Source organism: Mauremys mutica, chromosome 8 (assembly GCF_020497125.1).
Source record: "Mauremys mutica isolate MM-2020 ecotype Southern chromosome 8, ASM2049712v1, whole genome shotgun sequence".
Classification (NCBI taxonomy): Eukaryota; Metazoa; Chordata; order Testudines; family Geoemydidae; genus Mauremys; species Mauremys mutica.
The window spans coordinates 112,301,091-112,373,179 of NC_059079.1; the positions used below are offsets into that span (position 1 = coordinate 112,301,091).

The 72,089-nt window shown below is 48.0% G+C and overlaps 1 long non-coding RNA gene and 1 pseudogene across 2 annotated transcripts; one reads left to right on the forward strand and one right to left on the reverse strand.

Annotated features, from left to right (window-relative positions):
* The first annotated feature begins 14,413 nt into the window (after positions 1 to 14,413).
* On the forward strand, positions 14,414 to 55,926 carry LOC123375890. 2 transcript variants are annotated; one of them, XR_006581609.1, is made up of 3 exons: positions 14,414 to 14,817; positions 43,889 to 44,126; positions 55,470 to 55,926. It is a non-coding gene; the product is annotated as an uncharacterized LOC123375890 (long non-coding RNA). The 2 variants fall into 2 exon arrangements; XR_006581610.1 differs by having other exon boundaries at positions 14,479 to 14,817; positions 55,635 to 55,926.
* Positions 25,227 to 60,200, reverse strand: LOC123375889 (annotated as a pseudogene).
* Positions 60,201 to 72,089: the final 11,889 nt, after the last annotated feature.

Below are 72,089 nucleotides of genomic sequence, written 5' to 3' on the forward strand. Positions count from 1 at the left end.
TTGGGATCAGGCCCGCATCTTGCTGGATCAGAACTAAAACCCAGAGAATCCTTTCCATTGACTTCAATGGGCTTTGAATCAGGTCCATTATTCTATGGACAAACTGTGGCCCCCGCCTTGTAGCTATTCTATGTGGTTGTTGCTATGTTTACTGCACAATAATTCACAGTAGCACCATGAGAAATTCATCTGCTGCAAAGCAAAGCTTAATTTAATCTCCAGGTTTTATATAGTCTTAATCCCAAATTACTCATCAAGCCAAGCTTACTTTGTAAAATGTATAGCCAAAACAGGCAAACGCATGGGCTAAACACACAGTACAGATACCTTGAATGAAGCCGATGAGCCGCCCATAAACATGAGAGGGAAAGAAGCTGCAAACGCCAAAGAATGACTAATAAATCATGTGATATATAAACAGGCTGTGGAGCCCAAATGAATGTGGTAATAGAAATTGATGCAGCATTGTACAAACAGGGGCGGCTCCAGGCCCCAGCATGCCAAGCGCATGCTTGGGGCGGCATGCTGCGGGGGGCGCTCTGCCGGTCCCTGCGAGGGCAGCAGGCGGCTCCGGTGGACCTCCCGCAGACGTGCCTGTGGAGGGTCTGCTGGTCCCGCGGCTCCAGTGGAGCATCCACAGGGTCACCTGTGGGAGGTCCACCGGAGCTGCGAGACCAGCGGACCCTCCGCAGGCACGTCTGTGGGAGGTCCACCGGAGCCGCGGGACCGGCGACCGGCAGAGCGCCCCCCGCGGCGTGCCGCCGTGCTTGGGGCGGTGAAATTGCTAGAGCCGCCCCTGTGTACAAAGAATGTGGAAAGCCGGAGAAGTCAACAGTGAAATTCAAATCTTATCGTGAGGAATAAATTCCAGTTGTGGGTGTGGGGAGCTGTCACTGATGCACAAAGACAAGGCAGTGACAAAAGGGCTTGGCAGGAGCACAGAGAGGAGATCAATCATTCTTGGGCTAAGATACGTTGGAGGTGTTTGGCCTAGTCACAAGGGAATATGCCAGAGGGAGTCCTGGTCATAACTGTTGCAGTCATCCTCAGTCTGATGGGAATGGGCTCATTGCAGCATACACAGGTGTGGTCCCAGGAAAGGGTAGCTGCTATGGGAGGGCATGAAACATGTGCATGTCACCCAAAATGCTCCACAAGCTTTCAGTGAGTCTAGAACTGAGCAGATAGTGTCTTTCATAGAGCCAAGATACTGGGTTTGCCGCTTAGTAATTGCAGAAATGTAAGGGGGGCAAAGGACCCGAAGAAGACCTTTAATGGGGAATATGTCTGTACACCCACAAGAAACTGGATGTATGATGAGATGGTAGCAGCCAATTTTTTTTAGCAAATTTGATGCACTGGCAGGTTGCCCTGGATGAAGAAATTTCCAAGATTACCATATTTAATACACTCGCTGGCAGATGCTGCTTCTTGACATTGTCTTTTGGAGAACATACGTGCAAGTAATACTGTATTTCATTGTATAATATCCCCGATAACAGAATGTGTTATTGGAGTGAAAGGGTGCCCTGATCATGTGATAGCCTAGGGCAGCACTGCTATTACAAAGAGAAAGCAGCTTAAATTGAGCAAAGCCAAATGTCAGTTTAATACCATGGAAATCAGTGGGGTGGGCCAGAAAACGAGAATTTTTCCTGCAGGAATTTTCAAGGGGAAATTATTTGAATATTTATTTTCCATCAGGAAATCATGGTTTCCCCAGGGAAAATATTAAACAAAAACTATTTCCACGCACTTTCTGGCTGTTTTCCAAATGTTGCCAATTGTGGAAAGTGTTGTGGGTGGAGGTTTGTTGTTGGTTCTACCCAGAGGATTCAGGGGGCCTGGGACAAAGCGGGGGAGCGGACGTTTGTACTCACCGGGCGGCGCTCTGAGTCTGTGGCGGCGGTGGGTCCTTCACTCACTCCGCATCTTCGGCAGCACTGAGGGACCGGTTGCCAAAGACCCGGAGCGAGTGAAGGGCCCGCCTCTGAAGTGTTGCCGTTACTGTGGAATGCTGTTACTGCTGAGCCGTGTGTGTGTATATGTGTAATGTGTGTGTGTGTGAGAGAGAGAGAGAGGCGGGGGGGACTTACAAGACAGCATGCTGATGCACTCTCTGCTCCCCAAAACACATTGTCTCTCCCACCACATACACACAACACACTCCACTCCACCCACCCCATTTGAAAAGCACACTGCAGCCACTTGTACACTGGGATAGCTACCACAATAACTGCTCTCTGTTGCGTTGCAAGAGCAGCTAATGTGGCCACGCCAGTGCGCTTGCAGCTGTCAGTGTAGACACGGGGCAGCGTTTTCCCTGCTGAGGTCTCCGAGGGCTGGTTTAACTCCCGGCGCTCTACATAGCCAAGCCCTTAGACAATGCAGGATTTTAACCATAATTTTTAAATGAAAATTTTTGAAAATGCCAAAAAGTACTTTTTTCTTCCATTTCAAAAGCAGGGGGAATCAAATTTTGTCAAACATGATTTCTTTTTACTCAAAAAAATTAGCTTTCGGTAAAACAATTTTTTCATGAAAAATCTGTCTCCAAAAAATTTTGACCAGTAGTAGAATTCACTTAGGCCACATCCACACTACCAACTGGATCGGCGGGTAGTAATCCGTCTATCTGGGATCAATTTATCGTGTCTCGTCTAGGCGCGATAAATCAATCCCCGAATAGACGCCCATACTCCACCGCGGCAGGAGGAGTAAGCGAAGTCGACGGGGGAGCCGCGGCAGTCAACTTGCTGCCATGAGGACAGCCAGGTAAGTCAAACTAAGATACTTCGACTTCAGCTACGAATAGCGTAGCGGAAGTTGCGTATCTTAGATCGATATCCCCCCCACACACAGTGTAGACCAGCCCTTACTGAGAAGAGACATTGACAACACATGGAAGAATGCCTGCTTAATCTTAGTTCTGAGCACTAGCAAGAATGTTGAGACCCAGCGATAAAGGAAATCAGAGACTGCAAGACTGTGATGGGGGCGGACCAATCATTGTGGGCCCAGGAGGCCACATCCCCTTTCCTCGTCTGGGCATGCTCCAAGTGGAGGAACCAGATAAAAGGAGGCAGCCCAGCTCAGTCAGGGCTGGCTGGAGAGGAGTAAGGGTGTGTCCTGGGGGCTTCTCTAGAGGTACCAGCCACTCTCCAAGCAGCAGGGCCCATGGACCCGGACTACAGTGTGGATAACTCGCTGACTACAGAGACTGACGGGGAAACCGGATCACCACCAGCTAGAGGAGGCAGCATGGTAATGTAGAGAGGCTTCAGGCCTCCAGACTGTTAATTTGCTTTGCCCCATCCAGGAGGCTGCAGGGCCTCAGACTGCTTGTTTGTTTTGCCCACACAGGGACCCAGGGACTATTAATCTAAGTGACCCCGTCAGGGGGCCGGGACCCACTTGACCAAAATCACCCACTTAATGGCGAATACCGATGACTGTGTGTCAGGGTGTACCAACCCGGCACTGGGCCAATGGGGGTACCTCAGCTCGACACGCAGGGCCCCCGTTGCAAAGACATATTGAATTTTGTACATGGGTTCATAGGCAACTTGCAGATTGAACTATTCATCCAAGAAAATTCCTTCACTAAGATACAGAATAAGCATGGATGCCAAAGTATGCGAATCCAAGGATGTGTAATGTTGAACTCAGCACATTGGATGTCATGTTTTGACTCACGGAAAGAGATTGGTTCTCCGCAAGTGCTTCAAAGGAAAGGCTGGGAGCCACCAGGGGCGGCTCTAGACATTTCGCCGCCCCAAGCATGGCGGCATGCCGCAGGGGGCGCTCTCTCGGTCGCCGGGAGGGCAGCAGGCGGCTCCGGTGGACCTCCTGCAGGTGTGCCTGCGGAGGGTCCGCTGGTCCCGCGGTGCGCAGGTCCCGCGGCTTTGTTGGACCTCCCGCAGGCACGCCTGTGGGAGGTCCACCGGAGCCGCCTGCCACCCTCATGGCGACCAGCAGAGGGCCCCCCACGGCATGCCCCCCCAAGCACGTGCTTGGCGTGCTGGGGCCTGGAGCCGCCCCTGGGAGCCACACAGGACTCAATGGCTGTTGTAATAGTTGCAGTGAGAGCTATGACACCAGCAGAGGAAATGTTTTTACAAATCCAAAAAGTGAGATTAAGCTTTGCTTATGTCTGTACGACGTTCCATTAGGTTCTCGTTGATCTCCGCTTCAAGGCTGAAATTGCTGATAAACCAGTGATTGTAATACATAAGACTAGAAATTGAAAGTACAGAAATGTTATGCAACCCTGACGTTCTAGCCCAGAATCACCTGGTAATTACAGTCAAGTTGTCAAGAATGCATGCCCAGGTTGATGACACACAACCGGATGATCTGGCACAAGCAGTAATAATATGTGTGAATGTGAGACAACCATCATGTGCTGTATCATCACTCAGGAATAGGAGATGAACTGGAAAGAGAAACAGCTTATCATGAAGCTGGTATTACTGTAATGAATTTCAGGAATAAACATGAACAGTATAAGAACAGTAATTCCCAGTGCAATGAGAAGGAAAATATTGGAAGGTGTGTGACAGGCATTGTGCAATGACAGTGAAAAAGGCAAGTTAGAGGAATCATAGAATCATAGAATCTCAGGGTTGGAAGGGACCTCAGGAGGTCATCTAGTCCAACCCCCTGCTCAAAGCAGGACCAAACCCAACTAAATCATCCCAGCCAGGGCTTTGTCAAGCCTGACCTTAAAAACCTCTAAGGAAGGAGATTCCACTACCTCCCTAGGTAACCCATTCCAGTGCTTCACCACCCTACTAGTGAAAAAGTTTTTCCTAATATCCAACCTAAACCTCCCCCTCTGCAACTTGAGACCATTACTCCTTGTTCTGTCATCTTCTACCACTGAGAACAGTCTAGATCCATCCTCTTTGGAACCCCCTTTCAGGTAGTTGAAAGCAGCTATCAAATCCCCCCTCATTCTTCTCTTCTGCAGACTAAACAATCCCAGTTCCCTCAGCCTCTCCTCATAAGTCATGTGCTCCAGCCCCTAATCATTTTTGTTGCCCTCCGCTGGACTCTCTCCAATTTATCCACATCCTTCTTGTAGTGTGGGGCCCAAAACTGGACACAGTACTCCAAATGAGGCCTCACCAGTGCTGAGTAGAGGGGGATGATCACATCCCTTGATCTGCTGGAAATGCCCCTACTTATACAACCCAAAATGCCATTAGCCTTCTTGGCAACAAGGGCACACTGTTGACTCATATTCAGCTTTTCGTCCACCGTAACCCCTAGGTCCTTTTCTGCAGAACTGCTACCCAGCCATTCGGTCCCTAGTCTGTAGCAGTGCATGGGATTCTTCCGTCCTAAGTGCAGGACTCTGCACTTGTCCTTGTTGAACCTCATCATATTTCTTTTGGCCCAATCCTCTAATTTGTCTAGGTCCCTCTGTATCCTATCCCTACCCTCCAGCGTATCAACCACTCCTCCCAGTTTAGTGTCATCTGCAAACTTGCTAAGGGTGCAGTCCACACCATCCTCCAGATCGTTAATGAAGATATTGAACAAAACCGGCCCCAGCACCGACCCTTGGGGCACTCCACTTGATACCGGCTGCCATCTAGACATGGAACCATTGATCACTACCCGTTGAGCCCGACCATCTAGCCAGTTTTCTATCCACCTTACCGTCCATTCATCCAGCCCAGACTTCTTTAACTTGCTGGCAAGAATACTGTGGGAGTTATATTCTGTCTGTGCATAAGCAAGAATTAGGGCTGACTGGAAAACAACTATTCTGTTTTCCACAAAAAGTTTGAGGTCTTGACATTTGGAGTAAGAAATCCAAGATTACCATATTCAGTAAATTACCAGAAGTAGTGACACTTGAATATACTGGAATCCCCCCTGGAAATGTGTGTATCTTTGTCTCCCTCTAGTGACTAGTCCACATAAGAAACTACTTTCACTTAATAAATTTAGTTCTTTTGATCAAGAGGTACAAGGTCCTGCTGTGAGCTCTGTAGGTCTGGGATTCCAACGCTGCTGTTGGCCCAAGCAGGATTGGTTACAATATTACAGCTTCAAGCATGCTGAGACACATTAAATCCCTCTTTGAACCTCATAAAAGTCTAAGGATTTTAATAACGGACAATGGACCCCAGTTCAAGAATAAGGAATTCCTGGATGCTGCTAAAATATATGAATTTGAAGCTGTAGGTACCCATAAACAAAGAGAGGAGAAGGATGTAGAGTCCTTAGAGTAAAGAACTTGCTCCAGAAATTAACTGATGCCAGAGGAAATCCACTTTTAGCCCAACCCAGCTAGAAAGCGACATTGCTGCAAAATGGAAAGTCAGTTTGAGAATTTTTTGTCTAACAGACCTACACACACTTGGTTATTAGATATGAGAAATAACCAAGGTTATTTTTGTACATACCTGAGCACACAAAGGAATATACAGAAAGTCCAGGTGCCTCTTCTTCTGGATCTTTTCAGGTTCTTGCCAAGCCTTGGGAGATTCCTTCCTCTCCTTTATCACTTTAGGAAAAGAATCATAAAACTATATTTTCCAGTCTCTGGATTTCTCTGCTAATTCTATCAACAGAGTGAGATCTTTCTGGCCCTATAATCTTCCACATTGATGATGATAGGGTTCACTCTGTATGGCTGCCATAGGATGCAGGGCAGAAGGGAAGAAGCAGAGGCCTACTAGAAGGAATCTACTTGGTGCCTTCCTGAAAGCATATGTGGGGGGGGAGTGGGGCCTCTCTTGTATCATTACCCAGTTGGCTCCACAGTTATTTCTCACTAAATTCAAGCTTGCATAATTAGGATTTAGATGAGGGTCATTCCTCAAATACAGCCTGAGGGTAATGGGGTGATAACTGGGCCTTCAAATTTACTCTAATTGTGAGCCTAACCGTAAGAAAGTAGGCAAAAGTTTATAAAGTGTCACTCTCTCCAGATGAGGATAAGGAACCAGCAGGTGCCATTAGCTCAATATGGCTTTGTAAACCTGGACACAATGTCCAAGTTTACTAAGAAACTCACAGAAGACACAAGGGTGGAATTTAAAGCTTTCCTGGCAGAAGATTGCATGGTGGCCAAGAGGTCTCTCCAGTATGAGCTTAAAGTGGCTTATCCTTCTTTTAAGGGGATGGCTTCTGCAATTAAAATGGGCAGACTTTTGTGGTTACAGAACTCAGCCATAGCTACGGACATCCAACAAACTATATAGAAGACCTTCCGTACAATGGTCATTTTTTTGTTTTTGAACAAAATCAGTAAGGTTTACATTCTTTTAAAGACCCTTAACCTATGCATTGTTCATAGGGTGACCAGACAGCAAGTGTGAAAAATCGGGACGGGGGTGTGGGGTAATAGGAGCCTATATAAGAGAGAGACCCAAAAATCAGGACTGTCCCTATAAAAACGAGACATCTGGTCACCCCAGTTGTTCATGAGGGCTCCATATCCCGGCCCCCGCGAGGTGCCAATACAGAGTTAACAAGAGCAGCAATACGAATAGCAGTGTTAAAGGCAGCCTTTCTATCCAGGAAGGCACCCTGATTTCTCACAAAGGGATTATAAATTGCTAAGCTCAACACAAATTCATCCTTAGTTAGCTGTGGAGAAGCAGACCATTTGATTTTTTCGAGGACAGCAATGCAGTTACCAGGGACCTTCTGTCTTCCCCTGCACACAAGCTTGGGGACAGAGTGTCCCATGTCCTTAGACCCTGGAAATCTATAACAATAGACAAATGTGTCCTGAGAACCGTGAAATGGGAATAGTCTATCCAGCTTTTTCCCACCCACCTCCCTCTCCCTTTTCCGGGACCCATGTCATGAGTCAGTGTTCCTTCAAGATGTTAACACTCTTCCCAATCTAGGGTCCATAGAAGAGTTCCCCTTCAACATTGGTGAAAGGGGTTTTACTCACAATGCTTTCTGATCCCCAGGTACAAAGGGGGCCTGAGACCCATCCTAGATCTTCAAAATCTCAACAAGTCCATAAAGTATTAAAGATTTTGCATGGTCTCCCTAGCACCAATTATTCCTTTCCTAGATTGCAACAACTGGTCTGCTGCCCTCCATCTCCAGGATGCCTATTTCCATGTAACAGTCTTGCCAAATCACAGGAAGTTTCTAAGATTTGTAACAGCAGGCCAACACTATTATTACTTCCCTTCAGCCTGTCATTGGCCCCATGATTATTTACCAAGTGCATGGTAGTGGTGGCTGCCTTGCCTCACCTAACACGCCAGGCTTCACCTGCACATCCTCCAAGGGTGGCTAATGACATCCCATTAGAGAAGTTGGTCCATGTACCTCCTAAGGACCTAACTTCTTTAGAATGACGGAAGGATCACAGCAACCTCTACTGGGGCATGTCACTTTTTTGTCCCTTTTCATCTGAGACCGTCAATACCAATGAATCCCTGATAGAATGGGGTGCTCACACAGAGAATGTGAAAAACCAAGCCTTATGGATGCAACACAAGGAATCCTTCATATCAATGCCCTCAAACTCTGGGCAATTCGCAAACCTTGCTGTGATTTACTTCCTCATATCTGGGGCTTGTCAGTCCAGATATTGACTGACAGTACATGCAGTGTACTACCTAAACAGACAAGGAGGGGCATTGTATGATCAGCTTTGTCGGAAGCAATGAAACTGTAGGACTTTTGCCTGTTGGAGTCCCTGCTACTTCTCCAATCCTTGGGCCTTTCTCTAAGCTCCCTGAGAGTTCACTTATAAGTGATATCAGCAATTCACCCTCTCATTCAGATTTTTTTTTAAGCCAATGGTCTCTAGAATTTTAAAAGGGATTGTTCAACTTTTTCCCCTTGCAAAGAACGCATTGCCACCTTGGGACCTTAACACGGTATTAGCTGCTTTAATGGACCCTCCCTTTGAGCCTATTGCCACTTGTTCTTTCCCTCACCTGGGTCAGAAGATGTCCTTTCCTATTGCCATTATATCTGCCAGAAGAGTGGGTGAGCTTCAGGCTCTCACGGCAGGACTGCCATATGCAGCATTTTTCAAAGATAGGTAGTTTTGAGGCCAAATCCGATGTTCTTAACTAAAGTTGTATCTGATTTTCATTGGATGGACTAGACAATATACTTACTATTTTTTGTTTCTGTTCTTTTTTTCCCCTAAACCACATTCACATAAGGATGAAGAACATCAACATATTTTGGAGGTAAGGTGACCATTAGCCTTGTATCTAGATGGGACTAACCCCTTCAGGCTGTCTCAACAGCTGTTTGTTTTTTATGCTGACAGAATGAGAGGTCACGCAACTACAACACAGTCAGTTTCTAGATGGATTGCTTCCTGTATTAACACGGCTTGCGAGGCAGTGAACACCCTTCTGCCACAGAGTTCATTCAATGGGAGCTCAAGCTATTTTGGTGGCTTTTCCAAAAGGTGCCCCCATCCTGGACATTTGTATGGCTGCTACTTGGTCCTCAGTTCATGCCTTCACTCATCATTATGCCATCACGGCTGCTTCAAGATCTGATGCAAATTTGGGGAAGGCGCTGCTTAAGTAGACTTTGAGTCTGACCTCCTAGCGGCACGGCTTGTGAGTCACTTGAGTGGAATGCACTTTATGTAACCACTCAAAGAAGAAAAAGCGGTTACTTACCTGTGTTGTAACTATTGTTCTTCGAGATGTTGCTGCACATGTGCATTCCACGCCCCGATGCCATCTCTTCTTCATTGCAGTCCTGTTACGCCATGTTCCGGTGCAAAGGAACTCGGGTGTTGTGCTGCCCTCGGGAGGAGCCCCAGAGATGTGTAGAGTGCAGGCACGGCCCCGATGGGTACTGTAGAGGAAAACTCTCCAGCTTCAGAGCACGCACACCTAAGTGCAATACACACGTGCGCCAACCTCTCAAGGGACAACGTTTGCATCATGGGTAACTCCCCAGCTCTGACTTGTTTGTTTGCAGTACCATTCATGAGCTGGGTGACAAGAACAGCCAGATTGTACGTCAGTGAAGAAGTTCCTGAGTCATGGAGGAGACGACGTCCTGATCCAAAATGTAAAAAGCTCCAGCTGGAGCAGAAACTCATCAATAGGAGAGCATGGAGAATGTTGGAAGAATCCTGGGGCAGCTTGGAACTAGTCGACATGAAATGCCTGACTTCAGCCTGAAGAGTGAGTTTCACACAATGCAGCAGTGCAAAGGTATTATTAAGCTAAGGAAAAGAGTGTTGCCATTATTTGTTTGTGTTAGTACCCATGATATGCTAGGTGCTATCTAGACATGTAAGGAGGGACAGTCTCTTTTCTGAGAAGCTCACAGTCTAAGAATAGACAAGATAGGGGAACAACAAAAGGGATTTTCTATAAAACAACAAAATTCCTTATAGGCAGCAAGGTAGAAGTGGGTTTTTAAGAGCTTGGTCAGATTCAGCCTTAACACTGACTTCAACTTAACACTTACTTGTTTGAAAGAAATCATAGATTCACAGATTCTGAGGCCAGAAGGGACCATTGTGATCATCTAGTTTAATGTCCTGTATAACACAGGCCACAGAACTTCCCCAAAATAATTTCTAGAGCAGATCTTTGAGAAAAACATCAATTTTTTATTTTAAAAATTGCCAGTGATGGAGAATCCATGATGACACTTGGTAAATTGTTCTAATGTTTAATTAATCTCACTGATAAAAATTTTACACCTTACTTCCATTCTGAATATGTCTAGCTTGAATGTCCAACCATTAGATTGTGTTGTACTTTTCTCTGCTAGATTGAAGAGCCCATATCAAATATTGGTTCATCATGTTGGTACTTAACCATCTCTTTGTTGAGCAAAATGGATTAAGCTCCTTGAGTCTAGCACTGTGAGGCATGTTTTCTAATCCTTTGATCATTCTCCTGGCTCCTTGGTCATCGGTATTTAAAAGTATCGCCATGTCACTGCAGCTCCATTGTTCTTCACAGCTCCTTTAGAAGTCAGACTTTTGTCTCCCCAGTATTTGGTATGGGAAGTTGATGTGAAAACCAGACCTCCATGTCACATCCTGGATCATTTCCCGCAGAAACAAGCTGTGTAGGAGTTAGGGACTTTTTCCCACCTGGCTAATGAGGATCGGTTATGTTAAAATGCTCACTGCATTCAGTTTTCTAGTAAGCTGCGTCTACTTCAGTATGAAGGGGTGGAGTAATTAGCACAAAGGAATTCCCATGCTGTGGTTATCATTAACAATCTTATTCAGCATCTTAGCAATGCTGAAATTCTAGCACTGCCAAAATTCGAGCTTTATGCCTACCGAGCAGTGAAATAAATCAGGCTGTCCAGAAGGACTGTCAAGCCCACATGATGGAGGAAGCCTATTGTCTTTGGAAGGGTGCAGAATGCCCAGGATTCTCCCGTCTCTGTATAGGCAGATCCTTGTCATGCGTGAGCCACCTGTCCTCTTTCTTCCTTAACCACATCCCAAAGAACTCTCTGCTGCAGCAGAGCCTAGGATCACCCTCCACCTCATGAGACACCTTGTGTGGAATGGCTCTGACACAGCTGAGCTCACGGTAGCGCAAACCCCTTGGCAGGAAACAAGTGGTGATCTCACCCTCTGCATCACTTCCAGGCTTCTCAGCTTGATCGTCAAGATTCTGCACAGCTGCTCTGCTGCCGAAATGCCAGTTCCTAGATCCTATTCCCCCAGCCAGCACTCCACCTAAGCCTGTCTCCTAACCGCTCCCCGTTGTAGCCTGCTCCCACTCTCGCCATCACAACGTCTTCCACCTTGCTGCTTGTGTCTAGAACAATCTCCTACCCACCGTCCCTGGGCTCTCAGGGTGGGCTGTGCCATTGCTGCAGCCATCCAGAAGAACAGCCTAGTCCCCGGTGCCCCCCTCCACAGCCAGAAGGGTAAAGAGAAGAGTCCAGTGCCCCTCTGCGACCAGGGGCATCCCTCACTGGAAATGCCACGGTCAGGGCAGGCTGTAAAAGAGAAACCAGATACTTCTAAGACCGGTGGGTAACACTGAAGTTAAACTCCCCAACCAGTCACAAACTGTGCTTCTGATCCCCCACACTGGTTATCAAGAAGAAAAAAAGAAATCACACATCCCCCTTTACTGCATTCCAGTTCTCAGGCTCCTAATCAGGACTGAGGTCCAGTATAGTGAGAAGTTATTTTAAAAACTCTGCTCACACATACAAAATGTTCCTCAGACCCCAAAGGGTCAGCCATGTTACCAGATCAGTATCGGTTTGGATCTTACCCAAAATCCCACGCTGCCAGCCAATCCTTTAGTGTCTAAAACTAAAGGTTTATTATAAAGAAAAAAGAAAGAAGACGACCAGAGTTGTTAAATGGTAAACAGTCACATACATACAAGGACTTCGAAGTCCATCAGGTTCCTAGCAGCATTGGTGAGTTTGCTGGCTTGAAAGTCCCTCTGGAACACATCCAAAGCTTGGATGGCTCATTCAGTCCTTTGTTCAGAGCTTTGTTTGTAGGAAGGTTACTCCAGAGGTAAGAATCAGGAATGAAGACAAGAAGCAGAAGATGGAGCTGCCTTTTATAGTCTTTTGCCATGCGGCTTGATTTCCTTTGTTCCAAACTCAAGATGCCGCGCACAAGACCTGGAAGCTGTGGAGTTTTGTCCATAGGCATGTCCCTGCATGCCTTGCTGAGTCATAAGGTATATCCCTGACCCTTTCAAAGGGTTCATTGTACAATTGATGTTGCTTGATGAGCCATGAAGCAGGCTAGGCAGTGCTGATTCCAAACTGTCTGGGGTTGTCACTTAGAAGCATGGCACAAGTTTGAACAACAGGCATACATACATAGCTATAATGCATAATACAAACGTGACACAAACATATAAACAAGATCATCAACTTGGAAAATTATAACATTTTTGCAGATACCTTACATGGCATATCTGGCACAACTCATGGCAATTTGACAATATTGGTGTTCATAATATCCTAAAGTGTCCCCCAAATTCCATACAGCGTCGCACCCTGCCGCGCACAAGACCTGGAAGCTGTGGAGTTTTGTCCATAGGCATGTCCCTGCATGCCTTGCTGAGTCATAAGGTATATCCTTGACCCTTTCAAAGGGTTCATTGTACAATTGATGTTGCTTGATGAGCCATGAAGCAGGCTAGGCAGTGCTGATTCCAAACTGTCTGGGGTTGTCACTTAGAAGCATGGCACAAGTTTGAAAAACAGGCATACATACATAGCTATAATGCATAATACAAACGTGACACAAACATATAAACAAGATCATCAACTTGGAAAATTATAACATTTTTGCAGATACCTTACATGGCATATCTGGCACAACTCATGGCAATTTGACAATATTGGTGTTCATAATATCCTAAAGTGTCCCCCAAATTCCATACAGCGTCGCACCCTCCCTGCCCCAGAGGCAGGAAGCTGGGGTGAGGGACGAAGGGGCCTTTGCTTCTGGGTGAGCCTCTGCACCCTGGGAAGGAGATGGCGCAGCCAAGATGTCGATGGGCACCATAGGTGTGGTAGTGGGGGATAGTGTGGGCAGTTTAGGAGAACTGAAGGGACCCCACATATGGAGTGTTGTCGGCCAACTGGCTTTTGGGGAGGCACAGTCCAGTGCACCATGGTGCACACAACGAACCATGGCCTCAGCCCCACTCTGGACCCTTCCCAGCCTCCCATGGAGTGGGTGTGGTCATGAAAAAGGGGTGTGGCCAGGAGTACACTTGTGCCTTGGTGATCCCTGGCTGCCAGAACAGCCCCTTGAGCCACACTGCACCCAGTACAACTTTACATTTCTCTTGGTTGCCAGCCCAGAGCCCGGCAGCCTGATTCAGTGTGCTGGTCAAGCACTGTGTTTCCACGGCCGGTTACCGTGCCACTGGGACCTTGACACTCGTATTTGTACCCTTTCCCCTTTGCTGTGTCACAGCATCTTTTACATTGGGAGTTCTTCGGGCCAGGGACCGTGCGTGGCACACTGTGGACATACCCAGCTATAACTAATACCAGGAGTCGATTTCACCGGGGCTCTCTACTATTGTTTTAAATCTCTAAAGCTCAGTAGCGTAGCTAGTGGGCTGCAGGGGAAGCAGTTGCTTCCCCTCAGCACATTTTCAAAAAAGCCGCACCTTAGGTGGGGTTACCATGGCGCCAGGGGCAGGGCCCACACTCTGCTCTGAAGCTTGGCCTGCCCGGCTTCCCCCAGCGTGCTGCATACCCCACCCCCGCCGATCAGCTGTGTCTCCCAGCAGGAGGGAGACAGCTGATCCCGTGGCAGGGAGGGGAGGGGAAGAACTGAGCTCCAGCAAGCTGGGCTCCTGCAGGCAGCCTCTGCCGGCTTCCCCTAGTGTGCTGCATAAACCCTGCCCCCTCCCTGCCTCGCCGATTAGCTGTCTCCCAGCAGGAGGGAGACAGACAGCTAATCAGTGAGGGGAGGGGGAAAGAACTGAGCTCCAGCAAGCTGGGCTCCTGGGGAGGAGGAGAGGCTGGGGCCTTGGGGAAGAAGGGGGTCGGTCGGGGCATGCCCCTATAGGGGGCAGGGGTGCCCACCCACCAGTAAACTGTTTATGGAGCCCGTGGGGGCCAATCAGCTGTTAGGCGGGGGCAGTAGGGTAGCTAGCTAGGAGAGTGTGAGTGCTCGCTGTTTAGCTGGTTTTGGCCACCAGCCAATCAGCGAGGGGAACTGCTCCTGGAGCAAGGGGCTGAGCAGCTGAGAGACCCCACCTCCTTCTCCTACCTGCTTCTTGTGGCACTGTGGCAGGTGTGCTTTCTCTGGCTCTGCAGCAGCAGCTCCTAACCTCTCACCCAACTAAAGGCAGCCAGTAGCAGCAGCTGGTAAGTGTATTTCAAAGGGGGTCTTTCTTGTGGTGAGGGTGACTTCGGGGGGGACTGGAAACCCTCCAGGTGGCTGCGAGAGCCAGCACCTGGCTGCTGGTGGGATGGCCGTCTGCATGGTGGGGAGCATGGTCTGCTCAGCCAGAGGCATCTCCAAAAACGTCCCCTGCACCCGGGCAGCTGGACCAGGACAGGCATTGGTCGGGGGGGAGGCGCATCTCCTGGTCTCCTGTGGGGTGTGGTGTCCCTGCTTGCCCTCCCTGCCCAGGCAGAGACGCCTGCCTCTCAGAGACAGTGGCCATGTAGTGTGCTTGGTTCCCTCTCCCTGGCATCTGGGTGACTGCCTCTTGGGGGGTGAGGGGTGGAAGGGAAGAGGCAGTGGGGAAGGAATAGGGGTGGGGGGGGGTAGGAGAGGAAAACAGACTATCAGGGGAAATCTTCATAGCAGGACAATCTCTGCCTTGGGGGTGTGGATGGAATTGTCTCCCAAGGGAAGGCTGGAACGAACTATCTGCTGTTGTAGTATGTGTTTAGTTTAGTCCATGTGCTCTGGCAAACACAAGTCTAGGCACCATGTTGCGGGGCAGGGAGAGGTAGCCTGATTTTCCCTCTCCTATCAGGGGAAACCTGAATTGTCTCCTAAGGGAAGGGCTTGTGATCATATGGGGAGGAGTGGGAGGCATTGCTGAGTCCCAGGGTTGAGTAAGTCTCTGGTGATGGTTGTCATTAAGTTACTAATTGTCATTCACTTGCTGCACACAATGGCTGTTGATGGTTGTTTAACATCCACCCAGCCATTTGGTCAATGCCTTGTTTCTTGGGAGTTGCCTTCTGTAACTTCTCTAATTTCATCCCACTCTCCTGTGAGTACAAATTCTGGTTCTAAGGACCGGGTGCCTGGATCCCATATTGCCTTGCATTGGGATTTGGAATTAGTGCCCGGACATGCAACTCCTCCTATTGTGCCAGTGTAGATCCTGCTGTTAGTACAGCTATTTGCAGGTGCCCTTGTGTTTAGCTGAAACTTTGGATTTAGTTTAGTGGGGATGGACTCAGAGACTGAGAGCTAAACTGACACTGCTATCCTGCTGTGTGGATCCTAGTGTGCTTGTACTGTGAATTTTTGGCATGCACATGTGGCTGTATTTATCTCATTGTGCTAATAGCGCTACTTCCTTGGTGCGATGATGACATTATGCTCAGATGAATCGTGAAAATAGTGTCCTGGTGTGATGGTCACTCTGTGCTGTTCGTGTGAATCTTGCATTTTTGTATACTGGGTTGGTGTAGTCCTGTTGTTCCCAGGAAATTAGAGCCACAAGGTGGGTGAGGTAATAGCTTTTATTGGAGCAACTTTTGTTGGTGAGAGAGAGAGAGAGAGAGAGAAGCTTTGGAGCTTTCATAGAGTTTGTTCTTCTTCCTGAAGAAGAGTTCTGTGAAAGCTCAAAAGCTTGTCTCTCTCTCACCGACAGAAGCTGGTCCAATAAAATATTTTACCTCACCCACCTTGATATATATTAACCCCCCCCCCCCCATATTACCTCACCCAGCTTTCCAGGAGTGAGTTTTCATGATGACATGGGAAGTGCTCTGACTGGTCCTGACTTCTCTGTATCAGCCCCTCTAGCTTGCACTGCAGCCCAGTACCTGGGGGTTGGATGCCTGCAGTGCAGAGACTCTGTGAGATCAGGGACTCACTGACCCAGCTGGGAGGGGAAGGGCAGCACCTCCTCGGCCTCTCTCTCTTGCTGCCTCCTTTTCCTGAGTGCCTCATGATGCACAGAGCCAGCGTGGCTAGGTGCTGCATTCGAGAGTCTCCCAGTGCAGCCCTCCCAACCCCTCTCCCCCAGGCGAACCCCCAACAGACCCTGCCCACCTCTGTCCGATTGTCTCTCTTATGCGGGGGACTGTGCCCCCCCCTCCTCCTGCTCCTGTGTGCTGCCTGCTTCCAGGGGCCACAGATCGCAGAGCAGCCCCCTCAGGAGAGATGAGAGGGGCTGTCCCACCGGGTGCATGCGCAGCCCCCCGGAGCACTGCTTTGCCCTGTTATATCCGAATTCATGTTATATCGGATCGCGTTATATCGAGGTAGAAGTGTAATTTGATATGTCGGGTGGCGCCTTTTTTTATGTGTTCGCTCCCCCGATGTTAGAACCTGGCTACGCCACTGCTAAAGCTGCTCTGTTTCCCCCCTGCATTCATGAAAGTACGTTGCATGTATCTTGCACTGTCTGAATCTGAGTGCCTGATCCAGTCCCTCAAGTCAATGCTGACGGGGAGATTACAGTAAAAGCTGTCTTATCCGGCACTTAAAGCTTTAGAAACTGGCATGTGTGATATCTCCCAATACAAATCGTCAATAGGGTTGCCAGGTGTCCAGTTGACACAGGGCCGTCAGCCTCCCTACCTGGCTCTGCATGGCTCCCTGCAAGTGGAGACATGTCCCTGATGCTCCTAAGCAGAGGAACAGCCATGAGGGCTCCGTGCGCTGTCCTTGCCCCATCCTGAGCACTCGCTCCTCAGCTCCCATTAGCTGGGAACCGCGGCCAATGGGAGCAGCAGGGACAGCATCTGCGGATGGAGGCAGCGCGCAGAGCCGCCTGGCCACACCTCTGCCTAGGAGCAGCAGAGACATGTCGCTACTTCTGGGGACCCACACAGAGCCAGAGAGGGAACCTGCCAGCCCCGCACCAGCTGAACACCTGGCAACCCTATTGAAGATTTTCAGGAACATGTCACTGCTTGTGGGGAGCCGCCCGAGGTGAGCGCCGCCTGGATCCGGCACCCCAAAACTCCTCCTGTGCCCCAAGCCCCCTCCCACACCCAAACTCCCTCCTTCCATTGGTAAGTATAACTCTTAGTTAACCGGAATTTTGGACTAATGGGCACCCCCACATTCCCCCAACATGCCGGATAACAAAGCTTTTCCTGTATTTGGCACTGGTAACTCCAGGCTACTGTTGGTAAAGGATAAATTGAATTCTCTGGACCAAATCCAGCCCTTGACCGAACTCAGTACCCCAAGGGACAGCTGATGTTCCAGCTAAACGCAATAAGGGATGTTGTCATTGCAGCCAAATTTGGCCTCTTGCCCCGTCTAGCAAGAGTTCATTGGGAAAACAGCTGGAGCTCAGTGATTTCATTGATGATTTTGCTGCAGCAAAGTGCAGGAAAAAGGCAGGGGATGAACTAGATATACCATAGATTTGTACGTTGCTGTCCTAGTTTCTCTTTGTGTCTGTGCCAGCAGCAACGTGAGTGGAAGTTTATGACAAACCTTTCGCAACCCAGCTTGGGGCGGACTGGAAAAACCACTGAAGACAGAGAATATCTTTAACAGAGAGGACATGCCCTGAAATGCAGCATTGGCGTCAATAATTAAAGACAGCCAGAGATGGTGCTGTCACAGACCTAGCAAGTGAACAAGATGTGAATGATTCACCAGCCAATGTGCTGGAGTACAAGGGTAATAAAATGCAAAGGTGCCATTCCTATGCTCAAATGACTGTTGCTAATAAAAAACACAGTGGAGTGTAATGGAGAGACACCAACCTAGACATTGCACCTGGTGAGTAATACCTGTAGGAGAGTGGAAAAGACAGAATGCTTGTCACATGGAGTGCTAATTAATCTCTACTTCTGAAGGAGGCAACAGAGCTCTCAGATCATGACTGAGGGCTTGGCTACACTTGCAGATGTGCAGTGCTGGGAGTTGCAGATATGCAGCGCTGGGAGTTACAGCTGTCTTCGTACAGCTGTGTAGGGAAAGCGCTGGAGTGTGGCCACACCGACAGCTACCAGCGCTGCAGTGTGGCCACATTTGCAGCGGTGTTGGGAGTGGTGCATTATGGGCAGCTATCCCAGTGTTCAAGTGGCTGCAACGTGCTTTTCAAAAGAGGGGGGTGGGGTGGAGTGTGACAGGGAGCGTGGGGGAGAGAGAGAGAGTGGATTTTTGGAGCCAACACTGTGTCAGCTCCCTGCCTTGCAAATTCTGACCATTTCCCCGACGCCTCATTCACTCTTAAATGCAAATAGCCTTCAGACCAGATAAGAAGCTGCTCCGACGGACTCCTTTCCCCCCCTCCCCACCGTGCTGTTTCTCTCCTAAAGCAAACACTAGCTGTAGACATTCATCCCCCTGCCTGCCTCATTCACAGCAAACAGGAGCTGTGTTTGTTTTTTAGATAAGCAGCTCCGGGAGCCCCGAGTTCACAACAAAACAAAGAGTTCTTTAGTTAAAAGCATTATGGGAAAATTCTGCTGGAAGCCAATTACAGCGCTTTTGGTGGCCACACTGGCGGAGCAGCGCTGCATCACCAGCGCTGCAATAGTTATACCCGAGGCAGAGCAGGAGTACAGCCAGCGCTGCAGCCAGGGAGATGCAGCGCTGTATGTGCCTTGCAAGTGTGGACGGTGTGTAAGTTGCAGCGCTGTAAACCCACCACCAGCGCTGCAACTCTCCAGTGTAGCCAAGCCCATAGTGATTGCAGCAGAAACCTTTCCAAGCAAGGCGGGAAGATAGTGTCATGAAACAGCTCAATAAGAGAAATGATTTTCACAGAAAAGACGTGTTCTGCAGATCAGTTTTACGTTCAAGTTTGTTCTTTCCCCTGTTTTAGACATCAGTGTAAAACCCTTTACCCTAGAGGCCAAGGGCTTTTCGGATTGAAAAAAATAAATAAATTGGACATTTATATGGGTAACAAGAGTATCTAGAGTTCTGTTAGGATAGAAAGAAGAGATTTGGCACCTATACAAATCCTGGTGCTTCTGGGCATAACTAAGGGGATCAGGAAGAAATGTTCCCAGGAAGCAGATTATCCCGTAACTGCCACTGCAGGGCTTCATGCACCTTCCTCCGACACAGCTGGTCACGGTTTGAGAGAGGATACCGGAGTAATGGTCTGATCCAGCCTGGCAGGTCCTATGTTGCCATGTGTCACAGGGTGACTGGCCCCTTTTAGGAGGGAGCAGGGGCCAGTGCACCTCTGACTGATTACCTGCAGCCCAACTGAGTTTAAGGGAAGACACCTGGGCCTTATAAAGGAGGAGATGGCACCATGGAATGACTGGCTGCCCACTGACCTCTCTCAAGCCATGGAGCTAAGAATGCGGCTAGAGAAAATTGTGGCAGGGACTGCACAGTGCAGGAGGGTCTGAGTAACCAGAAGAGCAGCAGAGAGGGTTTGCCGGCTGATCTCTCTGAGGCAGATTGAGGAAGGCTGAGCTCTAGCTGGGAAGCGCTGGGCATGGCTGCTTGGTGAAGAGAGAGACTGGGACAGAAGAAATGCAGGACTAGCTGAAGATGCCAAAGCTGAGTGTGAGTTTTATTGTCGGCGGGGTGGACTTTAGTTTGGAACACTGATGATTGTTTTAAACTGGTTGTTATTAAACCGGCCATGAGAGAGCCTGTCTGGAGTTTTATTAAGGAGCCCTCAACGAAGGGGAAACTGAGACAGGCCTCTGCAAAGCCACCCTGAGGACATGACAGGGTGCTTGGGAGGTGATGCACATGGAAAGCTTTGAAAGGCTTCTTAAGAGATGAGGTACAGTGAGCGTAAGGAATCATTTGAAACAGACAATGTATTTAATCAGCGCTGCCTTTATCTCAGTTTGGGAATTGTCCGTGACGGTATCATGAGAGACTCACTTTTTTCGCCATTGGTTATTTGCTGTTTGGGATGAATATCTGTCGTTTCAGGTTTCTTCATCCAGTAAGTGAACTATTTATTCTGCAACTCATTCGAGTGGGGATTTGCAATCAAATGGACAGCCCACAATTCTCCTTGGGCAACTAGAGGTGGTAAAAATTATCCTGTGGGGAAACGGGACAACAGCTTTGTGTTCAGCTATTGGCTCCTTTCTAGATGTAATTGAGGTAATGGAGACTAACGAGCACAAAGAGATAAGAGATTGGTCTAGCATAAGCAGCAGCCTGGAACAAGGGTGGAGGATTGGGAGCAGGGTGCACAGGGAGAGGTAATGAAATCGGTTGTGCTGGCTTGAAGGGAGTGGGAAGAAAGCAGAGCACAGATTTATACAGGAGCAGAGCCGTTTTAGAGGTAGAAGCTTGAATTGGACTGGCAGGATGAAATTATCACTTATGTTCACTGCATCGTACAGAGGTCCCCAAACTGTGGGGCATGCTCCCCTAGAGGGGCGTGGGGGAATGTCCGGGGGTGGGGGGACCTGGGCCAGCCCCCATGGGGGGGCGGAGAGGGGGTGCCACCCAGCCCCTCCCCACCCCCAGCTCTGCCCCGAGTCCTGCCCCAGCTGTGTCCCTGTCTCCTGGCCCCACCCCCAGCCTTGCCGTGGTTCTGCTCCTGGCCCCGCCCCCAGCCGCAGCTGCTGCCTGCGGCTCTGTTCCTGGCCCAAGACCGAGGCTGGGGGCGAGGCCAGGAATGGAGCCAGCCTGGCCGTGGGCCCAGTTTCCAGCCCCCACTGCAGCCTGGCTGGGGCTCCCCTCCTTCCCCATGCAGGGAGGCAGGGGAGGTGGACGGGGTAAGGGTGGGCATGACCCTCAGAAGTTTGTGGACCGCTGGCCTAGTATCTGAATCACTGAACTCGGCAGTTTCAGGACAGATCGAAAACGTATTCATGTGATGGAACATGACATTGGGTAGATCCCTCCTGAGCAGACTTTTCATTGAACGATCTAGTCATTTTTTTACTCCAAACCTGGTGGTGCAGTGAAATGAACGCACATTTGATGCAGTAAGCTGAGCAAAATACAGATGTGGATCTGGATTTCTAAACCCCTAAATTCATGAGGGCTTTTGCCCAGGGTGTTAGGTTGTCCGAGCAGAGAGAGCGGCATCAGCTGCACAAGCCATGAATGGATTTGGATTCTGGGATGTTCTAGTGCAGATCTGTCTCTAATAAGTTTGATTCTGTTTTCTTTTGGTGTTTGAATGAAGCCGTAATTAAGAGCAATGCCAGATCCGATCCCCTCCTCTTCAATCTATTGAATTTGGGAGATGTTCTCCTGAAGCGCTGCAACTTGTAGCAAAAGTTCTTTATCTGTTCATGGGCCTGAATTGGAACACCAGACCTGAATGCATCTTATCCTTGGGGAAATTAATATTTTGATCCACATCTAGGGCTCAGGCCCATCTTTGGGTATTAAGTCCTGGTGGTCCTATTTTGAGAGAGGGACACTCACAGTAGGTGGAAAGACATCACTGTGAGGGTTTCTTATGCAAGGTGCATGCAACACATACTTGCATAACAAAGGCTTCTGTGTTACTACCCAGCAATTCCAGGCATGGTACTGGCTTCTCCTGTAATTTTATTGGCACAGTTACAGCCTGTAAATCCAAACCGTTGGAAAAGAGCCACAATCCCTGAGAAGACAGTGTCCTATGATCAGACATTACATAGTTACAGGGAAAAACAATGATGTAGTCCATGTTGAAGAGAATTTCACTAACCGATCACAATCAAGATTGGAAGTGTACTCCTGAAGCTGCTAAAACTTACCCGGAAAAGAGAAAAAAATCAATACATACCTCCCTATAAAAACACATTGCACTGAAAAGTTTGATATTCCTCAATGTTAATCTGGGAAAAATGCATTGCAAAGTACAAAACACATGCCACTGTAATGGGGGATGGGTAAGAGTCACAGGGAGGGCTGCCCCATTAAGGGCTGGGAGTGGTGGGGAAGAGTCAGCCTGTTCTGGGGAGGGTCGTGGCAAGTTCTGGGAGTCATCAGACCCACTTGAGCGGAGCCAGGTGACTGAGTCTAATGATTAGCAGCTAGGGAAGAGAGAGGAGGGTCCCTGCTCTGTTAAAGAAGCCTGGGGCCCAGGAGAGGGCTATGAAAATGCCCTCCTCAAACAAAAGCCCAAATTGTAGACCTTGCTGTGGAGAGCTGCAAGGGGCGGGAGGCCCTGGGGAAATCCCTGGGCTGAGGGAAGACCCTGGTTACTAGAATGCCAGAGGCCAGGGGACCTGCACCCAACACTGGGGAGAAGGGAAATTGCTTTATGTTTTCACGTCCGGGTTTTCTTTTTTTGCATTTGGGCTCTGAACTCAGGTTACTCATTTGGTGTCTGGACTGTTCGTAATATTGCTGGGCACGATCCGGGGCTCTTTATTTTCAAATTAACGTATCATATCAAACAGCGAAAGAGGAAAAAGGAGCTGACTACACTTTGGACAGTGGAGAAAAAGCCGGCGGTATAGTGCTAAATATGGACTGACTTAACTAGCGCTTGCAAACTGGGAGCAATAGATGTTCAACACTGCATGTGGGAGTTTTAAAAACTCTCAGTCTTGGCCTCATTCTGTCCCCATTGACATGAATGGCCAAACTCCAGCAAGAGCAGAGTTAGCCCAGTGCTGAGGGTGTTTGAAAAGCCTACCCCACCGTGCAGGAAACTTGAAGAGCCTGTTTTAAATGAGGCCTAAGGAAATGTATGGGCACCAAGGGGATTTCTTGTTTACCCACAACTCTGTGTCAGTTACACTGGTGGATTGACGAAGATGAATTGGTCCTGCTTTGAGCACGGGGTGGGACTAGATACCTCCTGAGGTTCCTTCCAACCCTGATATTCTATGATTCTATGATCATTTATACGGCCCTATGCAAGGTGGATTCTAGCCACGGCTAAGTCCTCGCACCCGAGAGATAGGTGCGCTTATAATCCACAGACTCCTTGCAGGTCCCAAAATCACACTTGAGATTGGGGAGCTCTCCTGCCTTTGTTGTGGTGGGCCTTTGACTGTGGAACGCGATGACCTTGAGAGTCATCCTCATTCATCTCTTCCCATTTTAGGGCCTGATCCAATTTTCACTGAAGTCAATGGAAAAGATCCCACTGAGGTCAATGAGAATTAGATCCAACCTTTAAGAAACACCAAAACCTTCCCCCCCCTTACCCCCTCAAATGTGTTTCAGGGTAGCACCTGTCAGTTCCATCTTCATTATCGCCTGTCACTTCTCTTTTTGTGTATCGTCCCCCCCCACACACACACACTCTGTTTGCTTTACCACTTTGAATTTTATGATGGTGATTAGCTTTTTTAAATTTAATTACGTTTTAAGGCATTTGAATCGGTTTTTGTCCTGTTGTTCAGCTTGAACATCCGAGTGAGATGACAGGAGACTCCTTGGCTTAAATGTGGGGGCCACATCGCAACTGCATGGAGAAGTAAGAGGCAGGATCATCTGAGGATCTCTTGCATCATGTCCCAGGTGATGTACAGAATGGGGCTTGGGGACAGTGAGAAGGCAGGAGATTTAGAACAAATACAAGACAATAATTTTTTTGGTTCAGTAACTGGGTAACTTTGACCACTGGTAACATTCATGGCTATGCAAAGAAAAGTCTTCCACTGACTTCAGGAGCCGTTAGACTGGATCTGGCCATAATTACAAGGGTAATCATAAAACTTCCTGCTTCAGAGTATGAACTGGCTACCTTCAATGGTCAGGAAGGAATCTGCACCTGAGAAACACCATTGCCCTGACCAGAATTTTAAGTTGTGTGGGGGGGGTGGGGGTATTCATATTCCTCTGAACTGTCCGATAGACAACTGCTGGAGACAGGGTGTGATGGGAAAATAGTGTGATCTTTTATAGCAGGAGGCAAAACACCATGTGAGATGTTCCAATGGCCTTAGCTCTGGGGTGGACCAATCTGTGGCTCCAGAGCCACATGCAGCTCTTCAGAAGTTAATATGTGGCTCCTTGTACAGGCATCAACTCCGGAGCTGGAGCTACAGGCGCCAACTTTCCAATGTGCCGGGGGTGCTCACTGCTCAACCCCTGGCTCTGCCCCTACTCCATCTCTTCCTGCCCCCTCCCCTGAGCCTGCTATGCCCTCACACTTCCCCCCCCCACCCCAAGTGCCTCCTGCATACCACAAAACAGCTGATCAGGAGGTGTGAGGAGGGAGGTGGAGGCGCTGATTGGCAGGGCTGCCAGTGGGTGGGAGGTGCTGGGAATGGGGGTGGGGAGCTGATGAGGGCTGCTGACGTATTACCGTGGCTCTTTTGCAATGTACATTGGTAAATTCTGGCTCCTTCTCAGGCTCAGGTTGGCCACCCCTGCCTTAGCTGGTACGGCAGCCCCATGACTTCTTACTTTCACAGGCATTGTATTTATAGACAGGTCAATAATATTCAACTAGGGGCATGGGTGTTCTGCAATGGGGGTGTTCATGGGGTTTGACACTCAGCATTGCAATTTTTTCTCTTGCACAATGGGCCAGATTCTTAGATCATGTAAATCAACATAGCTCCATTGAAGTCAATGGAGCTATACCAATTTACACTAGCTGAGGATCTGGTTTAGTTCCTTCAGGTCCATGCTTTTTCCTTCTCCATTGCTAAGGTGTTTTCTGGAGTACTCCTATTTGATCTGTTTAGCTATAAATGTCACTGATAACTCAATACAGCTGTTCTTATGTTCATAACTAGTTGTTTATTAACCCAGAAGGCAGACACTGTCCCGAGCGGCTTTCCAGTTTTAATCAGATGCAGATAATGCAGTTTGCCCAGAGGTTGACAGTCCAAATTTTAATCAATGCTTATTAAAAAAACAAAAAGGTCCGTAATAGTTGGCCTGTTCTTGCAAGTGCAACATAAGGAGGGTTTTGGATGAGGACGGAGGGGTTCATATACAGGCATTGTAGAAGGTATGGACAGTGGACGAAGGACCCAAAAAGGTAATTGGGAGGGAAATTTAGGATAGATGGATAGTAGGAAGCAGTAAGAGTTGGAAGAGAGAAGCTAGAACTTTGGGGCCTGATCCAATGCCCATTGCAAGGCTTCACTGGGTGCTGGATTGAACCCCCCTGTGCGAAAGATGAGAGGAAGCCAGTGAAGGGACGTGAAGAGGCAAGATCAGAGCGGGGCAGATGTCCCAAAGGGACCACTTGCTAGGCAGAATAAAATCCTACTGGGCAATAAGATCCATTCCTTTTATTGAACCAACTACCTATGACACATCGGTTCAGGCCAAAATACGCACTTTGGCTGATGGTGGCAGAAGAAGTGGGGTGAAGATCTTTGGGCCCAGAGGCTAGTCTATTCTAACTAATCTCCTGGTCTGATTCAAATGGCACCACGTTATCTACGTGGTCCCTTTCCCGCACTTAGATCAGTGCAATATCGGCATCAGAGGACTTTCTTCAAGTGCAGGTGAATCCCGTTCTTGGAGCGTAGGACGACCTGAGGTATTTTGATGGGGGGGTTGGCCAGATCCGGTGAGAGTTCGAAGCGGAGCAGAGTCAGAGCGAGAGCCACTTTCAACTCATTCATGGCAAACTGCTGCCCAATGCAGTTCCTAAGAAAAGAGACCCAAAGGAAATTCAGAGAAGCTGGGCCTGCATCAGTAAAAACCATGAACCTCTCTCCATAGCTCACCCTCTCAGCCATTGCTTATGGTTTTCTTTCATTCTCTTACTCTCTGCCAGACAGACACAGTTGTCGTGCAGATGGCTACTCAGCAGTTCCAGTAGCTGAGACTTACGTACTGCCTACCTGATGTATCCAGCCTATTTTCAGACTTAACCAACCCACTTGTCTTTCACACATGTTCTACTAAAACCTTCCATAAAGTTCCAGAGTGTCCCATAAGACTCTTGCCCGTCTGTCCCTTTTCTGGTCTCTGTGTGCAGCCCCTCAGGGGACAGGCCTCTTGCCTTTGTCCTGCCTTAAGGTGGAATCTTGCAGTGTTTCCCCCACTTGATCAGGACTAAGGTACGCTCCCCCATGTATCAACGATTTATTACCTTGAAGGCTTGACTGGGTTTCAGGCACCTGTTTCCTCCCTTTGGGTACCTGTAGCCAATGCTAGTGACCCACAGTTTCCTTCAAACACAGTGTTTGTATTTGTGTTTTTATTAGCCAAGATGGGCAGGGATGGTGTCCCTAGCCTCTGTTTGCCAGAAGCTGGGAATGGGTGACGGGGTGGATCACTTGATGATTACCTGTTCTGTTCATTCATTTACAAGGAATGTACAAAGTTCCGTGTCTCTGAACCCAGAAAGAACCAAAAATAAAAGCAGCAGTTTCTTATCTTAGAAGCCCAAAGTCTCTCTAGCTAACACCAGACCCCAAATCTTTCTCACTAGCTTTTTCCAGGGTCATACTGTGCTTACAGGCTCCTGCTTGGCTTTCTTGTCTCTCTACCTCTCCCTTCCTGTTCTCAGTTTCTGTAGGATCTCTCTCTTCCCACATCTCGTCTCCTGTCGGCTGTAATACTTCAATCTCGTTTCGGTTGTTGGGGTTTGTGTGTTGGTGCTGTGTGATGATGGTGGCCTGTGATGTACAAGAGGTCAGAATAGAAGATCTGATGGTCCCTTCTAGCCTTAAACTCTATGATTCTAAAAGCCCGAGGACTGTGAGAGGTTAAGAAGGAGACTAAGTGAGAGGATGAGGGTGGGCACGAGGGAGATCAGGAGATGGGATAGGGTCACTTGGGCAAGTAAGTGGAGGTATCAGAGGAGAAGAGCAGATGAGAATTTCTTTGTCTGAGATGGGGTAGACTCCTTTCATGATCCCAGCCAAGTCATTTAATCTCTTTGTGCCTCGGTTCCCGGTATCTAAAACAAGGATAATACTACTTTCCTATTTTGTGTATTTAGATTATAAGCTCTTTGCATGACGGTACATGACTGCCAGCACGGTGGGACAGGATCTTAGCTGGGGCTACTGGGTGCTACCAGAATATAGATAATGAGTGATGTCAATTTGATAGAAAATATTAAGATTGTAAGTCTTTGGGGCAGGGCTCATCTGTTCCATTGTGCTTGTATAGCACCTTGCACAGTGGGGCCCAACCTTTGTTCTTGGCTGGGGTCTCTAAGTGCTTCTGCAATACAAATAGAAACATCTGCTAAATCATATTTAATCTTTTCTTCCCTTTGACTTCTTAAATTAAAATATACTTCACCTTGACCCAGCAGCAAAAGGCAGGAAGGCATGAGAATGTCTGTCAGAGATGTTCTCTGGAGAAAATCTCCATGGATCAAATGCCTGGAATGAAAGAGTTCATTTAAAAAACAAACAAACAATGCATCCGACAAAGTGGGTATTCACCCACGAAAGCTCATGCTCCAAAACATCTGTTAGTCTATAAGGTGCCACAGGATTCTTTGCTGCTTTTACAGATCCAGACTAACATGGCTACACCTCTGATACTAAACAAACAATGATCATGTCAGTTTCAAAACTACTGGCCAATTCTTTCAGAAATGACCAGTGGCTTTGGTGTCTATGTTCTTGATGCCCAATTTGAGACTCCTTTATAGGATAAAGCTGGACAAATTCAGACAAGAAACAAGGCACAACTTATCTTTCACAGCAAGGGTGCTTATCCACAGGGGTGGATTATGATTTTTGCAGGGCCCTGGGCCAGAGCAAGTGGGGGGCCCTCCCCACCCCTTCCGCCTGCAATTCCCCCTACACTGCTGCTGGGGAGTGGGGTCAGAGTGTGGGGGTTTGCTTCACCCGCCCGGCGCTTCAGCTGGGAGTGGGGTCGGGGCGTGGGGGCTTGCCCCACTCTGCAAGAGCACCAGGAGGGCTGAGCGGGACGAGCCTTCACGGCCGGGCCCTGCTCCCCGGCTGGAGCGACAGACAGAGCAAGTTGGGGTGCAGGGGTGCCCATTTTTCCAGGGGCCCCCAATTGGCCAGGGCCTCTGAGCAGGGGCCCCGTTGGCCCAGTGGCTAATCCGCCACTGCTTATCCATGGAACCACTGAAAACGGGAGACAGTCGATTCTCCATCACTTGAAGTCTTTACATAGGTATCCAATCTCGATTTAAACGGCTTTCTCTAGCTCCGATAGAAAAGGTGGGCTTGATGCTGGAATTACTAGGTCCTGCTATGCAGGAGATCAGACTAGATGATTCTAATGGTCCCTTCTGGCCTTAGAATCTGTGTCTCTCTTCTCCACTTCAACCCCAGGAAGGGTCAAGTACCTGCCCTCTGAAAGTCAGGTCCCTTTAAGGGAAGTGTACTAATTAAACTTGCTGATGACCCAAATTAGGAGGCATCAGCAATACAGGAGAACTGGAGAACTGAAGTAATAGAAATGGGATGAAATTTAATAGTATAAAGTGTAAGGTTATGCAATTAGACTAATAAGTATTTCTGCTATCCATCAGTTGGAAACAGAGGAGAAGAAAGACCAGGCTGTCTTAGTCAATCGCAGTAAGACTATCAGCCACCACTGATGTAACCGTGGGGGAAAAAATAAAGGCAGTCCTAGGATGTATCAGGCAAGGTCTTTCCAGTAGAGATAGAGATGTACTAATGCCAATAGTAGGCACTGGTAAAACCTCATCTGGAATAGTGGCCAGCTCGGGTCATGCATGTTTGAGAAAGATGAATTCAACTTAGAACAGATGGAGAGAAGGACTGCTAGGATGTTCGGGGAAATGGGGGGCCTGTTTAACCAGGGGCCATGAAAAGAGCTTGCTTGTTTAGCCTAGCAAAATGAAGACTGGGAAGGGGATCTGATTGTTCTCTAAGTACATTGGGTTAAAATGGGGGAGGAGGTAAATTAGAGTGGGAGAAAGAGCTATTGAAAATCAAGGACAATCTTGGCACAAGAACAAATGGGGATCTACTCCCACGAACAAATTCAGGCTGGAAATGAGAAGAAGGTGTACAGGCATCAGAGGAGTTATGTTCTGGGACAGCCTCCCAACAGGAGCAATGGGACAAACCCCCCAGTTTTGAAGCTGGAGCTTGATATGTTCATGAATGGGATTATATGACAGAGTTGCCTGCAAAAGCAGAGGACTGGACTCTGTCCCAGGAAGTCTCTTCCCATCCTATGTTCTGTAGGTATCTCCAGTTGAGCACTCAAAAATCACTAGTCACTTTTGAGAATCGTGGCTATTATTTGGTGAGCCATCTGCCTCTAGTTGTCTCTGTTTTCATAAATTACAGCCCTTTGGTTGTATAATGGGGTTTGTAAAGCCACTCACCAGATGTAAAAATCAGGGAGAAGGTTTCCCTGAGGACTTTGCCTGTCTGAAAGTTCAACCCGCTTTGTACCTCAAAACAAGGTTGTGACACACACTGAGATCTACTATTATTTTATTAATCTGACTAAGGACTTCATCTCTCGATTGGGGTGGGGGGAGGCAGAGTGTCTCCAAAACCACTTAATAATAATCAATAATCGATAATTTGCACATCTATGGGACTTTAACTGAGGATTGCAATGCAAACAATTAATTAAGCCTTCTAGTGCCCTTGTGAGGTACCAGTACAAATTGGTACCATAGCCAATTTCTGTTTGGTTAAGCTGATGCCCACAGAAAGGTCAGGGCCTCCATTTTGAAAAGTGGATGCTCACTCTGGATGCCCCTACTTGGAGGGTGGGAAGGTTTAATTAATATGTATAGAGTCTCTTGGAAATCCTCAGATAAAAAGATGTTACAGATGTGTAATAACTATTGTGCAAGTGCTTTAAGAGATCCACCCATCAGAAGAGGCTTCCTGAAGTGCCTGATCAACACAGAGGAGGCAGGTGGATTTGTGAAATTCCTTTGATGCTCTCCTCTAACTGTGTCTTTAATTGCTGACAAAGGTCTCTGACTCAAGGATTTCTCCAAGACCATGGAGTCAGACATTGGTAGAGCCAGGATTAAAGGGAGGAGTCCGGACTCCATGGGTTGTGTGTGCATACACGTGGATTTTCTTGTGGAGTTTTTTGTGGGGCTGTTGGGAGTGGGGTAGAAATAGCTCATCAATGCCACCCACCCAGCTGGGGAGACAAAGCCAGGAAAGTCCCGACACAGTGTGCATGAAACCTGTGCAGCCCACAATCTTCGGTCACAGGGGCCTGTTTGCCAAGGGGGTTAACTACTAAAGGTGCTAACTCAGCTACTAAAATGCATACGTTGAGTGCACTGCTTGCAGCGGAAAGGGTCTCGTAAGGACAAAAGAAAACATACCAGTGGATCTTTCCACATGCTGGGGTTTCTGTGAATGAGATAGATGCTTACTGCAACCAAAGAGCCTGTAAAGCAAACAAAAGGGAGAAAACGTTTACTGATGCAGCAATTACAGAGGGAAATTCTATGGTCTGTGTTATGCAGGAAACCTGCTTAGGTGATCTGTGGTCTCTTCCGGCCTTAGTCTATGGATTAAATCCTAACCCCACTAATGCCCATTGAAGTTTTGCCATTTGTCTTCAATCTCCCTGGCCACACAATAGCAGATCTTAAGCTGGCCATTCTGCAGCAAAAAAACTTCAGGACCAGACTTCAGAGAGAAACTGCTGAGCTTCAGTTCATCTGCAAATTTGACACCATCAGCTCAGGATTAAACAAAGACTGTGAATGGCTTGCCAACTACAGAACCAGTTTCTCCTCTCTTGGTTTTCACACCTCAGCTGCTAGAAGAGGGCCTCATCCTCCCTGATTGAACTAACCTCGTTATCTCTAGCCTGCTTCTTGCTTGTTTATATATACCTGCCCCTGGAAATTTCCACTACATGCATCTGACGAAGTGGGTATTCACCCACGAAAGCTCATGACTCTTTGCTGCTTTTACAGATCCAGACTGACACGGCTACCCCTCTGACATTTGTCTTATGAATCTTTGAACAGGAATTGGGATGTAGGTACCTACTATTTCATTGAATCATAGAATATTAGGGTTGGAAGAGACCTCAGGAGGTCATCTAGTCCAACTCCCTGCTCAAAGCAGGACCAACACCAACTAAATCATCCCAGCCAGGGCTTTATCAAGCTGGACCTTAAAAACCTCTAAAGATGGAGATCCCACCACCTCCCTAGGTAACCCATTCCAGTGCTTCACCACCCTCCTAGTGAAATAATAATTTCTTTGTTCTTAATCCATTTTATTCCATCTGTCTGCATTTGACACTCGCTTAAGTAGCCAGGAGGTGGAAATTAGCAACAAGTTTCTGCTGCACCAACATCTTCCCCAGCCCCTGATTTAGCAGCCCACTTGCTGATCAGAAGAGTGGAGCTTCAGTACAAAATAATCTGTGTGTCTTGTCTCTCCGTCTGCAGGTCAAGATGGGATCATTTCACTCAGATGTTCTCGCATTTTTAAGAGTGTGGCAGTGGGCTTGGAAGAACAAAGGGCAGTTTTGAATAGTTCTGTCTTGGGGTATGTCTACACTTTAAGCGGGAGTGTAAATTCCAGCTTGAGGAGAAAAGGTAGCCTGGTTGGGGAAACGGCCACAGCTGTGGCCGCACCGAACCAGGCCACAGCTGCGGCCGCACCGAACCAGGCCACAGCTGCGGCCGCACCGAACCAGGCCACAGCTGCGGCCGCACCGAACCAGGCCACAGCTGCGGCCGCACCGAACCAGGCCACAGCTGCGGCCGCACCGAACCAGGCCACAGCTGCGGCCGCACCGAACCAGGCCACAGCAGGCCCTGATAAAAGGGTTAAGGGAGGAGCTGAGTCAGTCTCACTCCAGCCTTGCAGTGGGAAGGGCCTAGCTGCCTGGGAACAGAGGCTACCTGCCGCAGAGCAGTGCTGGGGAAAGGCAAGAGGAGCTGGGGCGTTCCAGCCTGGCAACTCCCCAGGCTGAGGCCCTGGGTAAGGCCTAAGCGGGTACTGGGGCTACACAGGTGTAGCCCGGGGATAGGCAGAGGCAGCTGGTCCAACCCCCTTGCCAGTGATGAGTGGCCATTACGGACTGCAGTCTGCCCCTTGAGAAAGGGGCTAGATGATGACTGGCAGTAGCCACTGAGGCGAGGTGGGTATAGAGAGTTGGGGGTTCCCCTGGGAGGGGAGACCCAGAGCATGGGGGTACTGCTGGGCAGAACCCTGAGGTAAAAGTCACTGGGGTTTGGGAGGGACACAGGAGCCTGAGGCAGGTGAGACACCAGCCTGCAGAGGGCACTCATGAGGCTGGAAGAGAGCTAATTCCCAGATGACCAGCAGGGGGCGCCACACCAGTGAATCTGCGAACTCCTACACTGCCTTTCATAAGGGGCCAGGCACATATTCTCCTGGACTTTAGGGGCCTGAACTAACACCCGGTGAAGTCAATGGGCTTTAGCTCAGGCCCTGTTGGAGGATTTTTCTTTGATTTGTTTTCCAAATTAAATGTCACTTGTTCAGTATCCATTTAGGAGGAGAGCAAGTCAACAGGGTGAAAATCTGCTGATTCCTTCTGACAGTGGGGTCCTAGGTGTTTGCTGCCCCCTGCTGGAGGCCTGCTGCCACGGTAATCCCGCCCTATGAAGCAGTCCTTTTGGAAGAGAAGAGTAGTGAGTTCAAACATCCAGGAGTTGCCTAGAGAGGCCTCCCAGGATCAGCTGCTGGAGGAATAAGTGAGGTTCGAAGGGCTGGGAGCAGGCAGAGGCCAATCAGGGGCCAGCAAGCCAGATAAAAAGGGTTGGCTGCTGCTTTCAAAAGCCAGTTCTGGGTTTGGCTATGACAGGGCAGGCTCTATCTCCCTGATTTAAGAGTAAAACCTGGGCTGGTCATGGGCCTAATGTTGACAGTTTGGTTAGATATGTGAACAGGGCCGGTGCAACCATATAGGCGACCGCCTAGGTCGCCTAGGGCGCTAGGATTTGGGGGGCGGCATTTTCTTCGGCAGCGACCGCGGCGGCTGGATCTTCGGCTTCCCCGGTCGCTGCCGGCATTTAGGTGGAGGGAGCTGGGGCAAGGGAGCGCGGGGAGGTCCACCTGCAGAAAGTAAGGGGGGTCGGCACTCAGGGGAACTCCCTGCCCCAGCTCACCCCTGCCCCGCCTCCTCCCTGAGCACGCTGTGGCTGTTTCACTTCTCCCGCCTCCCAGGCTTGCGGCGCCTAAGCTGATTGGCGCTTCAAGCCTGGGAGGCAGGAGAAGTGAAGCAGCAACGGCGTGCTCGGGGAGGAGGCAGGGCAGGGGTGAGCTGCTTCACTTCTCCTGCCTCCCAGGCTTGCGGCACCAATCAACTTAGGCGCCGCAAGCCTGGGAGGCGGGAGAAGTGAAGCAGCGACGGCGTGCTTGGGGTGGAGGCGGAGCAGGGGTGAGCTGGGACAGGGGGGTGCCTCAGGGCAAGGGGATGGGGAGGGTGCAAGGTGGAAGTTTTGTCTAGGGCGTGAAACATCCTTGCACCGGCCCTGTCTGTGAAAGACTGTTATGTTATGGTCTTTAACAGCCAGGTGGCCATTTTGAGTTGAAAATTGTTTTACAGAAAGAACAAATTAAATGCAATGGATACAGGAGAGCAAAGTCCAACTTTCCTCATTCTTTTTTAAAGCAAATATTGTGCAATGTTCAGAAGCAGGGCAGGGTGCTGGCCTGATAATCCTGCAGAAAGAAATCTGTTTGTCAACCGATAAGAAATGTCCTAGGCAGGAGCAGCGTCAGTTGCCCCCTGCCCCAGGCCAAGGTTTCACAGTACTGGCCCGGAGGGAGCTTCATCTCCAAGCTCTCATTCCCTCTCTACTCTCTTCAGTTGTGTTTCAGTTGTGGTGGGGTTTTGTGTGATATGGTACCAATCCACTGTGAAAAGGCAGAAATTAACAGTGAGTAATTATGGAACAATTTACCAACGGTTGTGGTGGATTCTCCATCACTGACCATTTTAAAATCAATCAAAATTGGATGCTTTTCTAAAAGAATTTTCTACTCTAGGAATTATTTGGGGAGGGTGGGGGCAGTTCTCTGGCCTGTGCTATACAGAAGGTGAGACTAGATGATCACAATGGTCCCCTCCAGCCATAGGATCTATTAGTTGAACTTAGATCACTGATTCATTTCATATAGGCCCATGACCAGTGGTCACAAATAATTCTTGCTCACTAACGTCATATGTTGCTTTTCAATGGCGCAACTTGCAATTCCATTACCCAACACCAGCCCCTAGAGCAATCGAGTGCCCCTTTCTAAAGGACTTAAGTCTCCGCTCTTCGCGATATTAGAGTGGTCAACAATGTGACTGAACATTTTTCATTCAATTGGTTTCCAACAGTTTGATTCTAATCCCCTTCTTCTTACTGCACTTCATCTCCTGCCAACCAGAGCGTGCTGTCTGCAGCTTTTTATATAAATGCTTGCTCTTCTAATGGCATATAACTTATTTAGGGGCGGGCCACAGCCTTCTCTCCGTTAGGTGTAACTCTCATGGCTGTCAATGGGAGTTGTACCTGTATAGCTGAGAGCAGAATTTGACCATTAAAAATTAATGGAGAAGAGGGAACTGAATACAGACCTTCTGGTAAAGTGCGTCCATCGTGGAACGTGATGGATTTGCTGAGCTGTCGGGACACTCCAGGTACCGGAGGGTAAAGGCGAAGGCTCTCCTTAATGCACATGGAGCTGTAAGTCATCTTACCAAGGTCATCCCTGAAATGACCCAAAGGCAAGGGTGTGAGTGAGTGATACACATATTTCCAGTACAGCTATTCCAGCAAGCAACAGCTATACACAGAGCATACACACTGTTTGCATCTGCCACACCTCTGGTTGTGGTTTGGAAATATAACTTTCCCTACATCTGCTCAGACTTAATTTGAGGGTGACGTATTTGCAGTGCCCGATGCCCTGAAATGCAGTGACACGGACGAGGTTAAATATAGATCAGAGGTTCTTGGGCCGCATGTGACCCAATTACCACACAGCTGCAGCCCAGCTCAGCCATGTGCTAAAGGCCGGCCCGTGAGGCGGGGTCCAGGTTTCCAGCTGCCCAGCACAGTGGGGCAGGACTGCTGGCCCGCCCTGCATGGTGGGGGTCCAGGGTTGAGACTCCCAGCCAGCCCCACACGGTTGGGGTTCTAGGCTCACCACCCAGTCCCACAAGCTCCAGGGTCCGGCGCTGACGCCCAGGCCCACAAGCTCCGGGCCAGCTGGCCAGCCCCATGCAGCAAGAGGCCAGGGTCCAGGGCGGGCAACTGGCTGGCCCTGCATGGTGAGGCTCCAGGATCAGGGTCCGGGCTGCCGCTGCCCTGCCACCCGGCCCCTGTGGCCCAGGTAACAAATTGTGGGCCACATATGCAGCCCACAATGATAAATAAGTTGAGAACCACTGATATAGATATTGCAGGCCCAGTTTTCAGAAGGGCGTAGCATCTACTACATCAAATGAAGTCATAACTACTGTGTATTCAGTGCCTCTGAAACCTAGGCCCTGAGCACCTTGGCTTCCTAACTAACATTTATTAATACATTATCTCCTAGTGACAATATTGATAGGAAGGAATCAGATAAATACGAAAATGGGAGATTCACCACTGGATAGTATTCCTGTCTCCCAGAATCTCCTTGATCTCTTCCCTGCATCTCTGCTGGTGCTCTGGGTACAGGGCCATGCAATACAAGAGCCAGGAGATCCCACTGGCCGTGGTATCGTGACCCTCAAACATAAACGTGTCCACCTCAGCACGTACGTCTTCATCGGATAATCCAGCTCCGTTTTCATCCTAACAAAACATGGACACTCTCAGTGGCACAAATGAATCCAGCAATAGGAACTACAGTCACTCATCATGCTAGCTATCACTAGGCCAACCAGTTCAGGCGGGAATCCAAAATATCTTTGTTACAGTGCCCATGGACAACTCCTGCCGCTGCCTCGCCCTGGCTCAGAGACGGGAAGAGGCAGGTTGGTTCCTCTTGTGAGGGAACAGTGGAGAGTTGCTCCCTACAGCACACTTCTTTGGTTTTCTCCAGCAAGAATGCTCTCCCACTTGCCTTCAGAGACTGTTCTGGAGGCCCAAAGGGTCAAATGCATTCTGGTCTTACCCAATTGACTGCCATGAAGTTGTACCAACTTTTGACCAGTTGTGTCTATGTAATGCTGACAGACCCTGGTCATCCGTGGGCAGATTGAACCTGGAACCTCTGGAGCTTAGTGCATGAGCCTCTGCCGCATGAGCTAAAAGCTAACTGGCTGTTAGCTAAGGCTGTAGAGCAGACTCATTAATCTCTTTCTCTCTCTCTAAGGCCTGGTCTACACTGGGGGAGGGGGTTGATATAAGATACGCAACTTCAGCTACGGGAATACCGTAGCTGAAGTCGAAGTATCTTATTCCGACTTACCTTCCGTCCTCATGGCGCGGGATCAACGTCCGCGGCTCCCCCATCGACTCCACTACTGCTACTCGCTCCGGTGGAGTTCCAGAGTCGACAGGGAGCGCGTTCGGGGATCGATATATCGCGTCTAGATGAGACGTGATATATCGATCCCCGATAAATCGATCGCTACCCGCTGATACGGCAGGTAGTCTGGACGTACCCTAAGTGGTATTGGTGCCACTAGAGGGGACAGAACACCACACCCAGAAGGTGTGTGGGTTACATCTACATTTCTTTTTCTTAATATTGCCCTTTTAGTCCAGGTTATGCCACCTGTCCTGGGAAAGGAGTTCTGTCCCCTGTAAAAATAATCTGCCCTCTCTACTCTTCTGTGTAGAGACACGCCACTCCAAGAGCTTCCAGCAAGCAACCATGAGGAAGGGAGAAGAGAATATCTTCACACTCCAGCGCTATGAAATGACAGCTGGAAAGAAGACTTGAGAGCAAGGCCTGCCTATGCTAGAGAGGGGTAAATTGAAGCAAGGGGCTCCCTAGTGGACTGAATCAATTACTGCAGATTGGAAAAGGAGGTTATAGACAAGAAGTGAGATTTACATATAGATGCTCGATTGGTCACTAACTGAGCACGGGGACTAACTTCTTTTTTCCCTTTCTCTACGGGGGCCCTGCAGTTAAAGTCTGGAGGCCCGCTCAACTTTCAGTAGGATGAGAAGGGGGAATATTTTATTTAATCACCAGGTGAAATTCACTCTATGCAATAGGCCAGCCATGAGGCTTATGCATCACTTCAGCCCTCATTTAAGGGCCAAAGTGGTGCATTGGTCCTGTGCTGGCTCTCAGCACAGGGGTGCAGTTCACTTGGTATCACCCAGGCCTCTGGTGGTGAAGCCCAGGGGAACATACCCCCTGCTTAGTGGTATTTAGTGCACACACATTCCTCCATAACTCACTTTGGCGTGGAGAAGAATATCCAGAAAGTCCAAGTGCCTCTTCTTCTGGACCTTCTCACGTTCTCGCTCGTCCTTGAGAGACTCCTTCCGCTCCCGGATCACCGTGTCTGCATTAGAAAACGATTGAAGTACACCTTTCAGCTACACCCAGTAGAGCACTGTAGTCCTGGAGACTGCCTGCGTGCTCTCCAAACACAAAGTGGGGTGGCCATTCAACTACACCAACCCTCATCGTACCTATGGGAACATGGTAGCACTCACTTAGTTACCATAGTATGTAGGCCAGATCCCCCAGATTTAGACTCGTAGTGTTCATTGAAATCAATGGATGTTAGGCGTCTAAATACCTTTGAGGGTGTGGGCTCTCATGCCTCAGCAAAGGTCTGTTAGGAGGATTTCAGGAGTGGGGACTTCCTCCTATCCTGACTCCATTTACCTCAGCACCTCTGCCAACCCCATTTACTACACTCCAGGAACAACATGGCAGAATTAGGATTCAGAGAAAGGTCATTGATCAATTTCGGTGCAGACGGGGCATGAGTCAGCACCCAAAGCTGCTACCCCAGGAAGGCAATTCATTAGCCAATGTGGAACGAGTTGCTGGGTCTCAGCCTGGTTCCTAGCTGCCTTATGCTCACATCATGAGAAACAATGATACATCTGACAAGTAACTGGACCCTTGGCTGAAGACTCGGCACTGAGGTCAGGGAGCATATGGGCCAGGTCGTCTGCACTACTCAGCTCTAGCCTTTTAGAAGAAGGTTGGAGCACACTGATCAGGTGCTGTGATGGCTGCTGCTTGTTTTGTGGCTAGAGAGGGTTCCATGTGAAACACCCCAAATGCACAAAGGATTCAGAAAACCAAAGGCCAGGGCGTTGGGAAGTACCTGTGTGGTGGTGCGCAAGCTGGCAGGCCTTCCTGAATTGGAAACCATGAGGGCTGAGCCAATAAACGAGATCATTGTGATACGGGAAGATGCGCAGCCTGTGGTGCACCAAGTAGCTGAGGTCAAAGACAGCTTGGATGTAGGAATTCTCCCTGGGGTTGGAGGTGAGGGACAAAAGAAGGGATTTGCTTTCAGGAAATCAAATATTGTATGTCGTGGTGCACACGGTCCATTCTCACTTTCACCCATGGAGACCCTCACTGCCCGGCACCACCTAGTCACAAGCTACAAAGCAGCGACGTCGTTTTGGGGGAACACTTCTCTCTCGCCGAAGTTTGATCAATTTGAGTACCGTAATGTAACATGGGGGAGCAGCTGAATGGGATTATAAAGCAGAAGATGGTGACCAAGAATAGAAGGGAGGGGCAAATACATAAGGACTCCATCTATACAACTAGATACCACCCAGGAAGGAGTGGGCTACCACTATTAGTTATAATCCAATAGCATCAGAAGGCCTTATGCAAGACCAGAGCTCTTCTGGTCTAGGTCCTGTATGTACACTGGGCCATGCTGCAGGGAAATACACAGTTTGAATAAACAAGACAGTCAAGGAGTGGGAGAATTATTATCCCCCTTTTACAGATGGGAAACTGAGGCACGGAGATTAAGTGGCACCAAAGGAATCTGTAGCAGAGCTGGAAATTGAAGCCAGAGGTCCTGAGTCCCAGGCCAATGCCTGAACTGCAAGACCATCCTTCCTCTCTGCCTCAGGAGGGAGGGAAGCAAATATTGCACACCCTGAAAAGGCGGCAGCGTTCTCAGTACTGCAATCGCTCCTGGGTGCCCCAGAGTCACTCTGGCAGAGGCAGAATCTTTGCTGTGGGTTATCTGCTGAGAAGGAAATGTACATGCTGAGACACTGTAATACTCTGGGAAATGTAAAAGTCACCTCTGGCACAGAGTGGCTGGCAGCCGGAGGTGGGATTCCTGTGCATTCCACCCATTAAACTGCATGGACTGTTGGACAACTTTTAAAATGAAGCTGGGGTAAATTTACCAGTCATAAGCAACTTGCACAGTTTATTCACAGCCAATGAATAGCAACCTTCCATCAGGACCCAAGAGCATCTGGTACTGACCTGTCCGTCTGGCAGTTGCTCTGGTAACTGAAGGCACATTTCATGATGCTGTCGAGAGTCATCAAGCTGACATGTTCAAAGAGCTCCACTGACTTCTCCTGTGCGATCAGCTGTTCCCACTTATCCTAGTGCAGGAAAGAGACAGGTGAGAAGGCCCAGAAATGCCTTGCTCTGCTGTGTCAGCATTTACCTTCCATCTTAAAAATAAACGAGGGACATCTTTAGCCAGTTGTGTATTCTAGGCAACAAAAAATGGGAAAGGGAAACGCTCCCTTATTTCTTATTTTGAGATGCCAGTTTGAAACAAGAGTAAGCTAGGAATCTGACTTGGCACTTATAGTATAGACCCAAGTTATCGTTCTCTCTCTTGCCTTTGTCCAGAGTCAGTTGCTTTGATCGTTACACTGCAGGGTATCTTATGGTATGGAAAATTAGTCAGAAAAATTACTATGTACAAACGGTCCCTCTTTAGCCAAACCCTGATGCAAAGGTCTTGGGCTGGCCCTCTGCACAGGAGTGAGCTTTCACTTTAGTCCCCATGTATAGGATGCCAGACGCTCTGTCCTCAGCCTGAGCAATGCTTTCCTCTTCCTTACAAGGCAGGTTCGCTACCAGACAGATCTCTGTCCCATGCCAACACTGCCAGTGTCAATTCAGACTGGAGACACGCTAATGCTGGCCCACAGCCCATCCCGATGTGTCAAATGTCATTGCCAAAGGCCTCCTTGGAAGAAGCCGAAGGCTCGTATCACGATGAGGTCAGAAATAACCACCACCAGGGGAAGTGTTGGAGTACAGCAGAAGCCACAACAGCTGAGTGGTCCCACAACAGGCTGTTAATGTTTAGTAATGTGGCACTGTGAGGCTCTTAGGTGTTATTATAAAAGTCAATCTAAAAATAATTTGTTCATTGATCAGTGATTTCAGGTACCAGTTCTGACTGATCTAAAGGCCACTGATGGCTGAGGATGTCAGATGCTTAGGGTTTGGTATATGATTTGTATTGTGTCTTACTCCTGCATAGGGGTGGCCATAGCTAGATTAGCCCAAGAGCAACCCTTGGAAGGAAATTGACTAGAAGACTTGCAACTCCAGCCTGGGTTCTCCTTTGCATCAGCTGGCGTGTAAATTGATGCAATTATTTGTAGGATGCAGCTTGCTTCCTTGTGTGTGTGTTGGTGGGGAGGGGGAGATTGGCAGATTTATATAGGCTTGGAAGGATTAGATGCATTGATAAATGTCAGTGAATGTCAATTTCAAATACATACACAAACAAAGGGGGGAAATATTTCCATAGATAATAAATCAAAATATACAGATAGGAAAACTTAGTTTGATTTAAGGCTACTAACTTGGTCAATGTGATGTTGACAAATTGTGTTTTAATGGTTAGAAATGGTTTTTGAATCTCAATCTCTGTCTTTAAATAATTGTCTGACCCTCCCCCCATCATTTCCTGAAACTGTGAAAAATTTGAATTGATGATTGGAAAAAAAGCTAACCCATAATTTTGCATTACTGTCAATATTTAAATCAAGAATTGAAAAAAAATGTTTACAAATAATCAATATTAGCTGTCCAAGATATAGAAATGAATAAATAAATTCTACCAAGCCTACGGGGAGAGAGATCACCCTCTAGAGGCACATATAAGAATAATAGCATCTGTTGTATGGTTTGTAAGTTTATAGGTTCAGTAAAGTTGTTGTGCACTGCAAATGGCTTCCAGCTCTTAACACCTCAAAGCTTGCACTGGGTTATTACATCTGCCATCTGGAATGTGCAGGGGGAGAAGCCACAACTCTGTGGGCACTCTGCTCCCCTCCTGTCCTATTCCCTGCCCAACTTGCTGGGGTTCAGAAGTAGTAACACTGCAGCATTGGATCTCACCTTCCCTTCCCCCCGCCCCCCTGAAGCTGCAGTCTGTGCAGGCTAAATAGAAGGGCTGTTGTCAGTGGGACATTATGCGCCTGCACAGCCACAAGAAGGCAAGTGAGAATCTTGCCCATTATATTTAACGTATTAGCTCTTTTGCTGCCCTGTTAAAGACGGCAGCAAACGAGGCCACGATACTGGTCAGTCTTAAGGAGATGTGACCTGTTAGTGAACGTGTGCCCCTTCCAGATCCATTCCAAAGAGGGCCTGGGTCTGTTACAGCTCCCACCTGCACCCAGAGGCTCTTTAGCTCCATACAAGATGTACAGACTCATGTTTTCAGCGGCAGAAGTCCCCCGTTCGCTCCCAGTTATATTGGCTGACACATACAGGAAATAGAGGTGTTTTATTTTTCTGTAACAATAGCCCAGTGTGGTTCAAACTCCATGCCAGTGCGTCAATATTCCGTTTTCTCTCCCTGTACATGCTCAGTTCGCTCAGCAGTGAATCTCTGCTGCAGGCCTGTTTTTAATTCTCACACTAGAAGGCAGTGTTGTCCACATGGAATCAGAGTTCTTTCAGGGACAATGCATTGCACATTTAGTTGCTCTTGTACCCAGATCCCCTGACAATGTAGCTGCCGAAATGAATGAGGGTCCCATTCGCAAATGTTGTAACTCTATTATTTTTCTGGCACAGAGCCCACTGAGAAGTGAAACTGTAGTTGCACTGTGTACTATGGAAAGCAGAGATTGCAATTTAAACATTGTGAATATTGGCAACTCAGGGTATTTTCTAATCCCCAGATCACAGGGTTGAAGTGTCCTCAGTCCTAGGGTTTAGGAATGCACGAGATCCCTTATTGAATCCTGCCTTTCATATAAGTACCTTTAAACAGTACCACCAAGAACCTATTTAATGCTTTATTAATAGTAGCAATCACTATTGTGGATTAGATGTGATTTTTGGATCACAATAAAAGGGAACCCCAAATCCCTGGATTCTAGAATTATCATCTATTGAAAAGCAAGGAAATACTGCAGCTGGAATCCACTTAAGAAAGGCCCAGACTGCCAATTTCCTTATGTTTCTAACAGGCAAAATGCATTAATTAACTCAAGAGTACAGTGGTCAGGACCCATTCCTCACAAACCTTTTCATTTAAAAACGTGTCCCTCACAGAGCTGGTCAGAACACCGGGGCATTTTCCATTGAAAAGGTCAACTTTTCATTGGAAAACCAAACTCAAAACCCCACAAATATTTGGCTGTAAACTGCCAAAAAGTTTTTCAAAATTGTTTTAAAGTTTTGATGGGGAAAAAACCCGAAAATTTTCAAGGACAGCAGACGCGTTTTTAATTTACTCAAAACACCATTCTCTGATCAGCCCTCGTCCCCTTTTTTTTTTTTTTTTTTTTTAATGCTATTATAGGCTTTGCCACAGAGTCTGTACATCTTCTGGACCAATTAGTTGCTATATCTCAGAAAAGAAATGTGATTCATCCAAAAAGCTAAACCACCAAAAGAGAGAATGTCCATGGAATTATAGACTGTACAGGCTGATAACAGCTACGTAACAGCAAGAACAGCAAGGAAGCTCTTGAGCCATCACTTTGCCTTCAACCCATCAAGGATAAGAAACGAACATAATAAACATGGCAATAGCAGTCATCATTCCTACCAGCATCACTTTGGTAGAATCTGCAATCAATGGCACATAAGGTTTCAAAACGTCATAATGAAACCCTGGAGTCAGCAGTTTACGATGCTGGTACCACTTTGGCCCATGTAAGACCAATAATCCTTTCCCTGGGGGAACACAAGCAATGGAGTTCAGATCATTTCAGATTTTAAAGACCATAAGCAGATATTTTTGATGTATATAGATAAAGCCTTAGCCTGCAATAACTAAAACTTCCATCGGAGATGGAAACTATTTGGACACATCTTACCCATCTCCTATTTGCTAGGATAGTATATTTTCTAGTGCTATGACAACAAACAACTGATCGGAATGCAGAGAGGATCTTGATCTTTCATCTTCAAATTTCACCATGATTGTTCAGGATCATACTCCAGACAATGATTTTATTGCAGATAGGTGACCAGGTTTAGATGAAATAAGGACCTATTTGAACCTTTCACCCATAACTTGAAACTAACTAATCTTTTACCAGTCTCCAGTAAAATTAGCTTTGATTGCATATTCATTTTCATGCTTCTCTGTATTTACCAGTTTCAGACCAGACCAGAAGTGGACATACAGAAATGCCTGTAGAAAGGCTGTACTCCCAAGATTCCTGCTTGGACCAGAAGCAAAGAATAACCTAAATCGCAAGAGAATGCCTGTTCTTATGAAATCCACAGCCAGATTTCTAGATCAAAGAAGTTCAGATGAGCAGCTAAACTTTTGGTTGCTTCTTCAAACTGAACCTTTGGATCTTTGCCCATCACTAGTCCTTGCTGGATTCAAGGTATGTTAATGGAATTTCATTTGTATATATATCACAAGTATAGGGTTGCCAACTTTGACAAATTCCTGGAGATTTTATCACATGACATAATCTTTAATTAAAGATTAATTTTTAATTCCTGGAGACTCCAGGACAGTCCTAGAGGGTTGGTAACCCTACATAAGTAGCATCTTGTAGGGGAGTGACCTCAGTGTTGATACAAAAATGATAATAAAAATATTAACTTTTTTTTAAGTTGTTACAAACTTGTCTGCACCTTTACTGAACATTAAGATATAGCCATAATAATGTTTTAGCCGGGATGCTTGAAAATATAACAGACACATGTTTAGCTAATTATGTAACAAAATGTTAAAGCTAATCAAAAAATATTGGAAGGTTTCTGTTTCTACTAGCCAAGGACAAGCAGTCATCAAGTAGAATAACCATTTAAACCCTGATAGGAAGAAAACTGATTGTGAAAGGAATTCAAAGTTGTGTTATCAGAGCAATAAATCAAGAGGTAAATTGGGCCTATAACAGATCCCCTGCCCTTTTCTTTTCAAAGAGAAACCGGAGTTTAAACCCACACAAGGAATGCTAGGAATATCTTCATTGAAATTGATTTCTCCTATAAACACACTAAAGTCTTCATTCTTTAAACCTACAGAATATTCATGATGGTAAATGTTTTTACTAGGGCTGTTGATTAATCGCAGTTAACTCACGCGATGAACTCAAAAAAATTAATCATGATTAAAAAAATTAATCGCGTTTAATCACAATTTTAATTGCACTGTTAAACAATAGAATACCAATTGAAATTTATTAAATACAGTCAAACCTCGCAATAACGCGCCCCACTATAACACAAAATCGCATATAACGCGATCATAGATTGGCTCCCCTTTAAGGCATAATACAGTACTGTACAGTACCAGTGGTCCCCAACACCACGGCAGGGGAGAGAAGCTGCAGCCCCGCACCTGCCGGGGACAGAGAATTCCGAGGCTGCGGGCACTGGTGCTCTGTGTCCCCGGCAGGCGGGGGGCCGCGGCTCCTCTTGAAGCCAGAGAGAAGCGGCAGCCCCACACCTGCTGGGGACAGAGAGCACCGGCACCCGCAGCCTCGGAGTTCTCTGTCTCCGGGAGGCGGGGGGCCACGGCTCCTCTTGAAGCCAGAGAGAAGTGGCGGCCCCACACCTGCCGGGGACAGAGAGCACCGGCACCCGCAGCCTCGGAGTTCTCTGTCTCCGGCAGGCGGGGGGCTGTGGCTCCTCTCCCCTGCTGGGCACTAGGCACTAGGGGCACTAGGCAGCGCACATCAATGCACCGCTTTGGGGACCACTGACAAACTGACTGGTTCGAAACCCCACTATACTGCAACCCCACATTTAGCGTGATGGAAGTTTTTGGACCCCAAACATTGCGTTATAGCGGAGTTTCACTGTACTTTGGGATGTTTTTCTACATTTTCAAATATATTGATTGAAATTACAACACAGAATAGAAAGTGTACAGTGCTCAATTAATATTATTTATTTTTGTTACAAATCTTTGCACTGTAAAAACGATAAACAAAAGAAATAGTCTTTTTCAGTTCACCTCCTACAAGTACTGAAGTGCAATCTCTTTATTGTGAAAGTGCAACTTACAAATGTAGATTTTTTTTTGTTACATAACTGCACTCAAAAACAAAACAATGTAAAACTTTAGAGCATACAAGTCCACTCAGTCCTACTTCTTATTCAGCTAAGACAAACAAGTGTGTTTACATTTACGGGAAATAATGCTGCCCGCTTCTTATTTACAATGTCACAGTTACAGTGCCATGCGAATGCCTGTTCTCGCTTTCAGGTGACACTGTAAACAAGAAGTGGGCAGCATTATCTCCTGCAAATGTAACCAAAATTGTTTGTCTGAGCGATTGGCTGAACAAGAAGTAGGACTGAGTGGACATATAGGCTCTAAAGTTTTAAATTGGTTTATTTTTTAATGCAGTTTTTTTGTACATAATTCTACATTTGTAAGTTCAACTTTCATGATAAAGAGAGTGCACTCCAGTACTTGTATGAGGTGAATTAAAAAATATTATTTATTTTGTTTTTACAGCACAAATATTTGTAATAAAAAATATAGTGAGCACTGTACACTTTGTATTCTGTGTTGTAATTTAAATCAATATATTTGAAAATATAGAAAACATCCAAAAATATGTAAATAAATGGTATTCTATTATTAACAGTGATAGCAATTAATTACGATTAATTTTTTTAATCACTTGACAGCCCTAGTTTTTACAGAAGACACTGGTTACTTCCAACTTGTGTTTCCACTTAAGGAGCAACACCTTTGTTGTTTTCGAATTCATGGGATTTAGTTAAGATTGCTTACTTTGCCCAGCTATGAACTGTTTGGATTCTTGTTAACAACTAGCAGGGGCGGCTCTACAATTTCGCCGCCCCAAGCACGGCGGCACGCCGCGGGGGGCACTCTGGCAGTCGTTGGTCCCACAACCTCTTTTATGCTTGTTTTAGATTCTGGTTGGTTGCTGTCACTCTTATTGACTCTATGATTTCGGGGTTGGCTTAGGTGACATTTTCAACTCCTGACATGCAGTCTGTCTAATGAATATGCAACATTTCTTTATCATGGAATCATAGAAGATTAAGTTTGGAAGAGACCTCAGGAGGTCATCTAGTCCCGCCCCAAGCATGGCGGCACGCCGCGGGGGGCGCTCTAGCGGTCGTTGGTCCCGCAGCTCCGGTGGACCTCCTGCAGACGTACCTGCGGAGGGTCCGCTGGTCCCGCGGCTCCGGTGAAGCATCCGCAGGCATGCCTGCGGGAGGTCCACCGGAGTCGCGGGACCAGCGGACCCTCCACAGGCACGGCTGCGGGAGGTCCACCGGAGCCGCGGACCAGCAGACCCTCCTCAGGCACGCCTGCGGGAGGTCCACCGGAGCCACCTGCCGCCCTCCCGGCGACCGACAGAGTGCCCCCCACGACATGCCGCCCCAAGCACGCGCTTCGCGTGCTGGGGCCTGGAGCCGGCCCTGACAACTAGATAGGCTTAAACAAATTATTTTGCCAGACTTTAACCACCTAAGTATCTAATAATCTTCTAAAACCAAATTCACAAAAATTTTGGAAAACACTCTACTTTGGTCTTTACTTACTGAGGGAAAAGTGACCCCTCCTCCCAACAGGTGGGTTCACTCTCAAGGGTATAATCTCTCTTAAAAGCTCAGCACAGACAGGCTTGCAAAAGAGACTAACGGACGTTACAGTCCAGAATCAGTGCAACAAAGCCAGTCTCTGGATCACAGCTGGCCTTTAGCAGGCTGCCTCATTGGCTCCCCTGCTTATTGCTTGGAAGAGGCAGCAGATGGCTCTTAAACCCTGCAATAGCTCCTACTCCTGCCTTGGTCCTAGCCCTGTGCCTGCCTTGTTTCACTCCAGGTAACCCAGCTCTGACCCTGGCTGCTGACTCCAGCTAGGACCCTTGGCTCTGATGCCTGGCTACCGACTTCTGTCCAACCACTAGGCCTGCCTCCTGTTCCGATCACTAGGCATGACTGCCCACCTCCCTGTCACTGACATTAACCAGTTTATCACTCTGTCATTTGTGGTATTTTGTTTAATGTTTTATTTTTCTTTCTTTCATAATAAAATGGCCAGAGTTAATCATTGTGATTACTTGGCTTGGTCGGGATCAAGGTGTTCCCAATGGTATGTCAAAGAGCCCTGGTGATGAAATAATGGAAGCCACACCATTGAGTTGGCAGTAAGAGAAACAATCCATAACAGCTGGCCTACCCTTTCTTGTTTCTCTAAACTCAATATTTTTAGTAATTTTTAAAAGAAAATGACTTTGTATCCACCAATTTAAAACTAGCCCTTTCAACCCTGCAATCTGAACCTTCTTCTCCAACATGTAACCACCTTTATCCAAAAGCTTCTTCGAGTTTCACTTTTTTTTTTTTGATACACAATGCATACATGATGATTTCGGAAAGCTTCTGGCCCTCACCGCACCAAGGAGCGGGAAATGCCATCGATGGATGGCTTGTTCTTGACTGACCTCAGCATCATTTCTGGTTGAGAATGTGGAGGAGGCCATGAATATACTTACCAATCCATGGAACTATATGCCTATAGGTAACATTATCCTTGGGATCTGGAAAAGTCAATTGAGAGAGAGAGAGGATAACAATACTTGATTAGTAATGATTCACTGCAATGTATGTTTATCTGTGGGGTAGACACCAACATTCACTTGTGAATGAAACAAAATGGGTGGCATCTCTTCATAATGAATCAATATTACACAACAAACCAACACCCAGTTCAGCATAATTGTGAGGTGGCTGAATGAAGGACAGATGCAAGACTAGCATTAACCAAGGATACTGCAGGTCTAGAGCTGAATGGGAACATGGAAAGGGACCTCAGGAGGTCATCTAGTCCAACGCCCTGCTCAAAGCAGGATCAATCCCCAACTAAATCATCCCAGCCAGGGCTTTGTCAAGCCGGGCCTTGAAAACCTCTAAGGAAAGAGATTCCACCACCTCCCTAGGTAACCCATTCCAGTGCTTCACCATCCTCCTAGTGAAATAGTGTTTCCTAATATCCAACCTAAACCTCCCCCACTGCAACTTGAGACCATTACTCCTTGTTCTGTCATCTGCTACCACTGAGAACAGTCTAGATCTATCCTCTTTGGAACCCCCTTTCAGGTAGCTGAAAGCAACTATCAAATCCCCCCTCATTCTTCTCTTCTGCAGACTAAACAATCCCAGTTCCCTCAGCCTCTCCTCGTAAGTCACGTGCTCCGGCCCCATAATCATTTTTGTTGCCCTCTGCTGGACTCTCTCCAATTTTTCCACATCCTTCTTGTAGTGTGGGGCCCAAAACTGGACACAGTACTCCAGAGGAGGCCTCACCAATATCAAATAGAGGGGAATGATCACGTCCCTCAATCTGCTGGCAATGCCCCTACTCATACAGCCCAAAATGCCGTTAGCCTTCTTGGCAACAAGGGCACACTGTCGACTCATATCCAGCTTCTCATCCACTGTAACCCCTAGATCCTTTTCTGCAGAACTGCTGCCCAGCCATTCGGTCCCTAGTCTGTAGCAGTACATGGGATTCTTCCATCCTAAGTGCAGGACTCTGCACTTGTCATTGTTGAAATGCATCAGATTTCTTTTGGCCCAATCCTCTAATTTGTCTAGGTCCCTCTGTATCCTATCCCTACCCTCCAGCGTATCTATCAGTTTGCAGAGGATGAGGCATCAAGGAGTAGGGATTCCTGAGTGACATCTTAGTTGTGGGATTCTGCTTTGCTGTGAATAGTTAACACCCAGGAAATTATGCTCGGCATTTGCAATTTGCAGAAATGCTACAATCATTCAGAACTCAGATGCACCATGCCTTACCTCCCCTGGCAAATAAGACCTTGGCATAATCAGGGTGGGTGATGTTTAAGAATGCTGAGAAGCTCCCAAACCAGAGAGGGAAGGCGTACGGGTACTTCTGGCTCCATCGCTCTACTTTGTTTAAAACCTCCCCTTCTTGTAGAAGCTGCAACAGCGGAGGAGAAAAGAGAGAAGAAAATAGGCTGGTTGGAAAACTCTCTGTCCAGAAGAGCTCACGGTAATCTTGCTACAGCCAGAAGAATGGGGAATGTTCATAGGACATGACAGTTATAAATAGTCCATGGTCTCTCTGAATTGGCCTGATGTACTGCAGAGAGGGCTGTTATTTTTAAACATTATATGAAATAACTGTTCATCCAGGGATTCTCACCAAGGAAAATACCTTTACATGGAATGCTGTAATGGACTGGTCAGTGTATGTTATGTGTCCCTACCTTGGAATCAATCCACAGAGGATGTGAATCTGTTACAGCTCCTAGCAGGACAGCCTGGTTTTTTAGCTCATAGATGGAGACTCAAGTTTTCAGCTCTAAGAGGTTTCTGGTTCAATCCTTGCCACAGTGGTACAATATACAACGTACTTTGTAAAGGAGTAGGAGGAATCTAACCAACTGATAAAAAGCCAAGATAAAGATGGACCAGAAACTGTCACAGATCAGGACAACTGCACCTAAAATTCCCTTTGTGGTCTCACAAGGGCACTCACTCTAGGGGTACGTCTACACTACGGGATTATTCCGAATTTACATAAACCGGTTTAGCAAAACAGATTGTATAAAATCGATTGCGCGCGGCCACACTAAACACATTAAATCGGTGGTGTGCGTCCACGGTCCGAGGCTAGCGTCGATTTCTGGAGCATTGCACTGTGGGTAGCTATCCCGTAGCTATCCCATAGTTCCCGCAGCCTCCCCCGCCCCTTGGAATTTCCGGGTTGAGATCCCAGTGCCTGATGGGGCAAAAATCATTGACGCGGGTGGTTCTGGGTACAGCCTCACCCCTCCCTCCCTGAAAGCAGCAGACAACCATTTCGCGCCTTTTTTGCTTGGTGAACTGTGCAGACGCCATAGCACAGCAAGCATGGACCCTGCTCAGCTCAATACCGCAATCGTGGATGTTTTAAACACCTTGCGCACTCTCGTGCAGTATATGTTGAACCAGGACCTTCAAACCGAGGCGAGGAGGAGGCGGATACGGCAGCGCGGCGATGACAGTGATGAGGACGTAGACACAGAATTCTCTCAAACCGCGGGCCCCTGCGCTTTGGAGATCCTGATGGTAATGGGGCAGATTCTATCCATTGAACGCCGATTTTGGGCCCGGGAAACAAGCACTGACTGGTGGGACCGCATTGTGTTGCAGGTGTGGGACGATTCCCAGTGGCTGTGAAACTTTCGCATGCGTAAGGGCACTTTCATGGAACTTTGTGACTTGCTTGCCCCTGCCCTGAAACGCCATAATACCAAGATGAGAGCAGCCCTCACAGTAGAGAAGCGAGTGGCGATAGCCCTGTGGAAGCTTGCAACGCCAGACAGCTACCGTTCAGTCGGGAATCAATTTGGAGTTGGAAAATCTACTGTGGGGGCTGCTGTGATGCAAGTAGCCAAAGCAATCACTAAGCTGCTGCTACGAAAGGTTGTGACTCTGGGAAACGTGCAGGCCATAGTGGATGGCTTTGCTGCACTGGGATTCCCTAACTGTGGGGGGGCGATAGATGGAACCCATATCCCTATCTTGGCACCGGAGCGCCAGGGCACCCAGTACGTAAACCGGAAGGGGTACTTTTCAATGGTGCTACAAGCACTGGACGTTTCACAAACATCCACGTGGGATGGCCAGGGAGGGTTCATGACGCTCGCGTATTCAGAAGCACTACTCTGTTTAAATGGCTGCAGCAAGGGAATTACTTCCCAGACCAGAAAATAACAGTTGGGGATGTTGAAATGCCTGTCGTTATCCTGGGGGACCCATCCTACCCCTTGATGCCATGGCTCATGAAGCCATACACAGGCAGCCTGGACAGTGGTCAGGATCTGTTCAATTACAGGCTGAGCAAGTGCAGAATGGTGGTGGAATGTGCATTTGGCCGTTTAAAGGCGCGCTGGCGCACATTACTGACTCGCTCAGACCTCAGCCAAACCAATGTCCCCTATGTTATTGCTGCTTGCTGTATTCTCCACAATCTCTGTGAGAGTAAGGGGGAGACCTTTATGGCAGGGTGGGAGGCTGAGGCAAATCACCTGGCCGCTGATTACGCGCAGCCAGACACCAGGGAGATTAGAAGAGCACACCAGGAAGCGGTGCGCATCAGAGAAGCTTTGAAAACGAGCTTCATCAATGGCCAGGGTACAGTGTGACTGCTGTGTTTGTTGATGAACACCCAACCCCCTTGATTGACTCATTCCCTGTAAGCAACTCACCCTCCCCCTTCGAGTACAGCTTACTTATGCAAATAAAGTCACTCTCATTTAAAAATCATGAATTCTTTATTAATTCATTATAAAAAGAGGGAGAGAAGTAAGGGTGTGGTTTGGGAGGAGGATAGGAGGGATGGAGAAGGCCATTAAAAAAATTTCACAGTAACGACAGCCTTCTGGTTGGGCTGTCCACGGGGGTGGAGTGGGCGGGTGCACGGAGCCTCCCCCCACGCGTTCTTACACGTCTGGGTGAGGAGGATGTGGAACATGGTGAGGGTTGAGGGTGGTTATACAGGGGCTGCAGCGGCACTCTGTGATCCTGCTGCCGTTCCTGAAGCTCCACCAGACGCCGGAGCATGTCAGTTTGATCACACAGCAGCCCCAGAGTTGCATCCCGCCACCGCTGATCTTCCTGCCACCACCTCTCATCTCGGGTGTCCCTCCTGTCCTCACGTTCACTGGCATCTTTCCTGTAATTTGATACCACGTCCTTTCATTCATTCAGATGAGCTCTTTCATTGCGTGTAACTTCCATAATATCCGAGAACATTTCATCTCGCGTCTTCTTTTTCCTCCGCCTTATCTGTGCTAGCCTTTGGGATGGAGGAGGGACGCTTGAAAAATTTGCAGCTGCATGAGGGAGATTTATTTAAAAAGATACATTTTACAGAACAATGGTTATACTCTTTCACAGTGAACAGCACTATTCACCTTACATAGCACATGTGATTTCCCTACAAGGTCGCATTTTTCATCTTAATACTGGCTGCCTGCAGCTCTGGAGTTACAGATCTCACAGACACAGGTCCGGGCATCAGAATTCAGCTTGCATGCGGCCATGGTAAGCCACTGTCTTTCGGCTTCTGTAGTGATTTACCCCTCCCCCCAACGCATGGCTAATACCACGCTAGCTCCCTGCTAATCAACATCCTTCCCACCCCCACACCCACTGCGTGGCTGGTAGCTTGGAGAAGATCCCCGCTTACCAAACACAAAAAAGATCATCGGCATTTCTCTCCGCCCCTCCCCCGCTTGGCTACATGCAGGAAAGGATTTTTTTTAAGCTGCTGCAGTCCACGAACCCAGTAGGAAAATGGCCATCCCCTTTACTTAAATTCCTGATTTTTAACCAGGTTATCCTGAACGATATCACTTTGCTGAGGATAATACAGTGAGATAAAGAACGGATGCTTCTTGAATGCCAGCAATCCCCGGGACCATACGCTGCTATGCTTTGCCATGCAATGATACCTGATTACTTGCTACATGCATGGCGTGATAAAGTGTCCTACCATGGTGGGCGGAACAAGGCTGCCTTGCCCAGAAACCTTCTGCAAAGGCTTCTGGAGTACCTACAGGAGCGCTTCATCGAGATGTCCCTGGAGGATTTCCTATCAATCCCCGGACATGTTAACAAACTTTTCTAAGTAACTATACTGTCTGCGAATGCATCCCAAGTCCTCAGGGCAAATCAATCATTAAAAAACGCTTGCTTAAAAAACAATGTTTGCTATTTGCAAAGGTACACTCACCAGAGGTCCCTTCCATGGCGTCATTGTCTGGGATAGTTGCTTGGGAGGGCTGGGAGGAGGGTAATTCCGTCAGGGTGAGAAAAAGCTCCTGGCTGCTGGGGCTCACGGAGTGCTGTGTGCTCTCTGCTAGGTCTTCCTCCTCTTCTTCATCTTCATCTTCCCCGTCTGCATAATCCTCAGACATGGCAGAGATTACAACCCCCACCTCGGAATCCACGGTCAGGGGTGGGGTACTTGTGGCGCAGCCCCCTAAAATTGCATGCAGCTCAGCATAGAAGCGGCATGTTTTTCGACCTGCCCCGGACCTTCCGTTTGCTTCTTTGGTTTTCTGGTAGACTTGTCTGAGCTCCTTAACTTTCACTCTGCACTGCACTGAATCCCTGCTGTGGCCTTTATCCGTCATAGCCTTAGAAATTCTTTCAAATACTTTTTCATTTCGTCTTTTGGAACGCAGTTCTGTTAGCACTGAATCCTCTCCCCATATAGCGATCAGATCCAGTACCTCCCGTGCAGTCCATGCTGGGGCTCTTTTTCGATTCTCAGGAGACTGCATTGTTACCTGTGCAGATGAGCTGTGCGTGGTCACCTGTGCTGATGAGCTCTCCACGCTGGGGAAGCAGGAAATGAATTTCAAAAGTTCGTGGGGCTTTTCCTGTCTACCTGGCCAGTGCATCAGAGTTCAGAATGCTGTCCAGAGCGGTCACAGTGGTGCACTGTGGGATACTGCCCGGAGGCCAATACCGTCGATTTGCGGCCACACTAACCCTATTCCGATATGTTAATCCCGATATTAGCGCTACTCCTCTCGTCGGGGAGGAGTACAGAAACCGATTTAAAGAGCCATTAAAATCGATATAAGGTGCCTCCTAGTGTGGACGGGTGTGGCGTTAAATCGGTTTTACGCTCCTAAAACCGGTTTAAACGCCTAGTGTAGACCAGGCTTAGGCTCCCAACTCCTCAGCCGTCACCTCTCTGGGGTGGAGACCTCTGTCTCTCTCCCTACTGGCCAGACTGTGCAGTTCCCCAGCAAGTCAGACTGCCCAAGGAGCTCTGCTTGGCTTTCTCCTCAGAGGCTGTAAACAGCATAATTGCCCGTAGTTAGAAATTAGCACCCTGCTCTTTCAAGCAAACACAAAAACATATTAAAAACAATAACAGGACCTACACACATGCTAATTAGCTTATTGGAGATCATAACCCTCACCTCAAACTCCAGCAAAGGGCTCTGGTAGGAGTCAGTCCTTCAAACCACACACAGGGTGTTTTCTTTGGTTACAAGTTCATACATCTTTTGCTCAGAAGAAGACCTCACATGAATAAATCTGCCTGTCCTTTATACAGCTGGGGTCTCCGATTTAGAGATGCCAGGAGCAGGTAAACAGACAATGGACTCTCCTCAGGCATAGCTTCAAAAGGCTGGGTTTTGCATAACTAGAAAGGGGATGGGGTACATTTGCATTCATTTCCCCCTAGAGATTTCCTAGGAAATCCACTGAGCCAAAAGTTCCAGCACACTGTTTAAAAGAGTCCTTTGAAGCTCATAACACTTCCTAGGGTTTGCATTAGTCACATCTCCCTCCTGGAGACATTACATACAATCCCACAATAATATATAAACCTTTGCATCGTTAGTACAGTAACTCCTAAAATACTCAATCCAATAAGGTTTGTCCAGGATAGTGAAGGAAATTGCCATATCTGTCACAGAAGCATCCACCCATCCCTTCCACCAAACCGTGGTGGGGTTAGGGTGGAAATGAATGCCAAACCACTCTGGTTTGGCTTTTACAAGGGGAGATGCAGAGTATGGTCTAGTAGGCTGAATAAACAGCTAAGAGCCACAACTTCCTCCGTTCTAATCCCACCACTGACTTGCAGCATGTCCTTGGGCAAGTCGCAAAGGCCAGATTTTTAAGAGGTGCCTAAATACCTTTTAAAAATCTGGACCTAAACCTCTATGTTTCCATTTTCATTCTAGGTCAAATGAGAAGGAGAATAGTGGTCTACTGCACTGGGATGTTGGGTGCAGTCAGCAGTAAATCCTATACGCTATTCAGGTTTAATTATTCATATTAAAACTCAACCAATGGGAGCTTGTGAGACAAAGTCCGACCATAGTTTAGCTCCTGTTTGAACACTGCAGGTTTCCAGGTTGGGACAGAGGTGCACATCTTGGGGGGGCTGAACATCCTTCAAAGCTGGCAGAGCATCTACCCACAATGGAACTGCTTTAACAGACGGCTCGAGCCCACGCTTCCGAGGTCAGAATGGAGCCCTAACTCTCTACCCCGAAGTTCGATGCTGAAGAAAGATGGAGCCATTCAGAGAAGTGTGTCACAAAGCTTGGTCGAGCAGATCAAAAATCTGTTTTAAAATCCCCTGCTGTAAATAAACATGTTTTTGAACAGTAAATAAATATGGATTTTGTACCGTCAGGAGCAAAGGTAAATACCAGGTTTTTCTAAGCTGTCTTTATGCCAAGACGATGCCACAGTAGTCCTGCCAGCTCACACAGGGATCTTTTTCATCTTCCATTTTTAAACAGGTTTCAGAGTAGCAACCGTGTTAGTCTGTATCCGCAAAAAGAACAGGAGGACTTGTGGCACCTTGGAGACTAACAAATGTATTTAAGCATAAGCTTTCGTGGGCTACAGCCTCACAGACAAGTAGGTTCTGATTTGTACCTGCGAACGCTGGGGAAGTCAGAGTTACAGCCAGGTCATCCATTTGTCTGGTCATTCCAAACCGCCAATGAAATGACATGAGCAATAACTAAACCCAAGGCTGCATTAAGGACTTTGCTCAGTCTCAGATCTTCAACGGTATTTGAAAGCAATTTGTGAAGGCAACACCAGGTTTATAGTAAGCAAGGGGTTAAATCTGGCATCCTCCCTCTCTTCCCTCCTCATTGTGACTGCTCAGTAGGGTAGCTGTGGGCCTGGTACTATCAACCCTAAGTTGCCAGAGAGGTACAAAGGGACCTTAGTATAAATGAGAATCAGGCCCTATGACAGGGGTGGGCAAACTTTTTGGCCTGAGGCCACATCTGGGTATAGAAATTGTTTGGTGGGCCATGAATGCTCATGAAATTGGGGGTTGGAGTGCGGGGAGTGGGGGGTAAGGGCTCCGGCTGGGGTTGTGGGCTCGGGTGGGGCCAGAAATGAAGAGTTCAGGATGTGGGAGGGGGATCGGGGATGGGGCAAGGGGTTGGGGTGCAGGAGGGGGCCAGGGGTGCAGGATCTGGGCAGCACTTACCTCAAGCCGCTCCCAGAAGCAGCAGCATGTCCTCCCTTTGGCTCCTACATGGAGGAGTGGCCAGTTCACAGGCACCGCCCCTGCAACTCCCATTGGCCCCATTTCCTGACCAATGGGAGCTGTGGGGGTGGTGTTTGGGGCGGAGGCAATGTGCAGAGCCCCCTGGCTGCCCCTACGTGTAGAAGCCAGAGGGGGGGACATGCCGCTGCTTCCGGGAGCTGCACGGCGCAAGGCCCTAACCCCGCTCCCCGCCAGGATCTTGAGGGCCTGATGTGGTCGCCGGGCCATAGTTTGCCCACCCCTCCCCTATGAGACTAGCCCCTAGATAGCTAGAGAGAGGAGAGTGCCTGTGAAGGGTGGGAGGGGGCCAGGTTTATTCCCATGTTCTGCAGTCTGGGTGGAACCTCAGCCAGAGGAAGATTTTGTTTGTTATTGTCTGGTTTTGTTCGTGGTAACTTGTGGTCTATGGTTATAGCAATTTGCTCCTGAGGAAAAGTCCTTGTTATGTCTCACTTCTGCCGAGTCACCCAACTGATTTACATGCAGAATATGGCATCGGGTGTGAGCCACAACTTGGGGGCAGGATATAGGCCAAGGTGCAATACTTAGACTGGATGCTCGTTAGAACAGGGACGATCTTTTTATTCTGTGTTTGAGCAGCACCTAGTCCTTTGGGGTCCTAGTTCATGACTGGAACTGCTACGGGAATACACATAATAATTAATAATACAGTGACGTCCAGGATCACTAAAGACCTGATCCAAAGCCCATCAAAATTAACGGATCAGTGCCTCATTTCTTAATGATCTGATTTCAGATTTACTCTTGTTCTGATGCTTTAATGGGGCCCTTGTTTGCTCATTAACCTGGAAACAGCTGAACTTTGGAACTCAAACACAAGCCTGTAAATAGCTTTGCCTTCTTGAGCAGATCCTGGACAGCATTTCACTGTGGAATAATGAAAGGCCCGATTTTAATACCTTAACTCACACTGAATAATAGCTGACTGTACAGCTGGAGCTACTCCTGGAGTAGGGTCCTACGCAATATGAGTAACTGGATCACAATCTGATCCTCAGGTACAAGCGATTGAAAAATCATATTTGAGCCCGTTCATTAGACATCTGCCTAAATGGCCTCAAACCTGCTGCCTTTGAAGTCAATGGGAGCTGAATCAGGCCCATTTTATAGCAAAGGCCTCTCTGCTTTGTCACATCACTGGGGAGGGGCAGGGCAGAAGCTCCCTGTGAATGGGAGAGTGGGGGCCGGAGGGATAGGAGGGGGAAGGAGGGGAACTACTAAGATTTGGGGAGGGAGGGGGACGCAGGGCAGCTCCTTCACCTCTCCTGGGCTGGACAAGATACCAAGCCAAGTTTGTGACACTACCCATAAGACATGGAGCCAGAGCAACAGGTAATAGGGAAAATATTTAGCAACTCCTCTTCCTAGCCCTGATCCGCTGAAAATTCATGATGTTCCCCAGTCTTTGCAGTCCACTGATTTCCATGGGTGCAAGACCATGCCCTTGACCTTTCACTCCTAAACAGCAGTCCCAGGTCTTGGACAGCATCTAACAATTACAACCACTTAATTCAGCCTAGTAACCTTCAAACTGGTTATGTTTCCAGGACAAATGGAAATGTTTACAACCATACACTAGAGTGGTTATGGATTTTCTCTGCAGGTTATAAAGATTTAATTAAGGGAGACCCGAAATTTTAGAAGGATAGTCTGGGCGACCCTATACCATTGCAGCAAAGAATCCTGTGGCACCTTATAGACGTTTTGCAGCATGAGCTTTCGTGGGTGAATACCCACTTCCGAAGAAGTGGGTATTCACCCACGAAAGCTCATGCTGCAAAACGTCTGTTAGTCTATAAGGTGCCACAGGATTCTTTGCTGCTTCTACAGAACCAGACTAACACGGCTACCCCTCTGATACTTTATACCATTGCAGACATTAGTGTTCCTAGCTCCAAGTGCAGGATTCTATGGCATTGGAACCGATGATGCACAAATTTACTCATATGAGTAGCCCTCAAGTCAACAGTCACTCACCACCATAAACCAATGGTCTATAATTAACTGTTCTTGCATTCATTGCTCATTCTAATCGCCAGCTAAAGTCAGTGAGAGATCGGACCTTATCCTGGATCGCCCAAACTAACCTTCAGACTTGCTAGACTAAAACCATCAAGTATATATTTATTGTATTACTATGTTATTACCAGTGCTTGAGTTAACTTTTCATTGATTTATTATTAAAAAAATCAATAATAGCTACATTTACAATTATGGATCCTAGGGAATTCCTATTCCTATAAGAAAGAATCTTCTTCTGTCCCCCTGCAGCTGTCAAAATACTCTTACCTTGGTCTCTGACTCTAGATCTGACCCTCAGCGCTGTTCCTGGCCTCTAATTCCTCTGCTTTGACCACTAGGCCTGACCATTGCTGCTCCAACCACTAGGCATGACTGCTCACATGCCAGTCCCTGACAATCAGTGCTGACTGCTGAGTGTGGGATTTGTAGCATGTGCCGGCACATTACAAACTGATCATCACTACTTGGTATATCTCATTTGGCAGTGGAATTAAACGAAACCCTACAAAAGCGTAACAATATGTCCTTGAACCTCATTATCTGCCATGTATGGAAGCTTGATCCTAATATGCATTCTGTCCTTCTGCAAAGGAATTACAACATGGAGAGCATTGCAGTGGTTTTACTCTCAGTTCGCTTCCCCAGTCAAATCAGAAGAGACTTGGGGTCAGCAGGTGGAAATCGGTTGTAGTTTTAATGGTGCGACCCTGATTTATGCCAGGTGAACAGCTGACCCATAAGGTGTCACAAGGTGTTACCTTCTCCTTTGCCCTCATTTAATCATTACCTCTTTGTTGTACTTTTTGCACTGACCTGTGTCTTTTGTTCCTTACACAACACGCCTTAGATAATGATTGCAGAGCAAGCTTTGTCGTGGAATGCATGACTTACCAATGATTTATATTAGCCAAAGGGGCACAAGGAGGATTCTCTCACACATCCCAGGGACATACCATATCAGTGAGATTTTCCCCGCTTCTCCTCGCACCCACTTCCAAGGAAGCTGCTTTCTCCGTTCACTGCATTGTGCCTATTTCATTTTTAAATACCACTTCCTTCTGCCCCACCCCCATCCCTCAAGGTGCAAACTCAGCCCTTTTCCTACCTCATGGACATGGCCGTATAGCCAGTGGGTCGGATGGCTTGGGAATCTGCTGAAAGCTTTGATCAATTCCTGTCTCCGTGATACAGCTGAATCACTTTCAACAGCACGCAGGTCAAGCCAAACACAGCAGCCAGGTGAAAAAATCCGATAGATATCCACCCCCAGCCAGGACCAGGCGGGTTTTAACCCTGTCTCTAGCACAGATGTCATATTCCCGCTGCTTCTGTCTGGCTCCCCTAAACTGCACTCATTGTCCTGTCTCACTCTTTCCTTTGCTCCAGCTATAGTCAGCAGCCTCAGTCAATGCTTTCCAAAGAGGCAGAATCTCAGAGGCTGTTTTGCTGCCAAATCATGAGAGCCTTTATTGGAGGGAAGAGTCCAACCAGCACAGCCTTGTGAAAACATCATTTGCATGGGGAAGAGTGCAGCAGAGCAACAACCTGGCCTGCCTTTCCTGGATCTTATAGCAGCAGGCTAGGCAGCGAAGCGTATAACACTCACATCGCACTGCTGTCAATTGCACAAGGTGAAAGGTAGTGGAAAATCAGCCCCGCTGAATCACCTCCATTGTTCAACAAGGATAAAGAGAAATGTTCAGTGGCTGCTCATTAACTGAGCACCATCCATCCTGTGCACTGAATGTGTCGGGGTGCCGGCGGAAAAATTAGTATGCAATCGTGTAATTAAATACTGGCTTCAGAGTGGAAGCCGTGTTAGTCTGTATCAGCAAAAGGAATGAGGAGTCCTTGTGGCACCTTAGAGACTAACACATTTATTTGGGCATAAGCTTTTGTGGGCTAAAACCCACTTCATCAGATGCCTGGAGCGGAAACATACAGTAGGAAGTTATATATATACAGAGAACATGAAAAAAATGAGGGTTGCCATACCAACTCTAAACGAGGCTAATCAATTAAGGTGGGCTATTATCAGCAGGAGAAAAAAACTTTTGTAGTGATAATCAGGATGGCCTATTTCCAACCCTTGACAAGAAGGTGTGAGTAACAGTAGGGGAAAATTAGCATGGGGAAATAGTTTTTTACTTTGTGTAATGACCCATCCACTCCCAGTTTTTATTCAAGCCTAGTTTAATGGTGTCCAGTTTGCAAATTAATTCCAGTTCCGCAGTGTTATTGCCCAAAAGGGTCCGAGGTACTCTGCAAGAACGAGACCGACTCCACAATGAGAGTAATTGGCTTTAATGAAGGTAAAGTGACACATCTGCAACGGGGACCCCAAACGTTGCTGTCAACTGAGACGGTGGACCCAGCGCCCTGTAGCTCGGCCTGGGGTGAGGTCCTAAAACAAACACAAAGCATGCTCATTTTATACAAACAGCAGCATATCAGCTCATACATAATGCAATAGACACTCTCCCGCCCTCCGGGGCTGCCTCCCTGGCCAACAGCCAGGGGCTTGCCACGCAGCAGTCCCAGCCGGCTACAGCAGGTCAAAGCTAGCATGCTGTGTCCTACAATAACCGGAGGCTGAGAAAGCGGAATTGCCTGAGCTAAGCCATAACAAAATCTTCCAAGGTTCCCTAGACTGCTACACGCAGTTTCTCGTTCTCAGTTTCTCGTTTTGATGGAAAGTCTCCAAGCTGCCCTATTTGGAACCTATTCTCCACGTGGGCCATGTCTACACTAGAAAGTTGTGCTGTTTTAATGATTCCAGTAGAGCTGAAGTGGTATAGGCGTTATATCAGTGTAAAGGTGCTTAGTTAGAGCTATTTCTGTAAGGGAGGAGGAATAACTATACTGGTATCAGGCACTTTTATACTGATATAACTGTGTCTTCATTTGGGCTTGTATCAGTAGAACTATATCAATAAAAAAACCAGCCCCTTAACCAACATGGTTATCGTGGTACAACTTTTGAGCCCTTAGTCCGAAATGGCTCAGATGTGGGCAGGCTGCAAAGCCCATTTATTCACCTAGGCCTTTGTGGAGGGAGGGATGCACTAGAAGCAATTAATTTATGTGGAAGAGAATGAGAATTGTTGGGTGTGGCTTTTTCTGTGCACTGTTCGCCTTGGCATAGGGGTGTGGAGCAGCTGCTGACTTTACTCTGGATTGATGTTTTAAGCATTGGCAAAGGCCTAGGCCAGGTGCTTGTATCCATAGTGTTATAAATCTGAATAAATAAGCAATAGAAATCTGTTTATCAAGTTCAGCTGTCACAAGGTGATTAACCCTGGGGCCTACACCCTCCATGGACAATCCTGATTCACTTCTGTCTGTGAAACTCTGCACATTCTGCACATGCCTCTGCTTATTCACCCTGGCAACACCTCAAATTCCTGCTCTGCCGTGGGGAGAACAATCACAACCACAGGTAAATGATATGCTTTGCTGGATGCTTCTTCCAGTGATCATCTTGCTCAAGCGACTTTCAACAAGCCATCTGTGCTGCGGACGACAACGGCCCGGGAAACAATGCTCTTTGCCACTGTGTAATAATTGCCCACTGCCTTTCATGACACCATGTTACAATAAGGGGTTATACTGGATGCCTGCATGCCTTGGTGTTGTTACAAGCTACTCTGCCCCTTGACAAGTCAGGAGGCCAGGAGCCAGCAAGCCCTGTTCCATTGTCAGACACAGATGGGAAGGGACCGGGGTTTACTATAAAGGGCTAAGAGAATACAATTGGAGGTGGGGCTGTAGGAAGCAGGTGGGTTGATGTGGCCAACCCTGGAGCGGAGAAGAGATGCAAGAGGAACTTCCTCTAGACACCTACAACTTGCTTTGGTCAGAAGAATAGGTTTGTTTTGTGCTTGAATAATATACTGAACTCTGAGAAAGGGGCCTGATCCAGGCTCCTGGGCTGAGGGACAGGCCAGCAGGCTGCATGTATATTGTAAAGAGAGAGGCTCTGTGAAATTCTTCAGAACTACCATCGAGTCACTGGGCTCTGCTGTTGTCATGCAGTTGTGGTTACCAGTGGAGCCACCAGTGTTGTTTCACTTTAGTAACACGATGGGGTTTAATCTTTAATTCCTGGAAACTCCAAGACAATCGGGGAAGGCTGGCAACCCTAGGCTACAGATCAGGTGTGTGGCAGTGCAGAGAGGGAGGAGAGAAAGAAAGATATGAAGATGGATGGAAGAGGGGGACTGATTCCTGAGGTATGGAGCCTTTTGTTGCTTGGACACTCTTACAGCTCCAATCCAACCATAGGGTGGGGAGAGTGGATGGCGCAGGGAAGTGAGGGGAGGAAAAGGAGTATCCCTTGTTAAATATAATTAGAGCCGCAAATACAGTCCTGTGTCCCACTAGCAGTAAGAAGAATGTGAGTAGTGCTTTATTTAGTTTTGATTTTGTGTCCAGATTATATATGTGGGAATTATGCCATTTTATTACCCTGTAAACCATTGCTGATTCAAGACCCTATCCACAGCAACCTGCCTTTGTGTTTGCTGGTTGCAATACTAGTAAGTAGAGTGGTTAAAAACTAGATCCTCATTGTGGTCTCCACTGCTTCACACTTGTTCAGAGAAGGTCATTGGTTGTGGGTGTAAGGCTCTAGCATTGTCATCTCTGTTAGCAAAGCTGGCAAAGACAGTATCTCAGTCTTACCAGGGCCAGCTTGTTCCAGCCAAACCTTTCATCATGATGGTGGAATAATGAGTTACATAGAGAGTTGACCTCAGTGGGGTGGTCTCAGGGATGCTTGAGGTGAATTATCTGAGATTTGAGCTAGCTAACCATGTCTTAAAGACATACATGTCATTGGACTGCAGATATTTCATGTGTACTATATACAGAATCCCTTTGTCAGGGTCAGGGGCAGCTCTAGCATTTTGCCGCCCCAAGCACGGCAGGCAGGCTGCCTTCGGCGGCTTGCCTGCGGAGGGTCCAGGAGGTTTGCCAAAGCCGCGGGACCAGCAGACCCTCTGCAGGCTGCCGCCGAAGGCAGCCTGCCTGCTGCCCTTGCGGCGACTGGCAGACCGCCGCCCGCGGCTTGCCGCCCCAAGCACGCGCTTGGCGTGCTGGGGCCTGGAGCCGCCCCTGGTCAGGGTGCAGATTTCAGAGTAGTAGCCTTGTTATTCTGTATCTGCAAAAAGAACAGGAGTACTTGTGGCACCTTAGAGACTAACAAATTTATTTGAGCATAAGCTTTCGTGGGCTAGAACCTACTTCATCAGATGCATAGAATGGAACATAGTAAGAAGATATATATACATTCAGAGAAAACATGAAAAAGTGGAAGTAGCCATAGCAACTGTAAGAGGCTAATTGATTAAGATGAGCTATTGTCAGCAAGAAAAAAAAACTTTTGTAGTGATAATCAAGATGGCCCATTTTAGCCAGTTGACAAGAAGTGCTAAACTCACAAGAGCAACGCATATTTTTCTAAAGTGAATTAGATTTAAAGTCTTTCAGAGCAGCAGGTAGATAAGAGCCAGAGTTAGATATTGGGTGACATTTCACTTGCACTAGAGTAGCTGTTGCTCATAAGTACATAATGACGTGATGTTTTAATCTTTTCTCTTAGCTAGCCTCCAAGATGGCCCAGGCCTGCCAGTAGTGGGGGTGAAGCAGAGTTCAACAATGTGTGTGAGCATGTTCAGTGCAAGCCAAGCCGCAAATCGTGGGAGGGGGGACACACACATGACACATGACCCTGGATGCCCCACTCCTCACACACGTCACCTCTGTAACCACTATCAAGAATGACAAGATAAGGGCTCAATCTAGGAATTTATTTAGCAAATGTAAAGCAAACAAGAGGAGACATTTCTTATGCAGTGTATAGTTATTGCAGTAGGACGTCAGTATAGCAAACACTGGGGCTGGACTTAAATAAACAAGGTGTCATAACTGATCCTACATTTTCAGCTGTTTATGCTAGATTATAAAGTAATCAAACTTTATGGCTTCGTGGAGAAAGGTGAATAACCACCTGCAGGAGACAAGAAGGTTTATTTCCCTCCATGTATGTTTTCCCTCTATGTATGCTGCACACACAACATGCAGGAGGTGGGCGGGTGTGTGGCATATGAGACTGTGCCTTCTTCTAAAGGATCAAATACAAGCTCTTGCTGCTGTACACAAGCCAATGATCTGTTTCTGATATGGAAGGAGACGGAAAACCAGACCAAATGGAGCTGGGTTCTATCCTGCGTGGCAAACCCTGTGTTCTTTGTAGATACTTGGGAATGAAAATAGGAAGCATCTCCCTGACAAAAAGAACGAGGAGTCCTTGGGGCACCTTAGAGACTAACACATTTAGTTGAGCATAAGGGAAGCTGCACTGGGGAGGGTGGGGGCTGGGGACACTCATGGGCATAGTTTGGGGGGGAGGGGGCACAGGCCTCCCAAACAGAGGCAAGGCAGGGAGGGGGCATGTGGGGTCACATCCACCCCCCCTCCCACCATGTCTGGGAGCCCAGAGCTGCCTGGCTAAAGGAGAGTGCTGCTTGGATGCTGCCTCCTGGATCCTAGTGCCGGTCGTGCTCCCCTTCTGCGTGCTGGGAGCCGTCCTGTTTTCTGTACCACAGTGCGTGAGTGCCTGCAGTGGGGCAGGGCAAGAGGGGTGGGGGAAAAGGCAGTGGGGAAAGAAGGGAGTGGGATAGGGCAGGGGATGGAGCTGTGGGAGTGAGGGGAGGGGGAGGGGAAAGGGGTCAGTGAGGACAGGAAAGGAATTGGATGGGGAAGGGAAAGGGATAGGGGAATCGGTGCAGGGGGGAAGTGGGTGCCCGGCATATGGTGTCCCCTTGGCAGCAGCAGCTGGGTCTCCCCCATTAAGCAGGGCCATAAACTCCACCCCAGTGAGCCCCACCCACCCCACACCTGGGCCACCCTGATGAGCCCCCCCCACCTGGCCTCCCACCCCACTGAGCCCCAACCATCTGCACCCGGACCCCCACCCAGAGGTGGATTAAGGTTTCCTGGGGCTCTGGGCCTTAGGAAGTGAGGGGCCGCTCCCCATCCCTTCTATTTGTGATCCTGCCCCTGTTCCGCCCCCTCTGCATATGACCCCACCCACAGCCCTACCCCGTTCTGCCCCTTCCCCAGGGCCTTGCCCCTCTTCCACCCAGGGTTGCCCTCATTCCGCCCCCTCACTGCGACCTCAAAACCGGAGAAGCTCTGTCACCCCACCATGGCCCAAGGCCAGAGCAGGGAGTGAGAACTCCCCAGCCCTGAGGTCATGGCAGGTAGCGAGAGCTCCTTCACTCCTGGAGCAGCAGTGGGGTCCCGGTGCTGGGGCTTCCCCTGATGCCCCCCACCCCGGCTTCTACTGGGGATAGGGTAGCGGGAGACTGGGGGCTTCCCCTGCCGCCCCTGGCTTCTGCCACGGACAGTGTGTGTGTGTGGGGGGGGAGCTTCCCTTGCTGCCCCCCGGCTTCTGCCAAGGATGGGGTCAGGGGGCTTCCCTTGCAGGCAGCCAGCTTCTGCCGGGCTTGGGGGGCACTGGGGGCTTCTCCTGTGGCCCCCCAGCTGCTGCTGGGGATGGGGTCCCAGGCCGCAGCAGGGAGTGAGAGCTCCTCCTGTCCCAGCACCGCAGGGGGGGTCCTGCTGCTGGGGCTTCCCCTGGGGCTGGGGTCTGGGGGCGCTGGGGGCTTCCCCCACCGCTGGGCCTGGCACCGCCGCTGGGGAGTGGGGTCGAGAGGCCTGGGGGTTTCTCCCATTGCTGCAACCCGGTGCAGCCACCGGGGAGCAAGGGGGGGGGGCAGGCAGGGGTTTCCCGGACTGCTCGGGGCTCCAGAGCCCCCCATTTGTCTGGGGCCCCTGGTCACGGGCCTTGTAGACCCAGTGGCTAATCCGCCCTGCCAAGCCCCACTCCCCCCAGCCCCCCCCCCGCAGAGCCTTATACAGCCCCGCGCGGCTGTGCGTTGCCATTGGCTACGGCCCAGCGCCCCCTCAGACAGCTGGCAGCCCGTCCGATGGGAGATACCACTGGGCCCGCCGCGAGCCGGGCTGGAACCTGCCACTCCGCCCCCCCCCCCCCCCCCCCCCCGCTAACCCGCCAGCCGGGGCTGGGGGCCCTTTAACCTTCCCCCCCCCCCCACTCCTGGTCGGGCGGGGCGAGGCGGGCGCCGCTGGCCAATGGGAGCGGCCCTTACTGGCAGGTGGGGCCGGGCTGAGGTTGAGGGAAGCGGAGCGGCGGCGGCCGCCCTCCTCTCGGCGGCGGCGGAGGCGGGAGCAGCCATGGCCCAGGCGGCGGCGGGGAGGAAGCGGCAGCGGCCCCGAGCGCAGCCCCAAGCAGCGAGGCCCCGCTGAGAGCGGGGCCCGGAGACGCGGACACCGAAGCGCCTGGGCAGGGACCGGCCCCCCCGCTCCCGCCCCCCGGCCGGGAAGGCACCGACCCCCCCCGCCCCCACCCGGCCGCGCTCGGCCCCCGCCCGACGCCCCCGGGGAGGGGGGGCTCCTCCTGCGGGCGCGGAGCCGCCCCAAGCTGGAGAGCCGGGGCCCGGCGGCGGTGCTGGGAGTCGGGTACCAGCCCCCGGCGCCCCCCGCCGCCGGGGCCCCGCTGACCCCGCACAAGAGGATGAAGAAGGCGCAAGGAGCTGAAACGCGCTCATCGGCCTGGCCGGGGACGGCCCGCAGGAAGAAGCTGCCCAAGAAGGGGTCGGGCCACCGGCTGCTTGCGCACCGAGCCGCCCGCCTCCGACCTCCGAGTCCAGCTCCGAGGGCGACGAGGAACGAGTTCGGGCCGCCGGGCACCCGCTCCCGCTTCCCCAAGTGAGCCCCGGCCGGCGGGGAGGGGAATCGGGCGGGGTCTGGGAGCAGGAGGCTGGGTTTATATTTAGGGGACGCGGGGAGTGCGGGCCCGGGGGGGGGAGTGGGATGGGGCTGGGGGGATTTGGGACGGGGGGGTGGGGAGACTAGAGGGGTGGGGCTGGGGGGATTTGGGAACGGGGGGGTGGGGGAGACTAGAGGGGTGGGGCCTGGGGGGGATTTGGGACGGGGGGGTGGGGAGACTAGAGGGGTGGGGCTGGGGGGATTTGGGACGGGGGGGGTGGGGAGACTAGAGGGGTGGGGCTGGGGAGGGAAGTGGAGTGGGGCTGGGGGTTGGGCGGCGTTAGTGGGGTGGGGGTGGGGGGAAAGCTGGGTGTAATGTTAGAAGGGAGCTGGGAAGAGTTGGAATGTGGCTGGGGCAGGGGATTAGTTGGTGTGATAAGGGGGGGCTGAGGGTTTATTTTGGATGTTATACATTGGGTGTGGAGGGGGGTTAAGAGCGGGGGGCATAGAGTGGATGTAATAAGGAAGAGGAACTGGAAGGTACAGTTTGGGAGGGGAATCAAAGATTATGAGCTACAGTGTAGGATAGGGGAGCGGGTTTCTGGGCTGTGAGGGTAACTTGGTTTTAGCAACTGGTTTCATCAGGCTCTGACAGATGAGGAATAACCCTTGATAGGTAAAAAGGGATTTGTGCACTCTTTTGTTGACATGTTATTGTTGCCCTATTGAGTTTGTTGTTCCCTGTTTCCCCATCTGTCTACCCCTTACCTGATCCTAGTTACTTCCATCCTTTGTTCTACTTGGTATCAGTGATTTCAGTTTGCTCATTTTCTACCCTGGCTCCTGGACTCCTAGTTTTCAAACCTCTTTCTTTACTTCTCTCTTCTCAAACACATACAATAAGTCGTTAATTGTCAGCAGCATGGTTTCCTCATGGTTTAAGGTGGAGATCATTCTTCCTGCATAATTTCTGTTTTCCAAAAGGTTAGGCTGCCTCTAATAACCTTCATCCCATCCTTTCTTCCATGTGTCCATATTAGACTGTTTTTGTATCCATGTGTAACTCATTAACCCATGGACTAGCTGACATTATCTGGCTGGTGGTATTTCAGATAAAGCCTCTCACACAGGCACTGACAGGTCTTTTCTAATTTAAATTTACTTCCCAAGACTCAGCTCTTCAGATTTTCTAAGTTGCTGGTGGTGTTATGTAAGGCTGTCACTGGCTTCTTTCCCATTTTAAAAAACTGCTTATCTTCTTCCTGGAATCTGACACTTCTGCACCCACTGGGCAGATTAGTCACACACCTAGCTTTCTGGTTTCTGAATGAAACGAATCCCCTTCTGTCAGAAGAGGGTTTTGTCTTCCGTGTTTCTAATGCAACCAACCACTGTAGTTGTAGACACCGCTTTTATTTTTGATGCTCAGGGAATTATCCTTCTGTTTCTCCTTCTGAGGAAAAAAAAGTTCCTCCATCCTTCCTTGATTGTCTTCCATCTCAACATCACTGGATGACCACAGGTAGCTAAGCTTACTGGATTGTTACCAGGTAGTCTGATGACAAATTGATCCATAACTCTTCTAAAGTAACTCATTTAATGTCTTTTTTAGAATCTTTCATTTTGGTAAAAGTCAGTAAGGTCAAAATGATCTTTAGAAAGATTTTCTTAAATAAACTGTGTTGTCCTGTATGAAAGAATTCATCTTCATACAACTAGTAGAAATAGATCTGAAATAGCTTCTGGTTTTTTTACATGTGGCATCTGTTGCATGTTAAATATTCATGGGGGTAAGGAATAGTGATTAGACAGGTTGAAATGGTTATCAGTATATGCACATACGCTTTAAATGTTATACTAGTAAATTTACAAGATGAATTGAGCATTAGTGTTGCTGTTATACTAGGTAGAGAGGAACTACTTCTGCTGGTAAATAAATTCTGCAGTTAAATAATAAATATTGAAGATCCTCCAACAATAATTTAAAAGTTTTCCATCTCAGGATTACAATACTTTTAAAATATCTATTGTCATATCATGATGATTGATCAAGTCCTACCCTTTAAGTCTACGTTACTTTCCAAACAATTAAACTTTAATTTTTTGCATTGTAACTCTATTCTAATAAAGCAGGAAACTCTGGCAACAGAGGAGGGAAGCATGTTTTCAGTCTAATGGATTCATTTTTACTATGAATACCATTTAAAAACCAGATTTTCACTGTCTCCCACTAATCAACTGTTTACACCTGGAAATGCACTGCATTTGATTCTTATCTCCAGTGAAGCCAAACTTGCTGTTTTGTTAACTTAAACTGACACTCCTAACTTGACTGTAGATCTTCTTACACTTAGAATATAGCTGTACAATGTCCCATTGCAGATTCATGATCAATTTTTTGATCTTTTACTCAGGGGAGAATACCTGCGATTGCTGCAAGTTTCCTGTTATCCCACTATGTTGCTTTTTGTCATTCTGGCTGCTTGTGTGGTAGCTTGCGTTGGCTTAGTTATGGTTGCAGGTTGCCCTCAAGGAAGATCTGGATGCACTAAAGGAAAAATTTCGAACTAGTAAGTATATCAACCTTCTTAAACTGAATAACTTAGATGTTTTTTTACCCTCGCTGTTGGGAGAAGGTAAGCTGTGTGTGAATGTAACATACTATCCTTTGCTTCAGATTGTCATAAGACAAGGTTTGGATAGACAAGGTCAGAACCTCCGCTGTCTACTTGTTTTTATGGAGATTTGTATACAGCTTTCTTAGAAACAAAACGTGAAAATGGTTCTCAAACAATACCCAGGAGGTGTATGGTTTTCCTGTGGTTAAACTGTTAAAAGATTAAGCTGATTAGCAGCAACCTGTTTTCTTAAAAAAAGAAATTAAAAAAATCAAAATTTTCACAAGTAGTCCTTCATTTAAGGGATTTTTAGACAACATCCTTTTCATTTAAAGTTAATGGGATGATTGTTGGTTGGAAAATCCCTTTGGGCCCCTGCCCTTGTAAATTAAACTCAGCTTCTTTTTTCATGTCCTTTGAATGCTGCCGTTATGTTACTGGCTGTGTTAGTAAACCAACTTTGGCTAGGTACTCTTTGGTTTCTTTCTAAAACCTGTAACTTCAAATTTTACTTTCAATTTTGAAAATTGCTCCACATCCAGGGAACCCATATTTATCTTTTTTCTCCTCATCATTTATCTTCCATCTCTTGTATATAAACTAAATAGTCAGTTTTGATAATTCCTCTACTTAGAGGAATTTAGGTTATTTACATGAGGCCATTCATGCTTTATATAGTTATGAGGTATTTCTTTTGTTCACAATCATACAAGGATTGACACAGTTTGCAAGCGGCGACGAATTCAAATTTACATCCCTGTTGCAATAGACCTCCCTCAAAACAATTTTAAGACCCCCCCTTTTTGGTTGGGGGTTTTTTCCCCCCTCCCCAAAGGTCTATTTGGCCTGGGAAAATTCAGAGTGTAAACCGAATTTCCCTCACATGGCACAGAAAATAACAGACAACTATCTTGTTACTTAGTATTAATTTGTACTAGAACAGTAGTGCCTTCAAGTTCCCAGGCCAAGTTCTGGGCCATGTTGTTACTAGGGCGCAATGCAACAAAAACCACAGAAGAGTGGTTTTTCCCCCCCCAACTTTCCTCAAAGGAGCTAACACATTCCGAAATAGGACAAGACAAGATGAAGAAATTCTGATAGAGGAAAAAACAATTATTACTTCACGTTTTGCAGATTTGGGCAACAGAAGGGCAAAAAAAAAGGCACCCATGGGGCAAGGGTTTTGGGAATTGGACAACCCCTGAATCTCCTGAGGGTCTCAGTGAAAATGGGCTGTAAAAAATTTAATAAGTACCAGTTTTTCCGTTTGGTTCTGTTGAGGTTTATTTTTATTTTAACAGTTTCTATTTTTTACTCCTATTGTACATTCCTGGTGTTGCATTGGGAGTGGATGCTCAGTAAAACTTTTTTTTTTCTGATAACCAAAAACTACCCCTGCTGTAATTTGGTTATAATTTACAGAGAAACACAGATGGTTACGGGCACTGTTTCTTATAACATGATCCCTTATCACTTAATGTAGTGTGTGCCTTTTGATGTAAAGGGTTGTAGGTGTATGTTTTTATATTTATGTGCTTGTATGCAATAGTGGACCATGATGACTTTCTGCAATCAAGAGCTGCTTCAGGGACATCGTGTAAGAAAAAGGATTTCACAACTTACGAATGTTTTCCAGTTTGTTGATTATGAAAATTCAAATGTATAATCTCTTGTAACTTCAAATAGGTTTTTTTTTAAAATCTGACAACTTTTCACGAAAGAGACACGGTGACTCGGAATTATTTTTTTTTATTGAACCAACTTGTGTTGATGCGAGAGACAAAACTTATCGAGCTACACAAGAGCTCTTCTTTGGGTTGGGGAACGGT